The sequence below is a fragment of the Megalops cyprinoides genome, chromosome 3, assembly GCF_013368585.1.
Source record: "Megalops cyprinoides isolate fMegCyp1 chromosome 3, fMegCyp1.pri, whole genome shotgun sequence".
Lineage (NCBI taxonomy): Eukaryota > Metazoa > Chordata > Actinopteri > Elopiformes > Megalopidae > Megalops > Megalops cyprinoides.
This window is the reverse complement of record NC_050585.1, coordinates 383,881-455,969: the sequence shown is the minus strand read 5'-3', so window position 1 is coordinate 455,969 and position 72,089 is coordinate 383,881. Positions and strand designations below refer to the sequence as shown.

At 38.9% G+C, this 72,089-nt stretch overlaps 2 protein-coding genes across 6 annotated transcripts; one reads left to right on the top strand and one right to left on the bottom strand.

The window, feature by feature from the left end:
• Window positions 1–15,802: 15,802 nt before the first annotated feature.
• On the bottom strand, window positions 15,803–42,341 carry micu2 (mitochondrial calcium uptake 2). Of its 3 annotated transcripts, none has more exons than XM_036525117.1 (12): window positions 42,132–42,341; window positions 34,735–34,873; window positions 33,202–33,233; window positions 29,790–29,865; window positions 29,019–29,066; window positions 25,589–25,671; window positions 24,107–24,160; window positions 23,700–23,800; window positions 19,030–19,201; window positions 17,600–17,708; window positions 17,307–17,464; window positions 15,803–17,081 (listed from the first exon to the last, which is right to left on the bottom strand). In XM_036525117.1, the coding sequence occupies exons 1-12, from the start codon at window positions 42,330–42,332 to the stop codon at window positions 16,980–16,982; spliced, it is 1,275 nt and encodes a 424-aa protein (XP_036381010.1). In that variant the 5' UTR covers window positions 42,333–42,341; the 3' UTR covers window positions 15,803–16,979. The 3 variants fall into 3 exon arrangements, with proteins under 3 accessions (XP_036381010.1, XP_036381012.1, XP_036381011.1); XM_036525119.1 differs by having other exon boundaries at window positions 17,307–17,461; XM_036525118.1 differs by having other exon boundaries at window positions 23,700–23,797.
• A 2,408-nt stretch (window positions 42,342–44,749) lies between these two features.
• On the top strand, window positions 44,750–70,834 carry cchcr1 (coiled-coil alpha-helical rod protein 1). 3 transcript variants are annotated; one of them, XM_036523185.1, is made up of 19 exons: window positions 44,750–45,215; window positions 46,013–46,307; window positions 46,678–46,845; window positions 47,107–47,224; window positions 47,321–47,515; window positions 47,761–47,924; window positions 52,298–52,412; window positions 52,498–52,608; window positions 52,959–53,102; window positions 53,599–53,709; window positions 61,397–61,503; window positions 62,265–62,377; window positions 67,552–67,624; window positions 67,881–68,005; window positions 68,786–68,974; window positions 69,324–69,425; window positions 69,874–70,025; window positions 70,243–70,390; window positions 70,487–70,834. In XM_036523185.1, the coding sequence occupies exons 1-19, from the start codon at window positions 45,149–45,151 to the stop codon at window positions 70,597–70,599; spliced, it is 2,610 nt and encodes an 869-aa protein (XP_036379078.1). In that variant the 5' UTR covers window positions 44,750–45,148; the 3' UTR covers window positions 70,600–70,834. The 3 variants fall into 3 exon arrangements, with proteins under 3 accessions (XP_036379078.1, XP_036379079.1, XP_036379080.1); XM_036523186.1 differs by lacking the exon at window positions 52,959–53,102; XM_036523187.1 differs by lacking the exon at window positions 70,487–70,834 and having other exon boundaries at window positions 70,200–70,364.
• Window positions 70,835–72,089: the final 1,255 nt, after the last annotated feature.

Genomic DNA, 72,089 nt, shown 5'->3' with positions numbered 1-72,089 from the left:
TGTTTGTGTGTGTGTGTATGTAGACACTGAACTGAAACTGAACTACTGTTTTAGCATACATGGACTGTCAGGATTTAGGAAAACTCAGCCCTGTGCAGTTCTGTCATAATTTCTATTTTAACCTGACTCCTTTATTCTTTTGGCAGGCTTTGGAGATGAGGTGCCAGACACAACAAAAACAGCTCCTCTTCATCTGGTTTGCTGCTGAGGATGCCCGTAACCTGCTGCTCAAAGGCATCTTTTTCCACCCTGAGCCTTTTTGTTTTTGCCTTTCCTGGTATGTGAGTTAGGGGTGATGGGGAAGGCTGTGCTGCACAGGGTACCTCTGAGACACTGGACAAAGGAGGGGCCTGTGGTTCAGAGAAACCACCGCCCTGCAGGGTGCCTTCAGTGGCCTGGAACTCTTGACAAGAGCTAGCAGAGACTGGGAACAGATTGAGGGTAACTGTCTCCTCTGCCTCGGCACCATCTGATGGATCCATGGGTGGGGAGTGGGATGGGGCAGGACACTCAGATTCCCTTTGGGACATATTTGAGGATGTCTCCCTCTCTCTGACATGGGGCTCCAAAAATGACAGAATGGAAAAAAATTTCCATATGGCCTTCTGCTCCGCCCCTGAACCACAATTTTTTCCCCTCAATGCCTTTCTCTCCTTAATATATCTGTCCCTCAGGTTCTTCCACTTCCATCTACAGTCATCCTCTGTAAATGATCAAATACTATTAATAAAAACATTTCTTAAATGAACCATGTCTGCTGATGTATGAACAGATTGCTGTATAGAATAATTCTGCTAAAGTCCTGTACATGACTTGACATTTCATATTATGACTGTAGCCCACTCTATATTACTTGCAGTGAAACTGTGTAGCTCATGTAAATCACACACATATTGCCTAACCATGAGGGGAAATATCAGCCTCTGTTTACAAAAGTATTGTTCATGACCATCACAATCTTCTCATAAACATATATTGATGTCTAGCAAGAGAGGGCTAGATTTTCCTGTGGGCTAGGCTAACATTTTATTATGAAAATAAAAAACATCACGTTTCTACCGCTTTTTAAACACACCTGTTAAGCCTAGGTTGTTGGAAATTTCTTTCCTTATCACGGCTTTTCTGTTTATGTCCCGGTATGTTTTTAAACTAGCGTTGTAGATTTCAGGGTACTTGGACACTGCCAAAATCAGCTTCTCCTCCATTTTTCTGCGGACCTGTCTGCACGGAGCTGTCAGGTTCTCTGCAATCGGACGCGCCAAGTTGACGTCACAGAGCGCTGCGCCCAAGTTGAACTTTTTTTTTTACTTCGGCGCAACGCGCAGGGACGGCAGGCGCGGTCTTGCGCTGCGCTCAGCGGAGCGCCGACGCGCCCTTGCGCCGCGCAAACACATAGAAATGAATGGGTTCTATAGCTCAGCGCTGCGCGCACCGCGTCCTATCTGAAAACACCTTTACTGAGTGGCAGCGTTAGCGTTCAGCTTGAATGCCGCGAAAACACACAAAACATCTAAAATAGGATTCAACAAGAAATCGGAGCTATCTTTTTACAGACTGCCGGAAGCTAAAGAAAAGCGAAACAACTGGAATCCAGGCACCGAAACGTGTAGCCTAGCTTTACAAATAGAAGTTGTAATAAAATAAAAATATTTGTACAAACCTGTCCACATACAACCAGAATATTCATTAGTGTCCGCTTAACTTTGATTTCGCCAACAAATCCCGCCTTGAAGTACGACCAGGCTTTTGCGGACATTCTAAAAGCTTAACGTGAAACGGCTTAATGTTCCAAAACAGCGATCAATGATCACCAAATTTATCTCGGGCATCTCTTGTCATAAACACTTCCACCTTAGCTTTTTTGAAAGGAGATAATGGTTATGACATGTGAGATGTCAGACAAATTTGGTGATCATTGATCACTGTTTTTGGACATTAAGCCACGTTAAGCGTTTTCCTTATAATGGGCGTCAATGGAGAGGAAAGCGCTTCACGTGAGATAACGACCATACTCCTAGGATTTCGGTTTTGATTTGTTGACAGGTGGAAGTGTTTCTGACGAGAGATGTCCGAGAGAAAGTTGGTATTCATTGATCGCAGTTGTGAAACATTATGGCACGTTAAGCGTTTTAGAATGTCCCGGCTTTTGTATGCTTTCAGAAGGGCTTTGCTTTGTGTAGGCCTATTTCCCCAGCGTCAAAATCAGGTAGGCCTACATATAAATGTCAGGACACCCGTCAGTGCATAACCTCTATTATAGGCTGTATGGAGGTGCAAGACAGATCCAAGGGGAAACTTACATTAGACGGAAGGGCGGAACGGAGAGAAATGCGGCTTAGAATGAGGTGTGCTAGCCTATTTCTCGTGGACCATTTTTAAACACCGCGGCTCCGTCAGACAGCCATAAGACAGCCGGCAATCGCCTTTTTCCTACTTTGGGACTCGAACAGAGCGCGTACTTTTTCTGTTTGTACACTTACACAAGGATATTGGACAGCGAATAAAGTTTTCTGTTACTATTGTATCTCTGCTCATTAAAAATAGCTAAATATCGCGGCTCCGTCAGCAGTGACGGCGATGGGTATGAAGGTAGAATCGTGCCATAAATACGAAGAAGCGCAGAGTAAGATTTGCGCTTGTAAACGGCGAACCGTAAAAGCGAAACACTAATCGCAATTGTAATTCACAATTTGCGAAAGCGCATTTTGGATTTTGCAAATTGTAACTTCAGATCTGCAAAACTGCAAAAAGCAAATTGCAGTCGTAACTTCATACTCGCAAAACTGCACCACAGGATTTGCGTTTTGTAACTTGCGGTCAGATCAGCAGCGTAATCTTCTCACGTGATTTTTGGCCGCTTTCTCTCGCCAGTCTGAGTGCCAAAAATGAAAGACGCGCGACTCACGATTTGCAACTTACAACTTGCTTTCAAGAAACCGTAAGCTCTGGCTGTTCTAACGCAAGCATCCAATAGGTGGCAGTGTACGCGATTGATTGGCCAGTAACGTTGCAAGCGTCATGCAAAGCTGTTCTGCTCAAAGCAAGATGGAGGGAAGAGAAGGTCGGCAGCGTGTAAGTACCGTTATGGTTTGAATTTTGTATAGCTACTCTTCAGTGTATTTGTAACTGTAATAAGCGTGAAATCATCAGTTCAAGTAAACACTGTTCCCACCCAGTTAGTAAAATTAACCAGTTTTTGAGAGGAAAAGCAGCCTTGAGTAGTAAGTTAACTTTGCTAGCGAACGTCAGCCGGCTCAGCTAAGTTAAAGCTTTCCCCATGTCCTGCTTTCTACCATTAAATAAATGTCTAGCTAGCAACACAGCTAACGTTAGGTGCCTTTCATTTGTGATGCAAAACATAACTCTGGGTAAAAGCCTCTGCTAAATAAGTAAATGCAGTTTGTCTTTTATTTACAGGCACTGTTGCTAAATGTTCTGGAAAGGCTGCTAACACATCTGGAGCATGTTGTTCAACAGCCACATTTGGATCTGGATTTTGTACAGTTTATTTGTTGTCAGGAAATGTTTTTTTTGAGTGCCATATCTTCTCAAGTCCCAATTTCCTCAGTCGTCATGACTAGATTAAATGAGCTAGACTACTTTGTCAACCATAAAATTGATCAACAGACAGTCATTGCTTTGAAAGCAGAGCAAGGAGAGAGGGCGACCAAAGATTGGCATATCAGAAGAACATATCAGGGATCTTTTGTAAATGTCACTACCTGTCCCCACAATTGCTAATTCAGTGGGAGTGTCAATCCGAACAGTGCGTCGATGCATGTCAGAATACGATCTAATTGCAAGGGCCTCATACAGCAATCTGTCAGATGATGGTCTTGATAGGGTTGTGTCTGGCATAAAAGCATGGATGCCAAATGCAGGATACTGCATGGTTAAAGGCACGTTGGAAGCTGAAGGATATCGAGTGCAGTGGGACCGTGTCCGAGCCTCCATGCACAGAGTGGACACCCTTGGAGTCTTTTCCCGCATGACTCACCTTGGATGTGTAGTGAGACGGAACTACTTTGTCCCCAGCCCGAGATCTCTCATGCATATAGACACCAACCACAAACTGATCAGGTGAGTGTGTGTTAGTTTTATATCTTGCCTCTCAGAAGTGGTGACAATCACAACAAGGTTTCCGCTAGGATTTTTTCTTGCCGGTCCGGTGTTCGGAAAGAATTTTTTTACCGGACAAATTTGAAACTTACCGGTCACGTTTCAATAACAGTCTGTGTTACAAATGAAAATATAATGTGCATCTAGGTTGACGAAAGAATTACAACGACCTCAAATCAGTTTGACTATTTAATGAACAGTAACGATTAAGCAAAACTAACAGTAACGATTGAGCAAAACCTCAACATTAGCAGCTAAAATGTCGGCTATTACGAAACATCTGTAGCCTGTTTAAAAGGCTAGGCCTACGTGGCATCAAATGTAGCCTATAGGCTACCAGGTAACATTTTATTTTCTCCTTTTTTCATTGCGGCAACGTCCTCTGCTGCCGACTTGAAATTAAACGTGTCCAATGTGTCTTTGCAGTTTGCAATGCGCATAAGCCGCGTCACTCTCTCCTCCAGACGACTGCGCCCCTCGCTGCTGGCACGTTGGACACGGACAGAACACAGGCAGTTTTAGCCAGTGTAGACCTGTCGGGGTACAGCTCGCTTAACTCATAAATAAACACATATCACTGTCAAAACACAAATGTCTAATGTCAAATGATAGCTTTCGTTATAACTACGTTTTGTATGAACATTATTACTGGACATTTTAACCAGCAAGCTATTAATTTATCCGTTTTTTTTAAATAAATTTTACCAGGCAAAAACCGGTAATTACCGGATAACGGAAACCCTGATTCACAACCCCACATCTTTGGAAGTGGTTTACATAAGTGTGTTGAGGAAATGTAATTTTCTCATACATGACCATTTTAGACAAATTAGGGGTATGGCTGCTGTTTGAATTGGACGGCACCTTAATATTGCATCAGCGATTCCTGTTTTGTGGATTGGTCAGGCCCCTTATCTAAACTGGTTCTTAGATTTCATTCCTTGATAGTATCATTTGCCTTACTAACAATTGGAACACAGTATTGAGTTAAAGTTACAGATGTAATTCTACAGTCATCCTTTTAAATATGCACCTCTTTCTATGCACAGGTACAACATAGTTGTATTTGGGGGTATTGGTGGATATTCTTGTAAGGTAAGAAAACCTGCTTTATGTCCAGATTTTCAACCCTGTTCCCTCAGCTATGCAGTCTGGCTGCTTGTTGCAGTCCTGTTATGGTTTCTCTTTCCATATCACTCCTCACCTGCTCACTCAATCCACTCTGCACTCCACACACAAGCAGTTTCAGAGGAGTGGAATGAGTGAGCAGGTGAGTAGTGATATGGGAAGAGAAACCAGAACACGACTGCACCAAGCAGCCAGAGTGGTAATGAGGGAGGTAGGAGAAATTGAAGTGGAACGGGATCAGGATTGCACCCCTGGTGCCAGATCCTTATCCACAACTTTTGACAACTCAGTGTCAGTGGTAAATATTCAAGCTTACAAATTGTGTGTGTCTGATGTATCAATGCAGATCATGTATCTAGGGGCTGCCTCTAACAATCTAGCCTCAACCACCCTGGACTTCTTCATGGCAGCAGTGGAGCAGTTTGGCTTCCCTCTACGGTAATGGTGTTTTGAAATGTAAATCAACATTGAAACAGAAATCATTGAGCACATATCAAAGTTATGAGAATTAGGAAAATCATTGGAATAGGACACTTTGGTTGATTTCTGTTTTAGGATACGAGGAGATCATGGTGTAGAAAATGCTGATGTGGCTCGTTTGATGTTTTGATGTGGCACAGGGAAGGACAGCTTTATAGCTGGTAAGAGTGTACATAATCAGCGGTAAGTTCTGAGATGGCTTACAACCACTTCAGTTAATTGGCACTAAAGGTAATAACAAAAAAGGCTGACCTCTGTGACAATAATAATACTTGTATTTTATTATGTAATTTTCATCAATTTAACACAAACATTTTGTTAGCTTGTGGTTAAATCTGTTTCATTGACCAAATAGAAGCAATTTGCTATTACCATTTAATCATTATTGAATGAATCAATGTCTGAGTGGGATATACAGTTGTAAGCAAAACTTTGGGCACCCCTGTGGAAATGATAAATTTTGTTGCTTTTTGACTAAACGAAGTAGAACACCTGCGGCAAAGAGACCTCATTCGGACTTGTAAGACAATTCCAGGGCTGATAAACTCTTCATGATGACTCTTCAAGTGTTGTGGTAGCACTCAACAAACATGGGCTCCTCTAAGCAACAGATAAAAGACCTGAATGAAACTATTTGATGCCCATAAAGTAGCAGAAGGTTTTAAAAAGAGATCAAAGCATTTCTAACATGATATTTCTAATGACTGAAATGTTAAGAAATGTCTGTTAAAAGTCAAGATGAGATCTGGAAGAATAAGCACATTTTCAGATAAAACTGCATGATCTGCAAGGAAGAGTGGGTGAAAGTTGAAAGTTGTAATATCTACAAAAGGAGTGATACTAGGTTCAGACTTAGTAGGATGCCCAAACTTTTGCACATGCCACCAATTACTTAAATTTTTATCTGTTTTTACATTCATGAAGTGAAAGGGAACACTGCATTATCATTTGAGGAAAGACTCATTGTTTGCTCAAGGTTTGCTGTGTTCTATTCACTTATTTTCATGTAAAAAAAATCAACACCATCTGTCATTTCCACAGGGGTGGCCAAACTTTTTCATACAACTGTATGGTGTGACGTATTGAGTTGGTCTTGTGAATGTTTTATGTATTCCTAGCATAGAGATGTTGTGGCGGGATGTATGGTCAGTGACAAGTGGCTTCTACAACACCCTCCATTCCCTGGAGGATGATGGTCTTCTAGACATCTCGGATAACATGCACCTGTTCTGCTGTCACTACACCTTTCTGCCTCGCCTACAAGCAACCTTGAATACTTTTGCAGATGGTTGGGACAATGATGCTTTGAGTACGAAAGGAAATCTGAATCCAAACCAGATGTGGCATCTGGGTCTTATGCAGAATCCAGTTGCAGAACCGGAGGACGCTGAGGTAACCTAACCATTTCTCAGCTACAAAAAGGTGCAATCTGCGATTCTGGCAAAAGGTTGTTGATATTTTTCCTCAACAACCAATCAAATTATACCCCTCCCTTCCCTTCTGAAGCAATGTGTTGATTGGCTGGAATAGTGTATTGCTCAGTCCAAGCCACTTTGTTTGTTTCCCATTTACAGAGCCAGGACTGTATGAACACTGGAGTTTTTTTGAGCGGACACACAAAGCAGACAGCTAGAGGAGTGTAAGGGGAAATTCGTTGCATTTGACAAAAGTGTATTGGATTAGAATCGCGGACTGCACCTTTAAAGCATACATTGTTTTATGCGAACATAGTGAACAACAGTTTTACATGTGATTACAACTTGTTTTAATATCACTTTCAGTTGATGAACATTCCCTTTATTGACTGGGAAAGCAGCGGATTAAGCACAGATCCAAACCCTGGAATTACCGTGCCTTTAATTTCATGTCCTTTGAACACTGTTAAAGAAGGTGTCGCATTTAAAACAATTAGCGCTTGCATCAAGATAAAGCACCAAATTAACAGCACAGTGGTTTCAGAGATCCTAAACCTTGAGGGAAGGCATCAAATTACATTAAAGACAGCACCAATGCATTGATAACTGCATCAATTTAATGAACGCCTTGCATGCATTTTCTTAACTTCACAACTTGTATACCTTAAGGGAAGGTATCACAGTTACTTTTAACATTAACACAATGAAATCTGGGATAAAAATGTAAACCTGTAACAATTATACAAAGCTATGCTCTGGTTACACCAGATCAACCATTATTTCTACCCAAAGAAATTAGAAAAAATATAGCAGTGTGTGTTCAGAAATTCTCTAACTTGAAGGTATTATTCATAAAATTAATACCTCCTAATACTCACAATAAGTTAACAAGTGGAAAATCTGCAGTACACCACACTCTGGTTTAGGCATGTCACGATACCAGAAATTTAGTAGTCGATACCAATACCAGTGAAATTCCACGATTCTCGATACCCAATTCGATACCACGGTAAAAAAACAAAAACAAAACAATAAATCCCATGTACTTCAACACTCCTTTATTAAAAACATTTGAACAGCAGAGTGATGTGGGTGAAATATTGGCTAATGAAGAGAACTCGGGGTAGTATTCTACACATTGTGAATAATTGAGTAATTTTGTCTGTTCTACGCTTTTGTAATGCTCCTGTTTTGTCTTAGATGTTTTTTTTTACTTTTGATGTGGTTATTGTTGTTTGTTTGACTTACGTTTGCTCTGTTGCTGTCGTTTCATGTCTTACATGTAATATTTCTGCTTATACTTATACATGTTTCTGCTTATGTCTTGTTAAAGAAGAAAAATCAATAAACATTGTTTAGGGAAAAAAGAAAAAAACACATTTGAACATATATACCATCTGTCTCAAACAAAAATAATGGTGTAGGCTATTTCAGGACAGGGATAACACTTTGGAAACGTTATTAATGTAACGTTAACATGAATTGAAACTCACTCACCTTGAGTCTTTGAATAAATCTGGATGTCTGTCTTTGAGGTGCTTCGCTAAATTGGAAGTGTTTCCTCTTTTTGTCTTTAAAGTTCGATGGCACCGTTTGCATACTGGTTTTGCGAATTTATTGTTAATCCCTGATGATACGCCTCGAACGCAAAGTAGGCTACTTCCATTACTATTACTGTTTTTCTTTTCGATGAGTCGAGGCGGAGCTGTCGCTGCAGCTGCATCCCTGATAGCTACGGTACTGTAGAAAAACGAGTACCGTCACGTTTCAGAATTTTGGCATCAACTTGGTACCGAAGTATCAGTTCACGTGACATCCCTACTCTGGTTACAGCAGCCCAAATCCAGTATTACTTGTTTTGATGCATGCCTCCAAATCCTTCTTAAATTGCATAAAATCAGTGTAATGACCGGGTAGACGAAGGGTCTCAAAACAAGTTGCAGCTGTTGGGTACTTGCTGGCCGTCATCTCCACGGTGAGTTCCCTTGGCAAGACCTCCCACCCAGGCGAAAAGCGCAGCAGTTCTTTGAGGTCATCTTTGGATGCTGCAGGTAAAATAAAAGACCACATTCCCACATAGATCCCATGCACATCCAATGATGTCATATCCATGAGTACAGCAATCACACGTCTGTAGTAATTTAGTCTGAACAGAACTTGAATCTTACAGGGAACCTTCATTGTCAGGAACTGACAATAACACAGCTTGTGTACACTGCAAAGTAATGAAAGTGTACAAGGTAGTCCACAGATCTTACAAATTTCTATGTTCGCCTACCAGTCTCAATAAATTCAGGAAGGTATCCTGATATGCGACATGTTGTTGCTGCTGGAAATTCATCATCAGAGTCCTCATCACAAGCATTGGTCCAAGTAATTGTATGAAGAATGGTCTAAATGAAACATTTTTAGAATGGCAGTTATGTGGACCTGAGATCAACCACAGCTGTCCTTGGAGGCTATGCATTTTGCACTCCAGTGTTTTTTTTCTTTTACCTCTGAAGTGAATGCGGCATCTGTCTCTTAGACCCTTACAGAGTTGCTTTACCTGTCTGGTGGTGCGTCCAATGACCTTAACGATGGGAAACAATACAACACATCACATAACACAGAGCATTATCTACTGTGAGAACACAATCTCCTTGGTCCATGGATAACATTATTTTGTTATGGGGCAAAAACATTTTGAGGATTTAAATGCCGAGACTAACTGCACATCCCTGGTGGGGCTATTTTGCTTTTCTCTCACCCTCTCTCTCTAGGAATACAGCATCTGCATCAAAGTAGCACTGACTGAATGGAGAAGCATTTTTTCAAATAACCATCTTTGATTCTTCTCAGTTACTCTGGGAAGATCCCATGCACAGGCCAAATCCTGAACACTCTTTTTCTCTCTTTCTGATAGCTCTGATGTTCCATCAAGCTGTAAAATACAGAGACAATCAATAATGTAACTAGGATATTAAAAAACAGTGCGTTGTTTTGGACAACGCAAGGTTGAGGCCAATGGTTATTTGGCTCTGCACACCAGTGTGATTGTTTCATGAATGTCGACATCTGGGCAGTCTTCTATGGTTACAGTTGCTGTTTCAAGGCTTCCACCAAGGAGAACATGCAGAATTGCAGGGCTAATCCCCACAAGAACTGGGCCACCATGGAGAAAACTATGTTCCAGCATCCTTCCAGCCATCAGGGAAAGGTCGCTGTCAACGAGTAATGACGATGACGAAGATAGCAAGTGGTCCAGCTCACCCTCAAAAAACTGAGTGACATTAGCATTTCCTACATTCAAAATGATAAAAGAAAATGTACCTAAGCATTAAGGTAATGCAAACATTTTCTGTTCGTCATGCTGATATAACCTACCTAAAATCCTTAAAAAACATTAATTTGCAAAGAATAAAAGGACATTGTATTCACCACAGTTGATAAAAAAGCCTGATCTCAGCTTTTGCATGCAAATGGAGAAGAAGAATCGAGTCACCCCCTCTCCAATAGCAGTGTCCCCTAGGATGGGCATCAGAATAAGTGTTCATTTTAATGCAATAAAACACATCTCTATCATAAAATTTGTATGTATCTATGCTTCACTCCTACCCTCCAATCTGCAAGTCAATGGGCCTGCCCAGTTTTTCTGGGTGCTTTATAGAAAGCAATAAGTGTCCTGTCCTGATCCTCTGGGCTGTTTCTTAAATCCATGCTCAAACACAGTGTGGGTGCAAACTCATGTGTTTTGAGCAGAGCCTCTCTGAACAGCAAGGCTGCTTTGACAGGATCAGAGACTGTGTGCCACTCTGTTCAAACAGTACAGGGAGGAACATAAACAACAATACAAAAAATACACAAGCTCTTCATGTTTTCATATTAACTAATCAGTTACGATGGTTACAAGGTAGGTGTGTAGCCCATGATAAATCGTTTGTCCAAATATACTTGTTAACACTTGTTACCATCTTTAGTAGACTCAGGAGCTGCTACTGAGAGACTAGTGGATTGACTTTCCAGGACCTCCAACTCGCCTCCAACTGCACCATCTGATGGATGGGTGTCCTTACTTATATAAACACAACACACTGACTAATGTAATTCTGCAACTCACAACCCCATTTCAATGTTCAGATAGTAAAGCTGAATTTCCAACAACTACATAATTACAAAAAAGTGAGAAAAGATTCTCAAAAAGCTTCCCATCTTTGAAAGCACGTACCAAATGTACATTTTTACGAGGAAGTAATATTTCTGTGATATGTATGGTAACAATCATGGCAACTGTGGTATGTTACACAGCTCCTTTCCATCACTTTATGAACTGCAGGGGCAGGATGGTCCATCTATTGGACTAACTGTACTCATCTGGAAATCGACCAAAAAAGTAAACAAGTATATACCTCTTACCACACATGCTGGCATGCATTTCTATCTGTTTTGAAGAGAATACCTCCAAACACAACGGACAGATTACATTGTCCTCTGGCATTTTGTCACATGCTTCAGAGGCCTGAATTTGGAAAGAAATGGTGAACAAAATAACCACATACACTTTATATTAAGTAAAATGTTCCATAAAGTTGTGAAACACAACCAAAGAGATAATTATCGCTTTTAGGAGGAAGGCTAGTAACACCATTGCAGTTGATATAACTTTACAAATATAAGATTTCTTAAATGTCTTGCCATCATCATTAAATGACAACCTGTATTGGAAAGAAAACTCAAACTTAGATATTGCAAATAACAGCAGGACTGTGGATGCTTTGTAAACAATACTAGAGCAATAATAATTATTATTTTTTGTTTGTTAGTAAATGAGTTAACCTGTTGTGTCCCATGACATTCCTCCAGGTGGAGCAGCAGAACCTGTACGAGCATGCTTGACCCACATTTTTTGGGCATTTTGGAAAAAACATTGTCAACTTGTGGGAGGGGAGTGGTGTCAATCTCGTCCTGTAGAGGCACTATGAATAAAGTGCTTTTGCCACTGTGTGAAACACTTTTTAATTGTTTTGCTGAATACCCCTCTGCTTCAGGAGAATTAAGCCCAATTTTCACCGTCCAGCCCCTCCTAAAAAAATTACACAATGGTATACATTATCCACACAACTCTTTCATAATAACTTTGATCTGATTGGAATAACTTGAATTCTGTTTCAGCAAATACTACGTGTCGCTTTGTAAAGGAGCCATCCCCCCCGTTAAACCCTCCATTTTGGGGAGCTCCTTGATTAGCTGTGATGTGATCTAGCAGAAGACAAAACTTAAGCCCAAGACAGATGCAGTACAGGCTGACATAATAAATATTGGATCAGCCGTCAATTAGTTTGTATGTGAGCATGATCGCTGTCTTCTGGCATACTCAGATACCTCCGGCCAAGCCCTGCCATCAAGTAAGTGACTTCATCACATGGCTGTGGTGTCCGTGTCATAGATTTTGGAAGAAGGTAGAAATTAAGAGCACATGTCTTGGAGACTGACACCCTTGGCCCTGCTCCAGAACATGGCCTCTCTAATCTAATGACAAGTCAAACACCTTATGTGCTCAAGCATTGCAACTTCCCACTTACTCAAAATGTAATAAAATGTGCTCTTTGCCTGATGCCGTAAATAGCAACAAAACCTATTCAAATTTCAGTTGAGTATTCAAAGCTCAGTTGAGTCTCAGAAAGCCAAAGCTACAAAAAAGAGGCCACCCTTCATCAGTTAGCAATATCATCCTTAATGCCACAAATGTCACGAGGAGAGAGGGGCAGGGCCACGGGCACAAACAGAATGTTGTCTCTTTTTTCCCCACAGTAGTAGAACAGTTTATCTCCGTCACTATCATTTATCATCAGTGGACATGAAACACTAGATGTAGTTAGCATAATTTACAAGATGGATTCCCACTCTAAAAATCCGTATAGTTTTAACACTGTCAGTGAAACTGGATTAAAAATAATAAGTAATCTAAGTTACATTTTTGAAACAAGTGTAGCGCCATCTTGTTTTAGCGTAGAATGCAACGTCATGAGGTTGGTTGTCTTGGACATTCTACATTAGTTCACATTAGCTAACTAGTGGCAGCACTGACAACCACTGACTCAATGGAAAATAAGAAAAGCCCAACTAAAAAGCGATGCAAGGGGGTCACTTTGTATTGCCCCTGGATGCAGCAATGAATTTTATAGAGTTAAAAACCAAAGAAAGATTGTCCACTTTCATACTTTGCCTCTTAAGCGGCAAGCGGTTCTTTATCGTTGGCTAGCTTCACTGAAACGAAAGAATCCCCAGTTAGCCGTGATGCTAGGGTTTGTAGCGAGCACTTTGTAAACAAGGATGATGTGGACGAGAGTCAGGCGTACTGATGGTTTGCCGGACTAACAAGCTGAAGGTCGAGGCCGCTCCCTCTGTGTTTGACTTTTCCTCTTATAAGATTGGATGTACAGACCGTCCGACCCAGTGTAATAGAAAAGAAGTAGCTGTGCGCCGTAAGGAAAGTGCCCAACGGCACGCCCATCTGGCAGAGCAGAGAGAGGTACGACTAGGGTTATATTATCTCTTTTCTCGTCAAAGCACAGCCATCTAGTTTACAAGATAATGATTAGATAATATGTCAGGGATAATGTACAGCAAGCTGGTCATTATTGCAAAATAAGCACCGACGGGGTGATGCAGGACCCCTACGCAAAGCTGTACATCATCCGCTTATTACACGGCTACTTACTAAAGAAATCAATAATTTGACACAAAATATTGGGTAAAAAAATTATATTATTGATTTTTTAAAATTACTTTTCTCTCGAACAACAAGCACATTTCTCTCGAAATTCTACGTACCACCGCTGCAACTGCTGTTTTACTTGGTAGACTTTCCAACTAACCAACCTCATGACGTAGTCAGTGACGCAACGGCAATATGGCGGCAAGTTAGTACCAAACATAAATTTATACATAACATAAACATAAACTTTCTCAAAATAAATTCCAACACACTTAATTCTGCACAAAACTTGTCAAAATTACGCTGTTTCATGTCCACTTTAACGTTCTCATTTCACATTTAAGCATCAGTAGCATTCACTTTCACTGACTGATGTATGGTAACTTTACCTGTTAAAATTATCAAGGGAATTATGACAGTTTGCTGTCGTACGTGTATAGTGAACTCGGAGTTTTCAGTAAATTTCCACTTCTGAAATCGTGTATACCACTTAAGCGGGGCTCCCCCCTGATCACAGTGGATGCAACACCACTGTAACAATGCTTGCGTTAGAACAGCCAGAGTTTACGGTTTCTTGAAAGCAAGTTGTAAGTTGCAAATCGTGAGTCGCGCGTCTTTCATTTTTGGCACTCAGACTGGCGAGAGAAAGCGGCCAAAAATCATGTGAGAAGATTAAGCTGCTGATCTGACCGCAAGTTACAAAACGCAATTCCTGTGGTGCAGTTTTGCGAGTATGAAGTTACGACTGCAATTTGCTTTTTGCAGTTTTGCAGATCTGAAGTTACAATGGCAAAATCCAAAATGCGCTTTCGCAAATTGTGAATTACAATTGCGATTAGTGTTTCGCTTTTACGGTTCGCCGTTTATAAGCGCAAATCTTACTCTGCGCTTCTTCGCACGATTCTACCTTCATAATGGGAATAAAACAAGACAGCCGGCGATCGCCTAGTTTCTACTATGGGAGTCGAACAGAGGGCGTTATTTTTCTGTTTGTACACTTACACAAGGATACTGGACAGCGAATAAAGTTTTCTGTAACTATTGTGTCTCATTCAAAATAAAATATCGCGGCGAGAAACTTAGCTAGAGGTCGGTCGAAACCATTACGCCCTCAGTCTGACTTTTTATTTTTTGCGGCAATCAAGACACAAACAAATTTTATTTAAAATATTAAACTAAACGACAAAAATACATGTTCAGTCAGGCAGATTGGGCCCAAGATGGGCCCCTTTGTTAACGGGCAGAACCGTGGGCCCGGGGCAGCCGCAGCCGCTCCGCTACTGCTTGTCTCACTTGCTGTCTCCTCAAAGGAAAGCTAACAGGGAATTAACCAATGTGTCAACCCATACTGTGACAAAACAAACTTAATTCATTTAGGTAGCTCATCTGGCTTTTTTAGCTAGCTAACTGGCACCTTACATTCACCTTGGTTCAGCTTTTTAATATTTGTTAATATTTGTGAAATGCATACTTGTATTTATTTACAGTCGGATACTGGCTGACACAGAAGTACTGTAACACACACACAAATTCATTTGTGTTTTTTTCCCATGCATGTAGGCTAACAGCTAAGATATAGCTTTAGTATTCAGTATACCTTTGTTAATGATATAGGCAATTGCTGCCTTGTGACCTTAATTTGAAAAGAAAAAATTTGAATTTGAGAGAAATCTACATGCCTCCACTTGTCCTTCCCCTGAAACAGTTTTGAAAAAAAAAAAAAAGACATTATCACTTTTACAGCTTGCAAAGTGTTATTAGCTCAGCTCATATTGTGTGTCCAAAACCCACTTGACTGTCTTCCTGAAAGAATTTTAAGGTGAGTGTTCTCTTATCAGTAATTTAGGCAAACAGTAACAATAGGTCAATTCATAATATATATGAGCAGAGAGATGAGAGGCATAAGAGACAAATTTTAAAAACTCCACAATTACAGTTAGAAATTGATGTATTACAATTTTCTGTATTTATTTGTATAATGCTTTTATAAGACAATTTGTCACAAAGCAGCTTTACAGAGATTACAGAGTCTAAACTCTCAAGAGTAAGCCTATGGCAACAATGGCAAGGAAAAACTCCCTCACAAAAGGAAAGAAACCTGGAACATAGACAAGAATCCCTGCCAGTTATAAACTATAGCAGCATAGTTACTAGGGTAGAAGTAGAGAATGTGTGCAGTCATGAAGGAGCATTCAAACCAACCCATCACATCATAGCCTTAACAGTAGTGGCTGAACAGTAAGGAATGACAGTAAGAAAGGTTTGTGGCACCGTATGTCTCTATATCTACATTCCTCTCCAAGTCTGCACTAGATTACAGTTCATAATAGTTACAAATAGTTCTCTCTTCTGTAACCATGAAGCTGATACTGAAGTCTACAATTTTCATACTTTGATATGCCAATCTTAAAATGAGAGGAGTTAAATAACAGACTGGGTACAGAAAATTGGGAAAAGGTTAAAAAGAGAATATTGTAGTTTAAATTCATATGAAAATAAATGAAAAATTATCTGAGAAAGCAGTCCTCAAAATGGATAAATGACCCCTTACCCCGTAAAGGAAAATTATAGAGATATAGAAGGGTTTTGCTTAATAAATTATAGATATGCTAAGCAGTTACTTTGCTGAGAGCTTCTACAGGGAAGAGGTCAAAAATGTCTGCATATGCCCTTTAGATTGCTCTAGGGAGACATATTTGAATTTGAATATCAGAGGATTTTTGTACATGTAGGTCATGGTTACAAACTCTCTTGGACAACATTGGGGAATCTACAGAATGTGCTGATAACACTGACAGATTAAATGAATCTCAAATTATATGCCTGAGTTTCCTGGACTTTGGCAGACCTTTTAAGATTTACACTTAAAATTGAACAATTTTGGTGCCATACTGGATTTCAAACCTGAGAACTTGCCTTGCTTTTGTGTTTCCCTATGGGAGGTAAGGCTCTGTTGATGATGAAAAGTGATATGATTTCTACAGATAGCAATAATGAAGTGTGTCAAACACAATTTTAGTTGTCATATATAACAGAGATACAAAAACCTGGAAAATTCATATGTGAGCCTTGTACAAACTGTGAAGGGTAAAAATGATGTTCTTAGAAACACAGCAAACCACAAGTCTTATAGATAGCCATTAGAAGGGACTTCCTGTCCTTTTCAGGGCCTCCTGAGCACCCTTAAGGGTCTCTCTCTTCACACACCTCCAGAACCCAGGGATACCATGATGATGCTGCACCTGTGGAAGTTGGACAGTACACATCTGTTAGGCTGCCTGAATTTCTGGTATTTTATCAAAACAAATATTTCTTCCAAAACTGTTAAAGCTGTCATTTTCTTTTTTGTGCAAGTCATTGTCTTTTAAACTTTAAAACAGGATAATCTTTCAAAATACTCACCACAGGTTCATTTTTGGATACATTATACAAAGTAAAGATAGTGTTTTGTTTTGTTTTTTTTTTACCTTTAATCCACGAAGAATTCTGTCATTCATCACTTCAATAAACTCTCTGTGACTGAGGCAGTTATCACCATCTAGATCAAATATCTTGAACACAGTATCCAGTACGTTCTCAGAAAGCTCATGGCCTGTTGCAATTTTTACAGCTCTTTTAAATTCTGCTACAATAAAGAAAGAAAGAGAGTAAGTATTATGTCATGTAAGGGGTAGCAAAAGAACACATAATTGGAATAAAAGTTTCTTCTTAATTTTCCCAATTGCTGTGCAAAACTTGATGATATGAAGAGAACAGTTACCCATCCCAATTGGACGGTTGGCTTCACTGATCATTTTCACACTAAAGGCAAAGTCCTCCAGATTGTTTGTGAAGAGACAGAAGGATTTGAACTCATCAAAGGTGATACTCTACAAGGCAAAAAGTACATATTTCAAGTACCAGTACAGAAAAGTCCCTCTCTCAAGACATTCCTTGCCTGTGTATAGGCAACATTTTCTAGGACTAACACAACTTTCATTTCTTTTAGTACTAATTCTATTTCTAAAACAGATTATACTGAACTCAAAGTTACACTGAACTGCACTTTTTTCAAAGTCTCTTCTGGCACTGCTGTTAAACTGATATTTTAACAGCATATCTGATCTGTAGAAATGGAAATAAAAATCTTACTTGGGCGATTCATTCAATGCTGTGTTAACCAGAGCTATCACGAAATATTCCCAATTTAGACATTTCTGATCAAGACAAAACCCCAGTTCTCTTAAACAGAGCACATTAGATCTAGGCATGGTTGCTGACACTGACACTGAGGTGGTCTGCAGGTTCAGAATTACCAGAACCAAAAAACACTGCAAAAACTAGGCTGAAATCTTAAACCTTGTGCTAGTCCTTTCATGTCCCCAGCCCTCTTGCTTTATAACCAAGTTTTTAATTACATTTAAATAGGGGGGAAAAAAACTTTTAATGTTTCATTTAGAGCCTTTGCTACAGGATGTGTCATGACCTTCAGATATTATGTTCCCTGTTACAGTTAGCAGATAACCAGCCATGTTTAACTCCACCAACAAAAACAGACCACTACCTAGTCAGCTGAGCTGGGTCAATTTCAAAGTATTACCAAGCCAGCTATAATAGTAGGTGAGAAAAGTCAGAGTGCTGAGAGTAACTATACTATACCAAAGGAGTTTATCACAAGTTCATGAAATGTGCATTTGACTGATCACTTTAATGTACAGCCATATTTTATGAAGTTTCATGACGTTAGCTCCCTTCCTCTGTTTAATGCACACTGCTCCTCCTGTGGTTTACCTAAAATAGTTGTTATTTTACATATTTTAAATAACATTGAAGTTACAGAAAAGTAAACAGTACTTTAGCAGTGTAGTGCAGTGGTAAGGAGCAAGAAATCCAGTAGGCTGACAATTGGCACTGTAGTCATAGCCTTGGGCAAGGATCTTAACTCAAATTACCTCAGTAAATATTCAGCTGAGTAAATGATTCACATAAAAATTGCAAGCTATGCAGGTTGCTCTGGATAAGTGTGTGTACTATGCAAATGTAAAGAACCTACATATAGTCTGAATTCACTTTAAAAGCTGAAAATGTCTTGTGACTTTTATCTGTGTCAATATTACTATTTTCATTAGTACTTTTGACTTTATTACATAATTCTCTGCAAAAATCACAATCTGAAGACGTTCACACATCATTCCTGAGTTGAAACATTACCTGGCCTGCTGGAATTCTCTCCCTCATGTTCTCCCAGTAGGTTTCATTGTCCTCTACATTTGTGTAGTGCAAGAGCCACTCTGCAAAGTCCTCTCTCCTCATGGTGTCCATACCCTTTGAAAACTGCAGGAATTCCATCTCCTGCACTTCAGCTTGAAGGTCCTCCAAGAATCTATAAAGAGAGTTATTGTCCTGACTTCAGAATGACCAATTGTACATTCACACTGCCACACCACAAAACTTTCACACCTCTGTGCTGAAGCACACTGATGCATTGCAGACCCACAGTGCACCACAGGAGGGTGACCATCTGACTTGCTTCTATGTGCCCATTTAGCCACTAGAGGGTGCTAATGTGCAGCATAAGAAGGGGTTCCTGGCTGAGGCAGCACACCTTACCCCAATGGAACAGAGCTAGTTACAGTGCTGGCCAAAAGTATTGGCACCCCTGCAATTCTGTCAGATAATGCTCAATTTCTCCCAGAAAATGATTGCAATTACAAATGTTTTGGTAGTAATATCTTCATTTATTTTGCTTGCAATAAAAAAACACAAAAGAGAAAGAAAAAAAAGTCAAATCAAGTATCAATTTACACAAAACTCCAAAAATGGGCCGGACAAAAGTATTGGCACCCTTTGAAAAATCATGTGATGCTTCTCTAATTTGTGTAATTAACAGCACCTGTTACTTACCTGTGACACATAACAGGTGGTGGCAATCACTAAATCACACTTGCAGCCAGTTAAAATGGATTAAAGTTGACTCAACCTCTGTCCTGTGTCCTTGTGTGTACCACATTGAGTATGGAGAAAAGAAAGAAGACCAAAGAATTGTCTGAGGACTTGAGAAGCAAAATTGTGAGGAAGCATGGGCAATCTCAAGGCTACAAGTCCATCTCCAAAGACCTGAATGTTCCTGTGTCTACCGTGCGCAGTGTCATCAATAGGTTTAAAGCCCATGGCACTGTGGCTAACCTCCCTAGATGTGGACGGAAAAGAAAAATTGACGAGAGATTTCAACGAAAGATTGTGCGGATGGTGGATAAAGAACCTCAACTAACATCCAGACAAGTTCAAGCTGTCCTGCAGTCCGAGGGTACAACAGTGTCAACCCGTACTATCCGTCGGTGTCTGAATGAAAAGGGACTCTATGGTAGGATACCCAGGAAGACTCCACTTCTGACCCAGAGACATAAAAAAGCCAGGCTGGAGTTTGCTAAAACTTACCTGAGAAAGCCAAAAACATTTTGGAAGAATGTTCTCTGGTCAGATGAGACAAAAGTAGAGCTTTTTGGGAAAAGGCATCAACATAGAGTTTACAGGAAAAAAACGAGGCCTTCAAAGAAAAGAACACGGTCCCCACAGTCAAACATGGCGGAGGTTCCCTGATGTTTTGGGGTTGCTTTGCTGCCTCTGGCACTGGACTGCTTGACCGTGTGCATGGCATTATGAAGTCTGAAGACTACCAACAAATTTTGCAGCGTAATGTAGGGCCCAGTGTGAGAAAGCTGGGTCTCCCTCAGAGGTCATGGGTCTTCCAGCAGGACAATGACCCAAAGCACACTTCAAAAAGCACTAGAAAATGGTTTGAGGGAAAGCACTGGAGACTTCTAAAGTGGCCAGCAATGAGTCCAGACCTGAATCCCATAGAACACTTGTGGAGAGATCTGAAAATGGCAGTTTGGAGAAGGCACCCTTCAAATCTCAGGGAGCTGGAGCAGTTTGCCAAAGAAGAATGGTCTAAAATTCCAGCAGAGCATTGTAAGAAACGCATTGATGGATACCGGAAGCGGTTGTTCGCAGTTATTTTGTCCAAAGGTTGTGCTACCAAGTATTAGGCTGAGGGTGCCAATACTTTTGTCCGGTCCATTTTTGGAGTTTTGTGTAAAATAATTGATTTAATTTTTTTTTCATTGTCTTTTGTGTTTTTTCATTGCAAGCAAAATAAATGAAGATATTACTACCAAAACATTTGTAATTGCAATCATTTTCTGGGAGAAATTGAGCATTATCTGACAGAATTGCAGGGGTGCCAATACTTTTGGCCAGCACTGTATGTTCTACCTATAAACTGGCATGCTGTAAACCAAAACTGCAGAGAGCTTGTGTGGTAGTATGGTAGTATATGGTAGTATGATTGTGTATTACTGTGTGCACTGGAAACTGGCAGACTTAAACTACTCCTGAGTGAAAGCAGAAAAATATACAGTTTTACAAATGTGTTTCATGAACTCTCAGACACACAACACACTGTTACACACAATTATCAATATATGCCATCTGTCCAGACACATTTTAAAATCAACACTTTCAGTATTACATTACATTACTGGCATTTAGCAGACACTCTTACCCAGAGTAACATATGCATGGGTGAGGAAAGAAAGCACGCTTGTTCATTGTCACTGCCCTCTCTGAACTATGCGTTGCAGGGATTGTTGGGTGAATAGCTCACAAACTTACTTGATTGTATAGGCTACTGCTGTGAGTTGTGATGTTGCTCACAATTACGGTTGCAAACAAACTGCTTTACAGGACACTTACCTCAGTAACGTGAATTGTTCTGACTGGACATGTGCAAATGAATTGTTACAATAAAGAGAAGTAAGGCGTAAATAAGGAGGTTATATGTAAGTAGTAAGTAAAGAAAGTAAGTTATATTTTTATTACATCTTGATTTCTTTTACACTGCTTTGTTCACATGTAACGTTATAAGTAAAATGTCCACAAATCCTCAAACAACAGTGTAAAATGTGTTTAGGATACTATACAAATATTACTATACAAGTCATCTCTTTGCTGTCTCTCCATTTTAAAAATGGCTTAAGGCTCTTGGGAAAGATCATGGCAGGAAAGGGTGTGATTTAAAAATGTGTAGTGTTAAAGACCCACTCACTTCAAGAGTTTTTAATTGTATCATCCAGCACTGTGAGCATTACAATTCTGATGTGATTTCCCACACAGCAGAGTGTGTCCAAAATGCACTACCAAAAACACCCTTTCCCTCTGTCGGCAAGTATATATAATACTGTATTTGCGTCATGTCAAGTTAAGTATGGACTCACTCACTCGGATCGGGAGCCTGCCCTGTTCTCAATACATCTTCATCTGCTTTGTGGAAAATGAGTACTTAATCCCGCTTAAGGAAAAAAGAGAACTACAATATCAATGAATATTCACTTGCTCATCTGCGAGGTGCCTCAGTGGTAGTGGCAGGAGATGTGAAATAATTAAACTGGTTTATCTGTAATAGAATTTGAAATAGGTAAAATAGCTGCTGTCTGACTTGCAGGTGTGTCAGAGAAATGGCAAAATAATTTCATGTGTTACGGGGAAAAGTTGCGAAAAAATGGCCTCAAAAATTACCAGAGAACTGAATACTCCAAGACTCAGTCTCAGCAAAAATGATGCATTGAGCCCCCATGCTCACGGACTCTGTTCTGTATCAGCGCGGCTAATCCACTCCTTTCACCTAGCATAGAAGGCGCACCATCAGTAGCAATTCCGTTAATTTTCACCCATGGCAGTTTTATGTCACTGACAACTTTAGACACGGACTGAAACAAATCCTCCTCCCTAGTATAGCCCTTAGTCAAATAATTCTTCAGCAATGTTCATGTCATCATCAACTCCCCTCAAAAAAATAAGTAGCTGAGCCGTATTGGTTTGGTCAGTGCTCTCATCGCAGGCTAGTGAAAAAAGTCTAACCGTGCCCCCTCTCACTCACTTGTCTCTTGATGTCTGTAGATAATTCTTCTATTCTCCGTGCCATGGTATTTAGAGACAGGCAAACATTGGAAAACTCCTGCTTTTTCTCAGGACAAATGGCATCCACCATTGTCATTACACAATCTTTCACAAACTCACCCTAAGCAAAAGGTTTAGCACGCTTCGCAATTAGCATCGCCACTTCGTAGCTAGCTCTGGTACTTTTTTTCTTTGAGTCTTTTTCCCGTGAGAAGAGTTGTTGCTGAGAGGCCAAGCTAGCTTCCAGTTGCTTCACTTTGTTAGTCCTTTCACAGCTGGGCAGTTTCTGGTACACACTATGCTTAGTTTCGTAATGTCTCTTCACATTGAATTCTTTCATAACAGCGACAGTCTCTTGGCAAATGAGACAGACGCAATTATTTCGACTTTCAGTGAAAAAGTACTCTGTTTTCCATCTCTACTGAAAGCAGCGCCCCTCGCTATCAACTTTGCACTTCTTTGCAGCCATAGTGAATGACTGGTAGGCTACTGACTGAATAACCAATCAGTTTGTTATTAAGGGAGAAGTTATAATTTTTTTCAATATTTTGCAGGTCTACAAACTGTTAGTGCTGCCATTGTGTGGTGGACCACTTGAACAGCACATTTCACGTCTTCAACACATTGCCTAATATTCGTACTGTAGTGCTGGCACCGTTGGCGGGCCACTCACACTATATTTTGGGAGAGAGACCACGGGCCATTTCAAATCTGCCCCCAACTCTAAATAGGCTAAGTAACTTGAGTCTTTCCTCGTAGCTTGTATATTTCATGCCATTATATGTATATACAGTATGTTTGTTCTATCACCTGCCACATGGATTAGCCATCTGTCACATAGAACCTAAAAGCATCAGACAAAACAATAAAATTCAATTTAAATTCAATCTAGGATTTAAATTTAAACATGTTAAAAATGTTACCTGCAAAATTCCTTGTACTGAAGTTTGTGCTTTCCCATCTTTCCAAAGAAGAATGCTTGCAATGTTGTATTCACTTCTCCCCCATCCTCACTACTAGGCTTCTGGGAAAAAAAATGTGGGTGTACATAAGATAAACACTGGTAGTTTCATATTTAAAAAATGATTAATGAAATGAAAAATGAACCAAGATTAAAATGAATAACTAGGAGAAGAAAAAGTATTAGACTCCCTGTAGGCTCCCTGTTAAAATTTTTTACACACAGGAAAATTTGAAATATTTTGGTCACCTTAATACATGCACACTTTTTTACCACATATGTTCCATAGTACCTCGTTATTTATATTTATATTCAAATGCATATTTACAACAAGCAAAATTAACGAGGCAATATCAAATGATTACTTACACTAAGGCTGTCCTTTACAGCTTTCTCCTTCCTCTGCCCAATGATGTTTTTCAGCTTAAGGGGAATAAAATGATGCATACTTTTTAAAAAAAAAGCCTCTTCTTAAATCTTACTGAAATGACATAAACCACTTAATAGTTAAATATTGTCCAGAAAATCTTCATACGTGCATACATACCTCTTATTCATCTGAATTATCCAATGCAAAGCCAGAAATAAAGAAATTTTTTATAGTTAATTACACCAAATATGGGGAAACTAACTCATTTGTCTCTTAGTTAAACTGAGTGGTTGATCACAGTGGTTGATCCTATATTTAGAGCCCATGGTCAAAGTTTTCTCTCTTAAAACATCAAATAATTGACTAAACTGGATGTAATAGCTACCCCCAGAGTTTATCTAAGTTGAGGAGCAGTGATGGAGTGGTCCTGCAGTTTAGTTCTGCACAATAAGAAATGTGTAAATAACAATGCCACCTTGCACTGGGGCAACGACTCTTTCAAAATGTAATGGTAATGTGGAAGGGATCCTGACTGAGTGCACACACCTTTGTCGCCCTCTGTTAATTAAGGAAGCAATCTCAGCCCATGTGCGCTTTGCGCTATGTACACTTCTGCCATTTAAATAGTTAAATTAATCTGCACATACTCTTTTGATATTAGTGCCAGGGGTTTGCCTTTGAGTTTTTGAGTGCCTTTGATAGCTGCATTACAGATTACTGCTGCTTAAAAAGGGCCAGTGAATCATTCTAAAACAACATATCCATTTCTGGGCAGTTGTTTTGCACTGTGTCATGATTTTGACAAATAACGGATTTCAAATTAAATTCTAGACTATTTTCACACATCTGGATTCAAAAACATATCTGTAGTATGCTATGCTCAGTTGTTACTGAGCACTGATTACTGGGAACCAGGGCATATTTCCTTTCTGAGATTTCTACAGTGTTTAGAACTCATGTCAAACACTCAGCAATAGAAAACTATAGTCTACACATATGAGGACAGTAATAAATGAATAAATTTACATGAATAAAGTAATGTATATTTCTGAACTTCTGGTGACTAGATGTTTTCTCTACTACCTATATGCACCACTTTGTTCATTTCAACACTCTTTAACTCCCTTAAATACTCATGCAGAGTCTGCCATGTAATAAAGGCATTTTAACTCTTTCACTTTAGCTGAGTGCCTTGTTGTTTTTATTCATCTAAATGTGTTTAGGAATTACAGTCTGTCAGACCATGTCACTCAAGACTGTGCCTGCTTGTATGTATTTTTCCTTATTCCTTATGTACAATGTAAGAATGGAGGCCATCCAGTAATGCAATAAAATTGGATCACGTACAGTATTATTCGGAATACTGAACATTTTTCTTGTGCTTCAACATTTCTAATATACAGCTCACGTTTTGTTATTTGAATGCAATATAAGGAAAAGTGAATAATTATCACAAAAAACTCTTACCCTTATGCCCTTACCTTCAAAAACTCCCTTTTCTCCACATGCTCATTGCCATCAACATCAAGCATTTTGAAAGCAATATGAAATCCTGTGTGTGGTTCTAAAATGACACATTCAGTCAAACAACATTCAAACAACCAGAAAAGGCATCAGAAGTGAACATATGTACATGCTGACAAAACAATCATGTACAGCTGGGCCCAAGAAAATGTTACAAGTGTTTTTTCTTTTATGCAGATTCCACAGAGCTGTCTCAGTGAATGTCCTACTATAGCCATTTTGGTGTGATTTAACTGGAGTGATCTAACTGTAATGTAATATTTTTACTACATTGCTTTCAATCCCCCCTTAAAAATTATGTCACATTCAATTAATCTAAAACTGGTAAAAATTCAAAAATCAATTCAGTTCATCTATTCAAATCAGGTGGATTCAAAATCAACAACTGAGGTAATGAGAACTACCTTCTGAGCTTTACAATTTTCATTGTTTATTATTATTCAAAACAGCTTTGACGTTTGATCTGACCAGGTGGGTTGGTAGTGAGCTTGGCAATTCATGAACAGTTAAAACAGTTGCACATTCTCAAGAATGATCCCATTTGTAGAAACAGCAAATTAAAAGATGAACATGCCAAACCATCACTTGCCTTTAAGATGTGCATGCTTGCTTTGACACTGTTTATTAATATTGTCAAGGAATTGACAATGTCTGATCTTGCATCTCAATTGAAAGGTCTCCTACAATGTACAGCTACGAGTTGTACATATTCAGATTCCTTTCAGTTAGGCTTCTGAGCAGGCTTGGGGTTAAGACTTTTTGAAGCACTTCTTCAGAAAAAAAGGAAAGATTGTTGAGGATGGGCGTACAGTAAGCGTTAATGTAAAAGGCAACTGGCACTGAAGAAACAGTGATCAGAGAGCGTCATGAGGAGGAGTAATATCCTACAGCCTACTAGCAGCAAATGGAAATGGCATAAAAGCCTCCACCACATTATTAACAGAACAGCTGTTAATGGTGGTGTATCGCACTTGAAAAGTGCAGAGAACAACAGCCCAACACCACATATAGTAGCATAGGCCCATTCAATTAGAAAGCAGTCAACAGACTCACATAACCAAAGTCAGCACTAACATTATTAGGCTCTTAACTCACACAAGGAAGGAGAGCATGGCCAACTGGCCAATGACAGCTGTAAATACAGGTGTTTAAGCTCAGATATGATATTTGTGTGAGTTCCATATTAAGTATTAAAAATAACTGGCTCACCAATGATCGTATGTTAGTGGATCTTTTCCCTGCTTATCGAATTCCACACTCAGTTAAAAACTGTACAACACAGACAACAACAACTTCTTTCCAATAGTTCTCTCTGCATTGTTCTTAAAGCTCTGAGTCAATACCATGAATCTGAGTGCATGCAAGCCAGGTGAGTCTTGCATTTCGATGTGGCTGGACAGTTTAATGTTCCTCCAACCAATCTGCAGCATTTTTCCAATCACAATATCCTGAATCAGTGAAGCTATTCTCCTGTCAAAATAACAAGCAAAAGAGCAAATAGACTTTTCACGTTGATGGGGAAAAATGACCTACTCTCTCTCCACTTTTTCCCCTTTTCTGAGAGAATGTTAAAATGGGGTATAATCTAGGCTCATTCTTGTAAAAGCGCTCTGATGCAGAAAATATCACATCTTTATTTTGACACAATAGAGGTGCCTTCACTCCTCTATATATTATATACACTATATGGACTAAAGTATTCGGACGGCCTGACCATTACACCAACAGGAACTTCAATGACATTGTATTCAAATACATATACTTTAAAACGGAGTTGGTCCCCCTTTTGCAGCTATAGCAGCTTCCACTCTTCTTGGAAGGCTTTCCACAAGATTTTGGAGTGTTTCTGTGGGAATTTGTGCCCATTCATTCTGTAAAGCATTTATGAGGTCAGGCACTGATGTTGGACAAGAAGGCCTGGCTCACAATCTCCGTTCCAGTTCACCCAAAGGCGCTCGATGGGGTTGAGGTCAGGGCTCTGTGCAGGCCAGTCAAGTTCTTCCACACTGAACTCATCATCATGTCTTTATAGTCCTGAAGTTATGTCAACACTGAGTTATTTTCCACAGTCTGACCTGATACTTCTATGGGCAGACCAATTGATAAATTGCCAGTGGTAACACCACCTATACATGTGTTCTGTGTTCTTGTTCCTTAGTTAGAGAGAAGGACAGACATCTAGACAACTATTAGATAAATAGCTAATAATTGTTCCAATTCATGCAACTAGACAGAGAACGTAGTATAGATTAGTAATGTTAACTCAGGCTGTCAAACACCTGAAGCTGCATAGTGTAACACAGGTCTCCTGTATGGGGTGCAAACTTAAGATGACATAGATGTTGACTACATGCTGCCTTCAAGGGCCACCCATATTGGTATTCCTTTTAAGTTATATATCCTGATGCCTTTGTAGGCATCAAGGAAGCAGGCAGCTCACTCCAAAAGTAGACACAGCCATAGGGTGCTTTTTCAGCAATTGCAGTATGATATCCAGGTACTTTCAAGCACTCAACACAATCCAGACTATCAAGTGTGAAGCCGTTAAATGGCCAGGCATACTTTACAAGTGGACTATATAGTATGGTAGTCTGATCTGAGACACAGCCCACATGTTTAACGTCATAATTGTTTCAGATTCTTGCAATTGTGTCATAAGTATATTGTCATAGTATAATGATAGGACAAAATGTCTGCGATATTCCTCACCAAAACAAACATCCAACCAACATGATTATCATTGGTAACTGTGCTTGCCTCCTGATGGCCGTGGCTCTAAGCTGCAGCCTCTGTAGCTTCTGCAGTGTTATGAGGGAATGTCAGACATTGGAAAACGACTATAACAATAATATAGTCTGAACACAGGAATCTAATTGGAATGAAATTCAGAGAGAATGTTGAATATTTCATATGAGGCACAGTTGCAAACTGCATATCTGCTGTTATGGATTCAAATTATCTTATTTCAAGGACATCCCAATCACATCTTAATGACTCTCTCATTCAAGAGAACATATAGATCCTGGATAGAATATTATCAAATAAAACAGAAACACAAACTATTCACATAATTTAGGTGGGTTCAAGTTTGCCATGAGGCACAATTTTCAATACTATCAATAGCTGTGTACACAAATCTGGAGATGTAACCATCTTCTGAGGTTAAACCAGAGAAATACTTTGCTACTGCATGCAGGTGATAGGTGACAAAAGAAAACTTGCAATTTTTACATTTCAATCTGAATTTCTACACTTTTTTCCTCTATGGACCCAGCTGAGCCAGCTTTATCTTTTTTTATAAGAAGCTATGCTGTTATGATTGTTTTATAGACTGTATAAATATGTGAAAAGGTCAGACAAGTGAATAAATGATTAATTAAAGCTTACTTGTGAGAATCGTCAGCAAGAACAGATATTCTGTATAGGAAATCAAACCTATGAAAAGAAAAGAGGATTAGTTCATTTGTCACAAAGCACATAATTTTCAAGAAAGTGATTAAAATCTATATACAAGAGATCATGAGGTACTTTGCATCCTAAAAGAAGGGGGCCACAAATGTCATTAGTGTGAAAGCAGACTTGAGACTTGAGAGACTTGAGAAATCAAAAGACTTGAGAAATCAAAAAGGTACAAAATGGGTTATGAGTCCTCCTGGATTACCAGAAATGCCTCACCCACCTCTCTATAGGTGTATATGCAATTACAGAAATTCAATTCAATTCAATTCATTTTTATTTGTATAGCGCTTTTTACAACACAAGTTGTCACAAAGCAGCTTTACATTGTTCCCAGGCCTGAGACCGCCTGAGAGCAAGCCTAAGGCCTAAGAAAGAACACTACTTGAATCTACCTTTGCATGTAAATTCCAACACACTGTGCTGAACCACCTGTTATTAGGTGGATTACAATACAGTAAAAAGGACCTTCCAGATTTACTAACTTACTAACTTTATATTGGGCTTTCCATACAACTCATTGCAGCGTAAAGCACTCCCCAAACAATAAGTTTTAGTTTCTGTTTACTATGCAATTGGAAAAGACAACAGAAATGTGATCTGTATTGCATCTGTATTGTAACCAAATGCCATATCAAGGTCATACCAACAGTTTGCAACTGATTTCACATATGTGCATAAGAATGGACAAAAAAACATTACCATCATCTCCAAGGCTCCTGAAAAGGCTCTTGCCAGCCTGAGCATTTGAAGCAATGTCCAGCATTTCATTCACTTCCTAAGGAGGATATAATATCCATTACATGGTTGAGTAATTATTTTTAATATTTAGAAGAACACTATGAATATCCGAATAAACTATGAATCAGTCATTTCTAGTCATCATTTCTAAAAAATGCCATTTTGAATGAGTCAGTAAAAAAATCAGGTCTGCATTATTGACATATTATATAAATTATTGATAATTCATTATTATTGATATTATTGATAATCAGAATTAAGCAGTTACATATAACAATTTGTCACTTGCGCATTTGCTTGTATTTTCATAGTGGAATACCATGAAAATAATAAATAAAAATAATATAACATCAAGCAGAGTATGGCTCTGTTTCTGTTTTATGTGTATGTTGTACAAAATAAAGCTTGTCATGAATTCAGGAAGGAAGTCCCATGCTTGTTAAAGGAAACCTGTAGTAAAGCTGGGTGATATCTTTTTATCATAAAGAGTTCCCTTCTGTTATTCTTCATATTCTGGGAAAACATTGTGATATGCATATTATCAACGGCAACAGGACACAATTTGGGCACGCGTCATGCAAAGTTGACACAAAACATCAATGATGTAAATTGGCTCTCTTCTTTCATGATGTTTGAAGATGAAAAATTGCTGAACGTCTGTTTTGTTTGTTTGTTTGGTTTTTAGTACGTTACAATAGGGGTAAATTACTTTCAAAACTCTGAAACAGCAAGATCTTCGAACAAGCTCATGTCTGCTTTGACCAATCAGAGCACAGCAAAAGCCTTCTGCTGGTTCTCATACAAAAGGAGACAACTGGGGCCAGTGCCATGATTGTGTTGCTCAACAGTTTTCAATTTAGCTGACTTGCTAGCAAGACATTGGCTTTGCCGACTAGCTACATGCTTTTTGTTCTCTCACAAATGTTTTTTCAGAGAAAGAGCTGCAAGCCTGTTAGAGAAGGCCATCCCAGTATTCAGTCAGCAACATTTATTAGTAAAATCCCATTATGATTATGCTGACTTTTAGCCTAGTTTTGCTGATATTAAATTTGTAAATTCTTTCTGCAGGATTCTTGGCTGTTAGTGGCTAGTGTAAACTAGCTAAATTAACTGGTATTCCATGAAAGATCTTGCAAACTTGCCCCTGTAGTTTTTAGAAATAAACTCCAGACCCTTTCAGCAATATTTGGGTTGCACCCAAACACGAAATTTACACCCACACCCCCTCCTTGTGTTATGGCCAAACAGCAAGAAATTAATTTTGAATCTGACTACATGAAAAGCAATGGCAATTCTATGTACAGTAATTTGTTCCCTTCCTTAGTTGTGTACTGCAGTGCCAAAGTGTTCTTTTTATTTCTGGGAGTACACATTTTCTTTTACCACTAGTTCAGTGTTGTCTGAATAGGTCAGCATTGTATCTAGTACACAAGCTGATTGCACATATCACAGTCTCCTATGGGGAGCAGTAATATGAAGGCTCTAAAGGCTCTCATCCAGATAGCTACATGTATTTACTAAAACATGGCTATGTGTAAATGACAGACTTGACAATTATTTGACATATTCCACTGGCTAACTAAATAAAAATCTAGGAAGGTAGCTTGCTGTGTAAAACATTTCTTTGGTAGACCTACTGCTGCATTTGCTTGTTCCACCTATGTTATGATTAGTACGCCATCAAGCTTGCGAGCAAACAGTCAACAAAGTTTGGAAAACAGAACTCATAATACTGTTCTATATACTGTATGTGACAGGCATTCATGAGCCATACATAGCCAACAGTCCATCTGTATTACAGCTATAATGAATTATAATAAATCAGGTAGCCTGCTAGGTAGGTAATTCAGAGTGTAGGTACAGCCAACATATAAAGCCAAGAATACAGCTTGCTGGCAGACTAGCTACGTTTGTCACAAGCTTATTATCTATATTAATTGTAATCAATGCCAGGTATGCTTACATCGTAATCATGCAAGCTACCATGAGTTATGGTGATACTTCTTAGAATGAAAATGACAGAAACTATTTTAGAAATGTATTTTCACAGGATTACTATTTTGATAAGTCGTCCAAGCAAGCAGAGAGCTCTAAAATGTACGCTACTAACCATTTGGTAATGCTGAAATCACAATATCTGCACATGAAAACCTTTTATAAGATCCAGCTGAAATAAACTCTATTTAAATTTTTTTGCAATTTATTTTTCCTCAGAAATAAGTCAATATGACCGTATACAATGAAAACATAGAAGACTTTCAAATACCTTAAGTTCCCTTAGCAGCCATTTGCAGGCTCCGACAACACAATGAATGTAAAAGTGCAATCAAAGGCATGAATAGATGCAATGCCTGAACTGTATCTCACTGGTTTGCTTCCCCTTACACTGGAACTCATTTTGCAATTGCTAGTGGTTCATCATCAAAAAAAAAAAATCCAGTACTGTTCAAATCTCTTTTGAGCCCATCGCCCAGTCTGTCCCCTTACCCATAAATCATGATACTCTCACCATATATGATACATATCACTATCATATTAGTCTTTATACAGATCATGTCCTGTTTTTTTCCAAAATGTTTACTGTACTATTCCCCATTTACTCAATGTTTTGATTATCCAAGACAGATGTCTGTGTATAAGATTAACTTTGAGAATTTGTTTTTAGTGCCCCTCAATGGAGAGGTTGGATTTCATTTAGGATTTCATTTCACCTAAGTACCAAGCTAAATCTACAGAAGATGCAGCACTCAATCTGGGAATGCACAAACAATGCTTTTTGTAGCCTTCCCCAGATCGGTGCCTGTGGTGGCAGCAATGCTATGTTCAGAGTACTGAGTTAAGGGTCTAAATACTTATGTCAATGTGTTATTTGAGTATTTTATTTTTAATAAATTTGCAAAAATTTCTAAAATCCTTTGTCATTACAGGGTATTGAGTGTAAATTGATGAGGAAAAAATGTATTTATACGATTTTAGCATAAGGCTGCAACATAACAAAATGCGAAAAAAGTGAACAAGTCTGAATACTTTCTAAATGCAGTGTACTTAGTACAAACACAATCCAAGTCAAGCCATATTATTTTCAGAAAATTATAACAATCATATTTTTGGAAAGTGTTGGGAGTACACTAACAGGTTGACTATATTCTCTGTCCTATATTCTATGCTCTTTCATTTCACAATATATCAGAACCATCTGTGCTCACAACATACTTTTGCAGTAATTTCTGTAGTTTTCGAACCAAAGGAAAAAAAAAAACATCTTACAAAAAGCTCCACACTTTAGGACCCAACGAAAAGTGTGCACAGATTCTTCATATTTACACATTCACAAAAAGAAGCACTTCCACCAGAAAAGCACATAGCTACTCACCTGTTTGGTTAGAACTTTCTGTTGTAGCTTTCCTACAAATAGAAATCGAAAACAGATTAGTAATCACACTGTATGCATCTTTTGATTAAATGAAATTAGATAACAGCAAACATAAAATAACAACAAAACAAAAAAAAAAAACAACAAAATAAAGGTAAATGAGGTACACAAAGTATATTGAAACAGGTGCTTCCACATACGTGTGGTTCCTGAGTTAATTAAGTAATTATCATCCCATCATGCTTAGGATGATATATAAAAATATTTATATTACTATTCTGGCTACCATGGCTATAGGAAGACATCATTGTAACTGACACCGAGAGAGGGGTGATTGTTGGGGCACGTTTGGCAGGAGCTTCAATGACTGTTCAACTTGCTGATGTTTCATGAGGAACGGTGATGTTGGAATGGAAGTCTGAGTGAAAGACATCAAAATCAACTGTGGTTGAAATCAAATACTCCTTGTCAGTGACATCCACGCATTGGTTCAAGATTCAAGGTAAAATAGACAAACAACTCTGAATCAGCTGCCTGCCAATATCAATTTAGGTCATGAGCAGGCAGTTTCACCAAGAAGAGTCTGTCAAGAACTTCACAGAGAAGGACACTATGGTTGTGTTGAGGTGCATAAACCCCTTATTACATCTAAAACAGCACATTTGCGAGTAAAGTGGTGCAAAGAACACAGTCGTCTACTGATCAGTGGGAAAAAGCCATATGGTCAGATGAGCCATTCTTCACCTTGTTCTTATCACATGGACAAGCGCGTATGTCGTGCACAGCAAAAAAATCCTACAGGTTTGAGTGCTTCTTTCCCCACAGTGAAGGGATGGCAGCTGTTATGGTGTGAGGTGCATTCTTCTGAAATGGTTTAAAACCCCTTAGACAGCAAGATAAATCCACAGAGCATGAGTGATCACTGAATACTTTGATGAGCATGGAAATGAACAATGAAGCTGTTCATAGTAGCCCAATGTCCAATGTTATTTCATAAATTTGTGTTTTATAATACCCATGTTTTACACTATTTGTACTTTCTGTGTTGCAAATAGTTTCAATCATGCTATCTCTTGGCCACATCATCCTTTAAAAAGACATCAGTGGAGTGGAGTACAGAAGCATTTTCTATGATGTAATGCAGAAGGCAAATTAAGCTAGAAAAGCAGAAGGAAAGTATATAAGATAATGAAAACTGCCCTAACTGGGGCCTTCATCTTGTGGTAGGATGAGACTGTATCCAAATTCACAGTCTAATATCAAGGTCAGTGAGGTCCACAGTATCAATGTACATGTATAGGGTATCCCCGATAGGCTTCCTGCCATCTCTTGTATGTTATTTGTACTAAAAAGAGTATTAATAAAATAAATAGATATGAGAGCCCCCAGAAATTATCATTCTTGTAATTTCATAGAAAGCACAAATTCTCTTAATACAGAGCACTGTATAGACTTTGACATCACAAAGAATGTATGGTTCTTTAATATAAAGTTAAGGACGAAGCATTTTAAATGTTTCTGTGCAGAACTTACGGTCAACATCTTCAAGCATAACAGAGAAAAGAAAATCTCTTGGTGTCATGTATGGTTCCATTTCATACACCATCGATGCAAACTGGCTGAAGCGCTGTTGTCGAGCAGATGATGCAGAAGAGACACGGTCCTTCCCAATCTGTATTGATGAGAATATAAAAGAATTTTCTATTTATATAAAGGCTGCAGCTGTCAAGACTTCTCTCTATGAGCAGTATCAGCAAGTCATGGTGACACACTGCTAGAACACTGAATCTAAAAAAGGCCAGTTCTGAGTTAAAAAAAATCCATTTCAGTTACTATTGTAAAACACTTGTTCTGGTGTATAAGACTGAAGGGAGAGCTGGGGAGAAACAAGTAGTTACAGTTGACATCCGCTCTAATCATACAGCTAAGAAGGAACATATAGGAAAAATGAAGACATTTTCTAAATTCAAAATTCAGCCTAGCCTGGCTCAGTGCAAACAGGTGTGGAAATAATTGTTGGAGCTGGAAAGGAAATACAATACCATATAGGTCAATATGTTATATGTAAATGTAAATGTAAATATGTGTACTGCATGGATTGTGTGTGCTCAAAGAACAAAGTCACCTCTGGGCTAAAAGTACTATTTATTTGTTATTGTCATCTGTTACACTGGGTCTGAAATGAACACACAGCAGCCCACAAAAGCAGGCAGATTTTCTCTTAGGCAGGGTAAAGTTACAGGGTCACCAGCCACTCTGGTATATAGTTTTTGCATTTAAATAAGGTCTATACAGTATAATAGTACAATAATTGAACCTTTAACCAGCTTTGCATTCAATCTGGCAAAATGCAACATCAAATAGCTCAGCCATTTCAGCATAATTTTTGCCCATATTTTACAAACCAACTCTGACCATGCCAAGCAGCAAATTGCAACCATAGTTGCAAAAATCTGTGCTGTAAAAAATGCGTTAGCATTTTCATCAGTGCAAAATTTGCTCTCAAATACTGATCAATTTACCAAACTTGCAGTATGGTAAAATAACCAGTAGCACTACTAACATCAAGCAGCAGCTAAAAAGCCAGGGACTTTATGTGTTTGATGGTAGGTCCTTGTGCACGGCTAGTTAGCTATTTAGCTAGCATGTCTTCACTTTCCCCAGGGTTCTGCAATCCAAACTACAGGAAGAGACATTTATTTCAACATCACAACAATCCAACATTCTAAGAGCTGCAACAGATTTTCATGTTTAAGAAACCCAAAAAAGAAACTGACATGATAGTTGTTTTTGAATACAGTCAATTAGTTGATTTAAATTTACCAGATTATTTTAGAATGCCTATGCCCATGGCTATCCTGCTTCTCTTATACAGAAAATAGTAAAATTCCAATAACTCCTTGCCAGCCTCCTGCTCATGAGGGAAAAATATATATGCATACTATCTGCAGTCATTTCAGTCACACAAAATCAAAGGGCTGTCAGCAAGATGAAAAAATACAAGCTGAAAGCCAGTCAATGCCACATCCAAAAGATACTGGCTACTATAAAGCTGAGATAATAGTGTAACACTACCCATGTTTGTGATTATTCATTACTTGTTAGTAGTTAAAATGTTTGTTTTAGTGTGAGAATACATGTAAGTTAAATACATCAAGTTAGCCAAAACATTATCATTATTTGCAACTGTACACCTCATTGTCCAGTGAGTTTACATGCTAGATCTGTCATTATGTAGCTAGCAAGGTAAAATTACTTCGGCTTGGCGGCTGACTAGCTACTGCTAACAAATACAGTTTTATCTGACATGAAGAACATTTACATTAACTTCCAGACCAATCCACATAACTTACAAAGATATGCATTTTTGTTAACCATAACACATAACGGACAGTCATATTTTACCCCAACCATATCCAGCACAACAACTGCGCTAAATCTTCCATGAACCTTCCACATGAAACAGGACTTAGCTGTTGGGTGCATGTTTGCCCACTTCATTCGCTAACAAATGTTCAGAAATACTTGGGCAGCAATAGCTAGCCAAATAAACAGCAATGGTTAACTACTCTAACATGTTATAGGCTAAGGTTACGTTAATCACACAACAAAGTTATGCTAATGGTAGCTACCTAGGTAGACTATATTATTGTTTGTCTTTGCAGAGGTGGAAGATTGTTGAACTGTATGTCAACTCTGTATTTCTTAAAGGGAACCCGTTAGACAGGTGGAATTGGAAAATTACTGAGCTCTGTGAGAAGTTACAGGAGGGAAAGGATGGGTTCCTTTCTCATATGAACCAAGGAAACAGTGCTAAAATAATAATAAAAAAAAAAAAAAACATTATCTGCTTTCCCTCATTAAAGAAATCTTGCCGCCCATTTCCCTTTGATAGGCCAATCGCTGCCCCTGTCAAACCCTGGGGATGTATATCTTGCTGTTGTTTAGATTCAGACAACTACTACGAGTGTGTTGTAAGTCTGTAAATGTCTCCAAGCTTGGGCCCTGCTTGTAATGTCCAAAGTGACTTTGCTGTATAAACCTCTGAAACAGACTGAATGGGATTTTTCCATCACATCTGTATCAATCAATCAGTTACTTTTATCTATCAACAACGATCTGCAATTTCCTGTCCATCAGTCAATATCCATCCAGCTCGCTAGCTGCTCCATCCTATTTGACCTCCCATAACTTTACCCTAATTTATCTGTATCTATTAGCCAGGAAGAGACACTATCAAGAATAACAAGAAAAACTCCAATGTAAGTAATGTAAGCAAGCACCCAAATTTTGGGTGCATTTTCAACCCATCTCTGTGAGCTGACAGCGCACACCTATAAAGGGATACTAAAGATTTCCCAAATTGCATACATTACTGTACATTCTACATACTAGGGGTAGATCCAGACTACATCATCACCTATCGCTTGACAAATTTTATGTTTTTTGATCATCATCGCCTAGTTGGCCAGCAACGGAACGGTGGTAACATTGCAGTAGCGCACCCATAAATTGCTGAGCCTTAAAAATCTCTTTGACTACTTACAGTGTTTGCTGTGCATGTGGACATGTAACGCCACTTTTGCAGGGCCTTGCGACAGGAATAAGTCTATCCAATATGGCTTGGACAAGCAGGGCTTGCAACCAAAGGGTTTCTAATTCAGATCTCAGGGGGCATTGCCATTTACCCTTGGTCAAAAGTGTTACCTTTGGGCAAGGTACTTATCCCAAATTTATACATGACATATCCAACTGTAAAAATGGACAACGAGGGTTCAGCTAATATACATAAGTACTGAACAGTACATTTCTGAAATGGTACAACAGTATATCTTTTGTACCAGTATGGATGTTAGCAATCAAGTGGTTAACTGTTAGGGATTATTTACCAGTGATACTCAATGGAATAGCTGTCTAATGTTGACTGACATTTAAAACACATCTTGTTGAAAAACAGACATTATTATCCCTTGGCAGAAGCAAATGCGATATGCAAGAACTGTCTGATGCATGAACAAAGCTTATGTATTCCTAGTCAAATATGAAAGGTGCATAAGGCAATACAGCATGTAATTATTTCACAAGTAATAAAAAACACCTTGAATTGTAACTTATGTGATACAGTGCTGTTTCTGCTGGACATGATTGTTGCTAGTCAACATGGCTGGCAAGATTATCTAATACATATAGATTGCACGTGTACTGCATATACATTCTTATAAATGTTTTAAACAAAGCCAAATGCCAAATGTTGTAACAAAAATATTTTACAAGTCAGTTTAACATAAAACAAAGTTTGCATGCAGCCACTTTTTTAGCCTTACAGGTGCATAGGCCTAGTGACAACTAAAATATTGGAGCCATTACCAAAAACAGGAGGTTGCAGCCAGTTCTGAATCTATTCACACAACTTCATGGCTGGGAAGTGTCCTGCTGTCTTGGCAATGCTGAAAGTATCAAAATTTCTGAGCAATTAGTGACTCTTATCAATCCCCTAAGTTTGCTCTTTTGGAGGTAGCTTCCCATCACTTGATTTATTCCATTTTGGAGAGAGAACCCCCTTTCAATGGGCATTGCCAATTTTGCCCAGTCAAAATGTATTTGGCTGAATCCCCTCTAGTGAGTCTCACAGGCACTGTAAAAATTCAATCTACTGTACCCACCAAGCACTGTTATATATGGTTTTGACAGATTGGCAGACCACTATATGGTGGCAGTGCAGCAGAAAGTTGTATGTTTTTTCTGCTCTCAATTTTGCCTTTTTAATTTAGTATAGGTTAGAGTCGATGTGAATGCTAGAGGGAAGTAAGCCAGATTTGCTCATAAAGTTTTACTTTTGTTGCCATTTTAGGGTCAGCAAAGGGACATTCAAATCTCACTTTTATTTCATTTGTTAATTTCACAGGACTCTGCTCCAAACCAGTTTATTTTGTGCTTTACAGCACTTTTTATGTTAATATGCACAAGCAAATATTACTGCACAAATTTTTAAAAGTATTTTCTCACAGATTCAAATACAGAAGAACTATTTTGTATCCATGTTCCTCTTGAATATTTTAATGTACTGCCACAGTGTGAGGGAATACATTAACAGATAAACCTCACTTCCAATCTTCTTGCCTATGTGCATAATTTGTGGTATTTGAATAATTGAGATACTGCTAATAAATTTAATTTAAACAGCATCTATCATGCATTCAGCTCAAAGCACTTTATAATCTACATTAAAATCAGACAGACACAAAAACAAATAAAACAAATAAGGTGCTGCAGTGGAGCAAACTCTGTACTGTTGGCATCATACAAGGAACAGGAGCCAGATTCACTGAGGGGTATTCAGAATGTCTTATGCTAGAAGACTCCAAAGAAATACATGAACAACCAGCTCAGCAGCCTGTGCACCATGTCCATGCATCCAAATCAACACACATCACTGAAAAGCCACAACTCTTCTACCATCACAGATAAAGTTCAATTCAATTTTCAATTGAATTTTATTTGTATAGCACTTTTTACAAGATGAGTTGTCACAAAGCAGCTTTACATTGTTCCCAGGTCTAAGACCCACCAAGAGCAAGCCTAGGGCAACAGTGAGGATCAGGATCAGGTATGTGTATGTTGTCTAAGTCTTGCCTTCTGTTTATTACCATAGATTCCTTATGTATTGTACATAATTTACTTTTCCATGAAGTCATTGGCATGTCTGTTACTTACTACAAAATCAGCTCCAATGAACAAAGGACTTCCACATTAGGAATTTAGTTTGACAGTTAGCCAGTAAAGATGATAACGCTGTTGTTACATTTGTTACTAACTTTAGGGTCAGGTAACACACTACATGTCTATTACTATTTGACACTCTTAAATTGTTGTTTGATTAATTAATATTTGAACTGCATGTTACAGCCAGGGTTGGTCTGCTTGGCTAGTGGCTTAAAGTTTTTAAAATATGTTTCCCCACAATTAAAAGCAAAGTAGACAGCCCATATACAAAGATAGCTGCAAACATCCTGACTGTGAATGTCTATATGAGTGTAACAGCTAATTTATTATAATCTTGTTTACTGTACTGTATTTTTTAAGAGGACCCTATATAAAGGAGTCAATTCAGAAATTCCTGAACTGACGCTTTGGTTTTTTTTTTGCCTCCTTGACTCTCATAGCAGCTGCTGTATTACTGTATTTGTGGTAGATTCATTGTACTTTTCACAGCTTAATTTTTTTTCTGCTTCTGTACCAAACTAATAGTAACAAATGAAAAATTTGATCGGCAGCACATCTGCCTTTTGATGTCAAACAGCCTGATCATTTCGGCTTGATTAATGGTGGATAACTTAAGTCATAATTTGCCTTTGTGAAACACAAATAACCTGAATTCTGTTAGCATACTAATTTATCGTCGCTAAGTCAAGAATCTCAAGTTTAACAAAGTAGCCTAGAGCTTGCTTTTTAACACAGACCCCTGATTTAATGAAATTATCTCATATGCATATCTTACATGCAATTAGGCCAAATAAAATTTAGTATTACCATAACAACATTTTTTACTCATAATTCAGACAAACATATTGAGAAACATCACAGACTGCTGTTAATGGACATTTTGGACAGATTATAGGCTAGGCCTGCTAGTCTACTTTTAAAGAGTTCTCTGAAGGTGTACGAAAAATCAGTTAAACCATGTGAAAATAAGATACAGGCTCATATTGTTCAAAGTTTACATCAGCTAGCTAAACAGACAGTTTTCACTTTCAAACATGTAGGCTAATTGGTCAACAAAAAATATACATGTCCTACTTTCATTACTTTCAATAGCCTGTTTTGGTTATGACATTACATTTCCTGTATTGATGTAGTAATCATTTCCATCAAGCATTCTGATATTTATTTGCCTTTCTTAAACTGCATGAGAGGTCTATTAAAAAAACACACACACATTTAGCCATATATGCAGGTATTAAGATATAAGTATATTAAGTATAGGATATTTAAGATTAAGTATATTTTTGCTACAGCCTATATATATGAAATTTAACAATCACTATATGATAGAGACATTATAATATAAAAACTAAGATGTAGTTGAATGAATATCTACATTTTTCCCAATTTTAACATGGATAGCTCATTCTAAGCACACAGCTCAGATTATCAGATTGTTCTGACAATCTGAGCTCCTGGGTAAGCCATCCTGAGAAGGGAGCTCAGATTTTCACAACACCAGCCCTCCACCATCCATCCCTCATTTATGGTGCCATAGCCTTATTCTCTCAGGGTTTTTCTTACTTCACACATGCTACTCTTCACTATTCTCTTGCTGGTCCAGCCGATTCTGTCTCCATCCATGTACATTTCCCTGATGATGACTTCTCTCTTCTCCCCTTTCTGCTATAGAAAACCTGGTGGAGCTACAGATTGTTTCTGCAGCACCACCACCTGCTGATTTCCTGGCCGCAAAGAACTGGACCAGTAATCCCCTGTCCACTTCACCGTCTGCAGAATTGAACTGATTAATTGATGCCTTTTATGTGTTATTCCTACGTTATCCCTAACATTTCCACTATTTTCCAGCAGTATCTGTCCAATGTTATAGCGTACATACATAACTCTGGGTTCAATTGTAAAAATGGGCTATAAAATATAGTAGAAACTGAGGTAGTTAGACAAGCAGCTCGCTAGCTCTTAAGATTAAATACGATCAAGCTGCGCTGAATGCAGTCCAGCCGCGGAAGTTTACCAATTTATCTGTGGAAGCCATGCAGCGATTTAATAAGATATATCAGAAGACATTAAGGGCTAAGTGTTCAGCTAATTCACGTTATCTTTAACTTAAGAGCATATTGCGTTAGACAAGCATAAACCAAACGAGGCAGAAATAAATGGAACGAGGTTGTTATGCCCCACTTCCTGATAAGTCTGACGTTGCCTACCGTTTCTTCTTCGGCAGCGTAAATGGTGTATGGATTATGGGTCAGCCACGGCCCATAGTGATGATGCATCAAGCCGCCGCCAAAAATTAGAGAACCAAAAACACCGGCACGCAATGGTGTGTGTCGAGAATAGGTTTTAATGCAGAAGAAACGGTTGAAATTTCTTCTGAAGGCCACAGCTAATCTTCCCCAGGCAGCCATTACCACGGAAGTAGCAACAAAGTATCTCGCGATAAAGTAGTTGGTTCCGCCTAAAGAAGTTATTGGTGACGCCTGGGGTAAATCCCAGCTCTTAAAAGGCGGGTCCTTGATGTCGCCCATCGAAAAAACGAGGAAGAGACGCCAGGAGAAAAGTAACTTCGGCTACGTTGTCAGGGAAACGGAAGGTCTTGTGCAACTGAATTTCGGCAATTAAGTGAATCCCTTCCCTCTTCAGGGCAGATGATTTTAAACATGGAACATATGGTTAATTTTACTATTTTGCATAGAATGCCAATTTATATCATTTAAAGGTAGATTTTAAATAGTCAGATTAGCAAAATGGGAGGCCACGCGCTCTCAAATCCTTGGCAGCGTTCTTGGCGCTGGCAAAAGAAACACTGCCAGTCTCCAACAATACGTGCTATAGGTTGAGAATGACATTATTGAAACATACTCCCTTCTCTTTTAGCACTCTTCAGCTACGTGTATTCCTTCCTATTCTTCTGTACGTCTTTGGCATAGTCATGATCAAAATACACCTGCCCTGACGAAGGATCTGTTTCTTCCAAGGTCGAGAATCTAAGGAATCTAACCACGCTGGATCTAGGTGTTCGTCATCAAATGGTTTATGGTGCCAATGGTCTGTGCCCGTTCAAGGCCCACGTCTTTTTTCATTCCTTCTGGAAAATGCACTATTCTGTATGCACAGGACTTTTTGACATCTCCATTGTCGACAGTGGCAGAACTACTTTTATACAGGGGCTGGCCAAGGCTACTTTAGGGTGTCCGTAGACCATGAAAGAAAATTAGTGTGTAACCCTAATCTGGCACCTAAGGAGCATGAATGAATCCTAAGATTGCTGATTAGAGGTAGAAGTGATAATTCACTTAACCCAGAGTTCTTCAATGTGGCAGATAGTGTGGTCCGCTAGGGTTCCTTCACCAGAATTCTTTAACATACTATATAACCAGTGTCTCTACCTCAGAACTGCAGCTCAATTTCTTTCACACACACACACACACTGTACTCACATACTGGACAGACTTGGGTCTCTCTGTTTTCATGAATATATAATCTGGGTCTATAAGTGTTGAACCTCCAAAATATTTTCAGAAAATAAAGCTCAAGCACCAAGGAGATAAGATAGCATTTGTGTCTGACATAATTTGCATAGTTTATTTATGGAAGTAAATTTACAAAAAAAAAAAAAAACACAGAAATTTGACATACCAGGTATGACCAACTAGTACAGACCTCTCTGATCCTGCCAAGTCAAACAATATGTTTTTTTTCTGTCTGACTAAAAACACAAGATATGCCTATACAAAATATTATCAAGCAGAAATGGACTTGAAAATGAAAAATAATTTTGGTGCCCACCAATATTACAAACTTAAACAATGTTCCCTGCAATCACTGCAAGGTTGTTTTTATTTAAAAACACAATTTCTCAACAACAAAAACCCCTATTTAACATATAGTAAGTGCATTTTTGTTTGTTTCTCAAGCTTACATATATTTCACAGGCTTTGTTGCATATGTAACTTATCTGTTGTCCTGTTAGTTACATATGCAACAAAATGGTAATGTTAATTTAACCCCAATTACTTTTCAACCTCTATTTCTCAGCCAATTTACACAGAATTGCAAAAATAAGACAGTGTATGGTTACATTTAAGCATCCAGTTATCCACATTTTTGTCCAATCCCAATCTTAATTACAAATCTCCATTATCATAACTGTACCTTAAAACAACTACCAGCCTAAGTTACTAGTTAGATCATGGCTAGCCCTACTCTGCAGTAAGTAGCTATAATTTCTTACACCTTTACGATAGCAAATAGGCTATCTGCAAATTGTGGTAATCTTTTGAGTAATGTTAACAGACTGATAATAATTATTCGTTTTGAGTTCAAGTACTGTTCTGTACTTCTCAAAGTGTGTTGTCTTGTAGGAGCCGAAATCGTGCATGATGCTCCTCGCCTTTGATGTTCTCCACCTTGGAAATTGGCTGAAAACTCCAAGGGTGAAGATATTCAGTAGAAGATATCTAGTAGAAGCAGTAGCAAATTGAGTCGTTTAGATGTCAGTATACGGTGCATTCAGAAAGTATTCAGAACCCTTCACTTTTTTCACATTTTGTTATTTTGCAGCCTTATGCTAAAATTGTTTAAATTCAATCTACACTCAATACCCCATAAACATCAATCTACACTCAATACCCCATAATGACAAAGTGAAAACAGGATTTTAGAATTTTTTGCAAATTTATTATAAATAAAAAACTGAAATATCACATACAGTGACATTGGTAGCGGCAAACACCTTACGTCACTTCCGAAAGTTTGACCTGGCTATGGTAAGACCTTACCATAGTATAATAGTATAATAGTACGATTACAGATGTAGTGGGGGGAACTGGTGCCACATAGTAGCGTCTACTGAATGTCAGATATGTGAATGTGACGTTAAATATATTAATCCCTTTCGTCGTTCTAGATACGATGCAAATATAAATATAGGTCAGCACTTTGTCAACGTCATACTTTCCAGAGTCCCGGTTGCATTGCCGCTCTCGTGTGACCAGGCTCTGCGTGTGGACTGGCTTCAAGCAGGAAGTTTCCGCTACCCACTTGTTGTATTCCTCGCTCATGCGTTCAAAATGGAAGCGGCAAGAATGGAAAGAACATTTTGGTTAAGATATGAGTTAACCTTGGTATTAAATTAGACGGTTTGCCTGATAAATTACAGATTAACAATTTGATAAAACAGAAGTGGATAGGATGCACAGATTGATGTAGTTACCGGGACAACATGGAAAGAAGGAATGAGCGCGAAAGATTAAACGCTCCTGCTGATTTTGTGGCGTCAGATATGGGAGGTAAGGAAGATCATCATCTTATTTACATCTCTGATACAACTTGGCCCTATTAGACCGCTGGGTAGCTATCTCATTAGACGTGGTGCGTATTTTCCGATCACCATTGTCATCTGGCTATCTGGCCAGCTAACGTTACCCCAGAAACGCATCAACTTTAGCAATTTAGCTAACAAACGTTGGCTAACGAGCTAGGCAGATACAGGCACCATTCTTTGTAGTTTCTCCGTGCGATAGTTTTCTTGTCGGTTAGCCAACTAACGCATTTGTGATTCACGTAACTGTATAACGTTATATGGCCAACTTGCCAGCCATAAGTACTTGCTGTTGTGTAATTTGGCTGCCTGGCTTGTTAGCTATCAGTAGAGAGATGGTTTGCTCATTCATCTGCCTACCTAACTTTGCCTAAGTAGTTAGTTACTAAGAAATTTGTTTCTTCGTAGACTTTAGCTACATGTGAGGCACGGTTGACGTTACTGACTTGATGTTCTATGCTTGTGTTTGCATGCAAACTGTTATATGATTAAAACATTGATTATAAATTCAAAACGTTATTGAAATGGAAAATCTGGACCAACTCAAATGTGTGGGAGCTAAATTTTACTCTCAGTAATGAAATACTCACCGTTAAAATTATGGTAATCCTGTGGAGAGAAGAAGCATCTGACCACGACCTGACTATTCACACCTCTAACAAATTACTTTATTATTAAAGCTGTATTGAATTAACAAAATCTGGATTATTAATAAGTGTTTCAAATGCACACCTAATACACTCCATTGCATATTTCCCCTTGCAGGTGAAATGCACAGTAACTTGATGCCACCATCCCATTTCACCTTGTGCCCCCAGTCCACCACGTCTTTGGGAATGCCAGGGCCATCAGTGGGCCGAGGAACACCTGTGACCTGGGTTACACCCACCCAGGCACCTTCTGTGGACAACGAGGATGCCATTCCATGGCTAGCTATTGTTCAAGCAAAGCAGGAAATACTGGAATTACACCAAAAAAGAGAGAGAGTGGCAGGGCTATGTGGGGATTGTCCAAAGGGTTGGAGACAGGATTCACAGCAAGAGGCATCCTCTAGGATGAGGTATAAGGACAACTAATTGTCATGTTTGAAGCAGTAGTCTGTATGTGCAAGTCATATATTTAAATAATGTTTTATCACACATTGTTCAGATTTGTTTCTCATGTCTGAAATGATGGGTCCTAATGAAAATTTTCAGCCATGAGGTTGAATTCTTCAGTTCTAAAGCTGTTGCCATGATTGAAATTGTGAGTCCTGTCTACCAGTTTTTAATGGGTCTGCAGTCTTTTCAGTTGACTCCTCAAATGGAGGATGCTATTTTATGACAGCCACCATAGCAGCAACATGGGTATTGGGTGAATACACACGATAGTATGGTAATGGCAGCATTACATTCAACAGACCTTGTTTTAAATTTTTATTTTCCCATTAGATCTGGACAGAAATCTGACCGCAGATGCTGGCAAGAGGCAGAGTGGAGGCTGGAGACAGGCAGGCTGATGGCTGAAACAGAGGGGTTAAAAGGAAAGGTGGAGGCATTGAAGGAGGCCACAGACCAACACAGGGAAGATATTCGAGAGCGAGACAGTTCCCTTAACAGGTGCACTCTGTAGTGCAAGTTTAACTATTGTTAGTTAAAAATATAATGCATCATCCATGTTATTTTTAAATATTTTTACTCATGTATGATATAATTATTATCTAATTATAATAGTTATTATAATAATTCAAATATAATTCTAGTTTGATACTGAAAACTGATTGTATGTGGATATACATGTCTATTATGAGTTGGCTTCCACTCTGATCCATTTAAGACTCCTCATACATTTGAATTAATTTCCTTAATCCATCATGGTAGGCGGAGTGATGAAGTGGAAGTGTTACGGGCTGAATTATGTCAAATGAAGGCTGAACTTGCTCATGTGGAAGCTCAGCTGGATCAAAGCAAAATAGAGAAAGAACAGTTTCGTCTCCAGGTAAGCCTAAATGCACCCAGCCTCCTGGAAACAGTTTTATTCATCTATGTGGAGAACCTGTCCAATTCAGAACATTTTCATGTTTTGAATCTGTAGGTGGAGAGACTGAACAATGAGAAGGAAGAGCTGCAACAGCTGTTGAAGAGGGAGGTAGAGAGAGGCAAGCTGGAGGCTCAGAGGCTCAGGACAGCAGCTCAGCTTTGTAGGCAGGAGATGGAGGCGGCTGGCAAGGTGGAGGTAATGAAACTCAAGGAAGAGCTGGAAGACATACAAAGGAAACAGAAAGCAAAGGTATGACACACCTTTTATCTAGCTGTTTGCAGCCTAGAGACAGTGGATCAGGTGCTAAAATATATAAAGATATTATTTAATTTGTGTCTTCCATTTGAACTGGATATGAACATCCTAGACAACTATTCTGTACAAAAAGAAATGCAGTGTCATTGTTGAAAGTGCAGTTATCAGTCCAATGTGCTATAGACACGCATTCTCAAAATTCCAAAAATATATTATAAGGAGGTCTCTGTCTACTTTAGTTGCAGCAGTTGTCCATGAAACACCATGCAGAGGTCTCAGCTTTGAGAGAAACCAGCATTCAAATGCAGAAAAGATTGGGTGATGCCACACAAGAGTCTGCCAGACTGGAGATGTGTCTAAAGCAAGCAAGGGAGGAGGGAGACGGGCTCAAAGAAGAATTAAGGTGCTTCATTCTGTATTTACAACCATTTTACTCTCAGAGGGTTGCAGCGGGTGAGTGTTAATGAAGTAATGCTAAGTATGCTGTCATGACCTTTCCAGGGGCACCATAACATGAAGTCACAGTAGATGAAGAATGTTGCCAATGTAAAAACTGAATAAATAAGTTGGTAGCACCTTCTTAGGAATAGAATTTGTTAACGGGTTCTGTTGCTGGCATGAAGTAATCCAAACTCATGTCAAACACTATCTACATACTAAAATTGATCTATCAATTCAATAATTTGCTGATCTAGTTGGAATGGATCAGGACTTTTGTACTCAGTATCTGCATTATCACAATTTTTTTTTTGGTCACTGATGTTAAAAACATCACAGTATTCTGATGAACGTTCAGGGGAGGGCATAAGGTTCTGAATATAACTGAATATGTTTCAAATTAATCTGCACTAGGGCTCAGTGGTGTAACCATTGTCTTTAAACACAGACTGAGCTCTACAGCCTGATGCCAGCTGTGTCATTTGACAACAAATGGGGAAAAAACTGAGCCAGTTAGTAATTAGCAGATTAACGTTTGCCTGGAAGAAGTTCATGACATGATCTATGTATCAGTACCCTTGTATTCTACTTTCCTGGTCTGACCTTTACAAGATCGATCACAGATAAGATCTGTTTATGCTCTCCTTCAGTTAGTTTGGTGACTGCGTCAAGTTTAAGATATTTACTACGCAAAAGGGATTTTTTAAAATATAACATTGGAATACCTAATACTTACTTCCCCCTTTTCTCTCAGTTTAGAATGCCCAGTTGTATCATAGAGATGCTGTTCATTGCCACAACCCCAGCAACGCATGGGCAAGAACAGGCTCTCTGAAATGCATATTAACAAGCGCTCTTTTCACACTACAGTCCCCATGCAAAGACTGCAGAGACACAGGTTGGACGGAAAACACTTCATGTGCGGATTTATACAGGCAGACTGTGGGCAGGTGTCTAATGAGAACTCTTGCCAACCTACAACTATCTGTGCCGGTATGGTGGTGACACTTTGCCAGTGCCAGCCAATGATTTCGGGTCATCTGCCTTGGTATAGTAGTAGGACTGGGTGAAATGGACCAAAAATCTTGGTATTTTTAGGCTGAATGGCGATACTCAATATATATCTTGGTATTTTCTACAAAGTGGGCTAAATGTTCAGTTGTAAGTCAAAGCCACATGTGACACAAACTGTGATCAAAATAAAATGCAAAGACAGGTTTTCCTTCCCTGTTTGAAAATATACAGCTCCAAAACATGTAAATGAAAATTATAGAAAATAAATAGCCTATATTAAATAAAAATAGGCCTGTCTCTGAGAGAGCTCCTTCAGTTGTTTTCAACAACAATAACAGACTGATTAAAATAGAGTACAATTACAGGTTTTTCTCTCCTGCTTACCAAAACACACAGTTGTGCAAATAACAATATAAATATAAACAAAACAAAAATAACAGGCCTACCCTGTTTGAAAATATACAGCTGCACAATGTCAGCATGTAAATGAAAAAATATATAGCCTATATTAAATAAAAATAGGTTAATGTTGGTAGCACTTTTTGATAAGGTATTTCAGACTATCGAAACACGTTACCTGTAGGTTTATGTTGGTAGCACTTTCTGATAAGGTACAGTATTTCAGACTATCAGAACATTCTATAGTTATATCCTGGTAGTCTTTTCTGGTGAGGTTTAGGATATCAAAATATAGCACTTAGTTTTACGTTGGTATCGATTAGAGTGTGTTGATGGACAAACTAGGCTACAAATTTACATGTCAGCATGTAAACTAGACTGTCGAAATACATACAATTTATCCATCACATAAACTGTAGGCAATGCCTGTTAAAATTTACTTGACAGCATTTTCAAAATTGCTGTTGGATGAATTAATGAAAACAATAATGTAATTAGCTTAGAACCATTTTCTGAAAAGGTAAAAAAGGTCACTTTTCTTGGCTTCTAAGGTAGCACAACCTACTTGCGGTAGTATTTCCCGATAGGGTAGCAAAGTTCGATAGGTATGACTATCAATCAACGCTACAGTAGAACAATTCGATAAGGTAGGACAGATTGACAGACCACCGGGTTTGCACGCAGACGCAGAGGGAGAGTGGGGGTGAGGTTGCGCGGAAAGTGTGAGAGAGGACAGATACAACAACTGGCACGGCTTTACGGAAGAAATGGTTTACATAATGCAACATCAAACTATATCGATATAAACGGTATTGTCTCGTCCTATATCTCATTTGAAAATATATCGATATAGCTTAAAAAGTTGATATATCGCCCAGCCCTATATGCCCTGGGACAGTTCCTGTGGATAATTAGATAAATACAATGTACATCCTAACACACCATAGGACAGGGGTCGCCAAACTTTTTTCAACAGGGGCCAGATTAGATCTTGTGAAAATGCCCGAGGGCCAGCTCCTTGTTTTTAATTTTACATATGCATTCTAAAAGCTTTTATTGTGAGTGTAATAATAAATCAACAATTACATGGGCTGTAATCAATAACATAGCAAGCCTTGCCTTCACATCTTCTTACACTGACTTCTTAGTAAAATTCAAAATGCACTGTGCAGTTTATAATGAATTATGAAACAGTAAGATTAGATAGCAATGAAAACAACACATTTTAATGTTATTTATATTGTATTATGTTCAAAATATTCATTATGTAAGATCTTCAAAATACAATTCAATTAAGTTTTATTCAAATCCATTAACATATAGTAGTATGTAGGTGCCTACTATACTTAAACAAGTCTCTAAGTCAGACATTTTATTTATTTATTTATTTATAGTGCCTTTAGTTTTAAGCAAAGTTAATTCTGGACTGGAATAAATGAAATATGAATATAAAACAGGCCTAATAAGACATCAGTGCAATACAGCGCATTTCAAAATACAAATAAATTCGGCTGATGATTCACCAACTATAGATGTGTTTGCAGGCTAGGCCTACTGTTGCTACACACAGGTGTTTAATAAGCTTTTGCACGAATGAGGTTAATGGTTTTAACCGCTGGCTACACAACATGCTTAAATTTCAGAAATTTTGCGCATAGCACTTGTTCATGAATGATGCAGTGAGTTTTAATGGCATCACCCCCATGCTCACAGACTCTGTTCTGTACCAGCATGGCTAATCCACTTCTTTCACCTAGCAAAGAAGGCGCACCATCAGTAGCAGTTTCGCTCATTTTCGCCCATGGCATTTTTGTTATTGACAACTTTAGACACGGACGGACCTAGTATGGCCCCTCAGCCATTCTTCAGTAATGTTCATGTCATCATCAACTCCCCTCAAAAAGTAAGTAGCTGAGCCGTATTGGTTTGGTCAGTGCTCTCATCGCAGGCTAGTGGAAAAAAGTCTAACCGTGCCCCCTCTCACTCACTTGTCTCTTGATGTCTGTAGATAATTCTTCTATTCTCCGTGCCATGGTATTTAGAGACAGGCAAACATTGGAAAACTCCTGCTTTTTCTCAGGACAAATGGCATCCACCATTGTCATTACACAGTCTTTCACAAACTCACCCTAAGCAAAAGGTTTAGAATGCTTCGCAATTAGCATCGCCACTTCATAGTTAGCTCTGGTACCTTTTTTCTTTGAATCTTTTGCCGTGGAGAGTGAAGAGTTGTTGCGGAGAGGCCAAGCTAGCTTCCAGTTGCTTCACTTTGTTAGTCCTTTCACAGCTGGGCAGTTTCTGGTACAAACTATGCTTAGTTTTGTAATGTCTCTTCACATTGAATTCTTTCATAACAGCAAGTCTAGACAACAGTCTCTTGGCATATGAGACAGACGACGAATTATTTCGACTTTCAGTGAAAAAGTACTGTTTTCCATCTCTATTGAAAGCAGCGCCTCTCCCTATCAACTTTGTGCTTCTTTACAGCCATAGCGAATGACTGGTAGGCTACTGACTGAATAACCAATCAGTTTGTTATTAAGGGAGAAGTTTAATTTCTTAAATATTTTGCAGGTCTGCAAACTTAGTGCTGCCATCGTGTGGTAGGCTGCTTGAATAGCATATCTCACGTCTTCACCACCTAATATTGTACTGTAGCGCTGGCACCATGGCAGCCACTCGCAGTATATTTTGGGAGAGAGGCCACGGGCCGTTTGAAATCTGCCCCCAGGCTGCATTTGGCCCGTGGGCTGTACTTCGGCCACCCCTACCATAGGACCTTTCGTTGTACTGATTTCAAGTCCAAAACATGGTGGACATTTTTGTCACATTTTTACTGGCAGTGACCCATATCCACCTTACAAGTTGATTTACAGTAAGAAATGTATTGTCATCAGTTTGTATGTTTAATATATTTTCTTGCAGCCAAGTGGGAAATGCTTTTGATGCTCAGTCTACTACCCTGCAGAGACTAAGGAATTACATCGGACAGCCTTCTCCTGAGGGACAGGAGGTAGAGAAGCTAAGAGAGAGCCTTCAGGTAGAGGTCCCTACGTGCCAGTTATACAACCTGAGCAATTCACATCAAAATGCTCAGACTCATCTGGAAATTGTTCCTTTTATAGAAACTGGAGACAGAAAAGGAGGCTTTGCAGGTGACTGTGGAGCTTTTGACAGTAAGACTGAACTCTCTGAGTGACATACTGGCCATACAGGAGAAAGAGATGGGAGAAAAGGTTAACACAGTTTTTGTTTCTTGAAATAATCTATGATGCTCATGGATAGTCATGGATATCCAGCACTGTAAAATGAGAATGACAGACTGGCTGTTATTTCAGGCTTCAATGACTTTGAGTGTCCTCAGATGAGCTGTCCTTAAAAGGCACCTGGGTCTGCTTTTAGGAAAATGAGCAGTGTCTGACTTGATTATATTTATTTAAAAATAGTTATTTATAATTGTATTAATAAATACTCTATTTTTATACTAATTTAACATTCAGTATTAGACCTTGAAATGAATGTATTGGGGAAAATTTCAAGAGGAAATGTATTTAATAAAGATAATCATTACCTGTTTTTTCCTCAGATTCTGTCAGACCCTCTTTTGAAAATTGGCTCAAAAGGCAGTCAGATGCTCCACTGCTGGAGGGAGAAAGTGTTTGTCTTGTTAGTGCAGCTTCACTTGAAAGATATTGAGCTACGAGGAGAGAGAGGCAAACTTCTCACTTCAGTAAGTCAGTGTGAAGCCATGTATAAATGCATCTCTCATCATGGTATGACGAGGTGTGGTAACTTTCATTGTAATATAACACATGTAGTGTGTCATAGAAGTTTAGAGTGCTGGGCTTGTAAACAGAAGGTTTATGCTTTGAACAATGTTTTTTAACCTGAATGTCTTTTATAAAATATTCTGATGGATAATGTATAAAAATATAAGTTACTATGGATATGGACATCTACAAAGCAAGTAAAGAATTTTTGAATTAATTTAAAATTTCATTATGCACTGTTGAAATGTGTATACCACCCAGTAGAGTTTAAATGTTTACAAAAATTTACCCAAGCATCCATACCTAATATGTGCATATCCAATGTCCTGAAAAGGAAATAGAAATTTAAAGGCATGGATGAAAAATGTGGTTTTCCAGAAACACATTGTATAGTCAATTTAGATGGCTGAGACAAATATCAGATTAATGTCTTTGATATGTGTTTTGTGTGTTCAGATAAGTACACTGGAGCAGGAAGTGAAGAAGCAGACAAATCAGGCCCATGTGTTGGAGCATAGTCTACAGGACAGGACCGCTGAGCTCCACTTGGAGAGAGTTGGGAGAGAGGTGAGTTAACGGGGTAAAATGTAATATGAAAAGGGAATATAGGACTACCTTATGACCAGAGGAACATGCCTCTTTTAAAGGTGCACCAGTTGCTGATATGCTGCCACGTAGTACATCAGTATTGTGATTGGAACACGCATCACCGCTATCCCTTGGCTGTGTATCACTCTATGCGCGCACACTTAAGTGATACACTGTTCCACTAATCTGGCTGTCTTTCAGCCTTGTCATCGGGTGAACAAAAAATCCTTATCAGCTACACAGTTTATTTTTTCTGTACATCAAACTTTACAAAATGTATTTCTTTTGAGGAAGAAGTAGCATGTCAGTTGCTTTGTGCTGATAGCTTGTAGTCTTTAGCTCAATGAAGCTAGTAGCAGCAGCAAGCAAACTAGCTAGCTTCCCTTGCCATCTCCCCAAGGGAGAGGTAGCAGGGAATTATACATCCCCCATTGTTTATTGTACCCTCAAAGGCTCCTGATTGCTCTCAGGTCCATAGCCAAACAACAACAGTCACTGAGTTAAGACAAATAACTTATATCATTTAGTGCTCACCTAGTTAATCTGTTTCTATAGCATTCAAGACAAGCAAGTGGTAGTCATCTTTAAAAGGATGACATCTATGGATAAAGTAATATAATTCCTTTTAAAGACCCATACAAAGGCAAAGAGCAAAAATGTGGCGTTCAGGGCTTAGGGAGGCTCTGTCCTTTGAGCCGCTGCATCATTGGTCAGTGTGGGCCAGGTGTCAGTGGGGGATTTGAAAGCCAGGCACCACTGTCTTTATTTTAACAGACTGAGCTCCTTCCCCTTGCTGTAGACAGATAAAAAAAAGTGTGGCAAAAATACTTCCTAGCTCATTTGAAATGTGAATTGAAAATATTTGTACAAGAAATTATCATGTGCTTTTGGAATTGTCTGTCTCGTGTTTCTTTTTTTCCCAAGAGTATGAATTCCATTACACATTTAAGCCATTACACATGCTTAAAAGAAAACGATATGTGCATGAATTTAAGAAGAAATATTGTTTGCAACTGGCGGGCATTCAAATGGAGTGACAAGAAATCTGCAGTCTATTTGTACTGTTTAAGCCTGTAGTAGGCAATGAAACAAAGCCCAGCCTATCCATTTAGGCTACCTACTGTGAGTATGAAAAGAATTCTGCAAAGAATGTTCTCAACCAATTCACCCGGTGCACAAGAGTGCGTCTCTGAACCAGGTTCTGCGTGGCGTGCATTACTGTTTCCTGGATAGCAATAGCGATCATGAGTGTTTTTAAGATTAAGGAGAAACAACTAACATATCTACGGCAAGAGAAGAAAACATCTCTACATTTTTGTGTGCCTCCATGTGCTAATTTGTCGAGGTACAACTCCGAGATTAGCTTTCATTGGTTTCCAGTCGATCCTGAGGTACAGGCTCAGTGGCTCATTAAGAGGGACATTCTGAAACGCTTAACGTGGCTTAATGTTCCAAAACAGCGATCAATGATCACCAAATTTCTCTCGGGACACCTCTTGTCATAAACACTTCCACCTGTCAAAAAATCAAAACCAAAATCCTAAGAGTATGGATGGTATCTAACGGTAAGCGTTTTCCTCTCCATTGACGCCCATTATAAGGAAAAGGCTTAACGTGGCTTAATGTTCCAAAATAGCGTCTACTGATCACCAAATTTGTCTGACATCTCACATGTCATAAACACCATCTACTATCAAAAAAGCAAAACTAAAATCCAAGGAATATGGTAATTAGGCCGATGTTACATTAAGCACTGTCCTCTCAGTTTTGCTTTTTTGTCAGTTGACCACTGTTTGGAAAATTAAGCTACGATGTTTTTTCCTTATAATGGGCGTCAATGGAGAGTTTTGCTTTTCTGATAGTGTGGAAACCGATGGAAGCTAATCTCCGAGTTGTGCCTTGACAAATTAGCACATGGAGGCACACAAAAATGTAGAGACGTTTTCTTCTCTTGCCGTTGATATGTTTTGGAACATTAAGGCACGTTATCAATCATTCTGAAATTTCTTGTGCACAATGACAAGGCCACACTGACATGATATTCCTTAATTTGACAGCCATGTGTTAAAAAAAAAAGACTCCACAAGCGCTTGAACACGCCCATTTTTAACCCAATTTTTAATACATGAAACATATACTTAGAAATCTTCTCATGAACCGTAACTTCCATTGATGCAAAATTCCATATGTCAGGCCTTAGGAGTATGCTATCTAAACAGCGAAGGAATAGTCACTACGTCAAATAACACCAGAGCTACGTGCCAATCAATTTGCAAAGGTCTCAAAATCAATGTTGAAAAATTGTGTTCAAATGGGTATAAATTCTAGACAGTTGCTTAAAAAGTGTCAATACTTTGAATACTTTCTTCTGTAAGCCCAAAGATGATTCTTCTGCATGAAAATTTTGTACATTGATGACGGTTTGGCTGCCACATTGGATTTTATGTTACAAATTCAGCTTGTCCTCCTACTTAAACAAAACATTGGGCACTCCACAAACTTAATAGGCATGTTTCTTTCTCTGTCAACAATCATCCCAATGAGGGAGAATGCCATAGGTCACAAAATTTTGTGGCCATCTTGAATTATCTGAAAGACTTTTAAATGTCAACTTTTCTTGAACTGTGTGGCCGATTGGCATAAAACTTGGTACGTACAAATGAGCCAATAGTTTTATCTTTCATCAAATTCTTCTTAGCACTGGCCTGTGGAAATCTTCATCACAGACTTTTACTGCATGAAATTAAAGACCCCCAGGCAATTATCTTATTTGTGCTTGGACCCCGGAATTGCTGCTTTTAGCTATATTTTATGTTTTCATTTGTGTTATTAAGTTTGGCATAGTTTTCACCACTGCACTTGCTATATTTTTTAAGGTTAAATCGCTGTTTCCTCAAACCTAAAGTTAGTATTTTTCCAATCTCGTGTTCTAATCGCACGGGTTTTAGCATATGCGCTAAAGGCTAATCACACCGGTGTGACCATACCTGCGAAAGAGTTATAGTTGAGAAACCATAAGAGGTCCTCGGTTCATTCACTCTCCATTTGCCAGTTCTGTGAGCCCTCTCAATCTCCAAGGGCTGCCCATCAAGAGCAGAGAGCCATTTTGGAAGAATCTCCTGTAGGAATGTAATGCTATTACTGCCTTCCGCTCCCTCAGGGCAGCTCGTTAGCCATAGATTATTTCTACTTCTGCTGTCTTCCATTGTAATGAGACGGTTTTGCAACTCAGAGACGCTGTCCATCCACCCCTGCTTGTCTTTGCGTTGCACCTTTTGGATGTTATCCACTCGCATCTGGATTGTCTGTACTTCAATTGACTGGATCGTTTCCTGTTCGTTGAGTTGATTAAGTTGGGCTTTCACATCGTGAAGGTCATTACGAAGACCTTTCACCATCTCCAACATCTCTGCCATAACCTTGCACATGCAGTTTAATAGAATTGGCGGGTGGAGTGCTCGGTCGAGCTGGAAGCGCTAATAGCCATAGCAGTTACTGATTTCCCTTTTTTCTTTGGGGAGTGTGTTCTGAAGTCTGAGACATTTACATGTGTACATGAGCACACTGACCTACAGAAAGCTTAATATTTGGACAGCGCCCTATGTACGAACATGGATTAGTTGGGAATCATAATCTGAATACATACTAGCTAACTACTAGCATGGAAGTTGGTTAATATCTGAACTTATATCCTTAACTAATACTGGTTTAATACATATAGAATTGCAGCAGACCCAAACCTGGTATTCTGTTTTCCTTGGTGTGCGAAAACGACAGTGAATGTAGGTATGCTTAGTGGTACTCAGAAATATAGATACATAAATGTGAACTGTCTTATTTTGAAATATAATTTTAGAATACATGATATGATATAAATTGCCTATAGCAAATATTCATATACTTTATTTTCGAGATGAATAAACTTGCTTTATTCATGGATGCATCAGTGTAATCGCGCTGCTCGGATGACTCAAATAGCAAGTATAACGGAAAAAAATTGAATACCACAGTATTTGAAGTATTGAAATATTTAATCACACACACAAACACAGGATTTCAGTATTTTAACAACTCACGTGTTGTTAAGCTTCTCATAGTTTTCACCACCGCCTTTACTATACATCCTAATCACTGTTTCTTCAAAGCTAACGTTAAGTAGAATTTTTCCAATTTGGGGAATCTCTTTTGTAGTTTAGCAAATCTCTTCAGATCTAAGGTCACATAGTATGTACTGTAGGATAGTAAGGTACACATCAGTGTTGCTTTTAAGAATCATTCCTTGGTACCATAATACACAGTGCCTTATGTTAATGTTGCTCCCATAGATCATTATTTGCTTCTACATTCGTTTTAGAATAATGTATAGATATTATGTTTCTCTTGAGGATAATTGTGGAGCACTATAAATTGTGTTCTCTCTTGTAGGTTGAGTAACAGACTGTGTCAAACAGTCATTTACAACATCCAAAAACTCTTCCTCACATTTACCTTGACCTGACACAGCTTCCCAATTAACTGAAGGGTAACTGAAGTCCCCCATTACTATTGTCTCACCCTCCTGACATGCTAGTTTAATGTTATCAAAGAGCATACTGTTGACACTGCTGTCTGAAGCTGGTGGCCTATAGCATACTCCAACATTCAGACCTTTTTCATTTTCCCCCAATATTTTAATCCATGTGTCTTCACTAACATCAAGGGGCTCCATTCCTGGGATTTCCTAAATATTATCTTTTACATAGAAAGCTACGCCTCCTCCTCTTCTGTTGATTCTATCTTTTCTTGTAGCAGCTTGTATCCCTCTATGTTGTACTCATCCCCATCCCCTGCACCAAGCCACGTCTCTGTAATCCCAACAACATCGTAATTACTATTACTCATAACGGTTTCCAGATCCAGAATTTTATTTTTTATGCTTCTAGTATTTAAACAGAGGAATTTCAGGGTACCACGTGTGCATTTCTTGTCCTTCACCCCCTCCCCCAGCTGCCCAAAACCACCTCTATTACAGTTCTGCTCTGACTGATTTACAAGCATCATTTCCTCACTACTAATAAAATATTTAGCCATGGTGTGTTCTATTCCCACAGTCTGTCTATCAGGTGCAACCCGTCCCACTTGTACAGGTCACCCCTGTTCCAAAAGGAGTCCCAGTGCCCCATAAACCTGTACCCCTCTTTCCTACACCAGGTTTGTATCCACGTGTTAAACCTCCATATAAAGGCATGCTTCCCTTTGCTTGCACGTGATACTGGTAGAATTCCAGAGAAGACTCCTAATCTTCCCCGCTAGCTCAATAAATTTTTCTTGCAGAACCCCGAACCTACCCTTTCCTATGTTATTGGCTCCAACATGGACCATGACCATTGGATTCTCCCCCACTCTGGCCAGGAGCTTGTCCGTGCTTTCCAGGAGGTCTCCAACCTGGGCACCAGGCAGGCAACAGACCATGCAAGACTCCTTGTCGTGCGAACACACTATGCTATCTACCCCTCTAATGATTGAGTCCCCCACTATCACTAACTCCCTTTTCTTGGAGGATGAGGCCACCTGGGTGCCCTGGGGCTCTTCAGTCCTCCCACTCAGGATCGTAGGCCAAACCCGTCCTGCAGTGGCACAAAACGGTTGGTCAACGCAATCTCTGGAGATGCCGCCCCTCTTGGAATTGTGTGCCCCTTTCTACGCCTACGCCCTACTGTAGCCCAGCTCTCTCGCCCTATCTGGTCTGTATCTTCCCCACTACCCAGCTTGGGTGAGCACACTATCGCTCTATAGGGCATACTAATCAGTTTCTGGAACTCGTAACAATTCAGGATTACTGTGGAGTCCAGGTAATTGGGCCTTGAGATCAAGAATCTTGTTCTCCAAGTGTTCAACAAGTCGGCAACGGTTGTAGATGAACTCATCCTGGAGGTCTCCCTCCAGAAATCCGACCATCCGGCAACTCTCGCACAGTTTTGGCCACATTTTTCCCCTAACTGAAATGCTTTCCCTAAATAAAGATTTACTGCCGAGACAGAATTACCAGCTAAAAAAAGTGCTAAAAGCACCGAGGTGGCTCAGAACAGTCAAAGCCAGAAATCAAGCACAAGAAATGCCACTATTACAATAATTAATTACTAATTACTACTAATAACTAATTACAATAAAACTACGTTTACAGTTCAGCAGACGCACTAACCCAACCAGAATTAGAATATCCTAAAATCTGACGCTGAAGAATAGTAGAAAAAATTAAACAAGCGAACTAGCTAAACTACCCGACTAGCTAGCTAAAGTGTGCTGCTTAAATATTTAAATATTTGCTCTTGAGAGGGCGAAAAACCACAAAAAAAACCTCTCGTTGGCTAGAGCCGAAATAGCTGTGTTTGCCAACAGTTCGAGAACGCTTCGACGGAGGAAAAAAGTGGAAAATTCCCTCTCTGTCCCCTAATGGCAACAAAAGATTCAACTTTAGGAGCAGATGAGACCTACATTTAATAGCTAGGTAAATAGACCCAATTTTAATTTTTATCCTATTGAATGTAACAGCACAGAGACCACTCCACAAACACAGCAGGAACTCGTCCAGGCTAGAGCAATCGAGCAAGAGCAAGAGCAAGAGCAAGGAGAGCCATCCAACAGCAAGGAGAGCCAGTGTCAATGCACCCTTATGCATATAATATATGATTAGAGCTATGACACTACCGGAATGTGGCATAGATACTCTGTAGGACACGCTAGCTTCTGTGTCACATGTTCAGGGGTTATGGCCTTCAGATATGTAAGCCTGTGACTCCTGCAAAACTTGTGACCCTTGGGCAGAGAGACAGTCTTGATACCTTCAGTTCAGCGCTGTGATGAATGTTTTTTGAGTTATGAGCCTCATTAGTGGCAGAGTTCAGCCGCCGCTCTAAGCCACATGACCACACTGCTTTCTCTCATGCTGCAGAGCTGTGTTGGACACAGAGGGAAGGGGGATAAGAAGGCACGCAGTAACTTCAATACTGATATTAACCCTTTCGTGCGTATGGTCAATATTGCAACCTCACATCACATTTTCTTCAGGAAATGCACACAGGAAAAATAGTTTTATTTATTCTTATTTTGTTGCTTTTATCTGTGTATTGTTAATTGTACTTTGACATGATACTCATTGTTGTTAGTATTATTAAATGAATGGAAATAAAAATCCTCTTCAAAGCACATGGATGCTACATGGAGACTATGGAGAGAGGGTGGGGGCTGGCAGTTTGTTGGAATCATAGGCTGCATTGACTTTGGCTTTGTGTGTTGCTAATGCAGGTGTAGGATACTCCTACTCTCTTCAGCACATTTGCAGCCTTTCATATATTTCTGCTAGCTACTTTGCTAGCCAAGTTATTATGCCACAGTATTTCAAGTTGATATATATATATTGCATATATTTTAAACATCATATCAATGACCACTCAGAAGATTGAAATTATATGTTGAAGGTTGATGAGAATTAATAGTTGCTCAAAGGATTTTGAAAGTTTCAGTTTTGCCAAGGCAGTGGAACACTACGTCACTCACCCCTTGGTTCAAGGGCAGCTTCATATGGAATTTTGAATTGTAAATTACCTTTAATCTGGGATCATCCTGTCATGGAATAATTGAATAAGCACTATTCTATTTGATGGTGTGGCTGTGTGGGTTGTCTCAGGCAGTGGAACTGGAGCTGGCTCAGACCTTGGAGGAAAATGGGAGATTGAAGGGATGCAGCCAAGAGGCACTCTCTGCGCTGAAGGGAATTACAGAGGCAGTTCAAAGGTAAACTTCTGTATCCTTTCCATTGACATTTTTAGCTCTGCTCTTTGGGCAGTTGCCACTGCGGTCACTCAGTCTTTTCAAATCATTAAGCTGGTCAAGCTGAAAGCCTGCTAGGGAAATTTGGTTGTGGTTGTTACCCTTTATACAACCCTTACTCTGTAGTCTCAAATTGTTCTTTAGACTTTTTTATATCACCGCAACAACCTCTGTACTTTTACAGAGGCAAAGTAAGATGAGGGTAATCATCCCATACTGTTGCACACAACCAACAGTAACTTTTCATACCACAAATCATACAGCACACTACAATCTGCGTCCATGCAACTTGCATGCACCTAATGAATTGTAGTGGGTAACAAACAAACCCCGGCCAACCTAGCCACCCCTATCCCTGGTGGAACGAAGCCAGTTTGTCAACTGACAAAGTTTCAAACATGGTAAGTTGAGCTCAACTTGCGCTCAAAGGGAATGGTTTTCCAATTGAGCCTGTTGGTACCCCGATGAGAGCAAATTTTAAAGTGAAGGTTCAGGCATATAACAAATTGTAACTAAACTTGTTCAGTCAAATGAAAGACCATTTATGGTCTTACTGATTACCAGTTTTAGCATAGACATCCCAGATTCTAACAAATAAAAACATGCTGAAAATATAAAACAAAAATGTTTCACTCCTGTTCTGTGTAATTGCCATTCATTGACAACTTTAACAAGAGTGTACCAGAAGTTACTTTAATCAAGGTGACAAAGCACCCTCTCTGCAGATTCGGTCTGATGTTTGAGGACAAAGTTTCAATGGTACAAGCAGCTCAAAGACGCCTCAACAGTTTGACCTACAGACTTATGTTTGCTAAAGGAAGAGTTGATACCATCCAAGGTAGGTATTTTTCATGGTTTCTTCCTATGGTTGCAGTATAGCAGAGCTATACTGCATATATATGTAGCATATATTAATAGCTGCATATATATATATATATATATATATATATAGTTGTGTTGTAGTCCTATACCTTCATTACTTTTGATGTAGTCAAGATATTTGTTAGATGTTAGATTTGCTGAATCTGGCAGGAACTCCGCGTGTAGACACTTTAGGTCTCCATGGTTAAGAATGAGTAGTTCTACTATAAGGTACTCAAATGTGTAGACATTGTTTAAAAACAGCACTTAAAGCTCTTGCAGACTTGAAAGACCAGAGATAAAGGTGGGGAAAATGTGAAGATCATTAGTACCAAATTTGGCTTTGGTGGTTTTCATCCCACTCTGTCAACAATCATCCCAATGAGGGAGAATGCCATAGGTCACACAATTTTGTGACCATCTTGAATTATCTGTAAGCTTTTTAAATGTCAACTTTTCTTGAAATGTGTGGCCGATCGGCATGAAACTTGGTACGTACAAATGAGCCAATAGTTTTATCTTTCATCAAATTCTTCTCACACTGGCCTGTGAAAATCTTCATCACAGGTTTTTACTGCATGAAATTAAAGACCCCCAGGCAATTATCTTATTTGTGCTTGGACTCCGGAATTGCTGCTTGCAGCTATATTTGTTTTATTGGTTCTTGTTCTTTATTTTCCCTTGATCCTTTCAGTAGTTTAAGGTTTTATAAGTTTTAAAGTTTTTGTTTTAATTTTTGTTTTACTGTTTTTTGTTTTCCTTGTTTCCTTGTTTTTACTATATTGTACCATATTTTACTGTATTTCTTTTGTCTTTTCTGTGACATCCTTTGAGCTATAATGAGCTGTATGAAAGGTGCAATATAAGTTTATTATTAGCGTTGTTCTCAAAAATGTTTGAGAACATGATGGTGTTAAAACTGCTACGTATAAAACAGGGGTTCTCAAACTTTTTGCGGCCAGGGATCCCTTGCACAAGAGAGAATTTTTGAAGGACCCCCTCATAATCATAACAGATTAAGCATATGCTCACTACCATTTGTCCTCTTAGATGCCATTGAAACTATTTGTATTCTAAAACTTTTCAACCTAAATACTTCAGAACTGTTTCATAGTGATAAACAGAAACACGTTTCAATTTGAATCATGTTAATACCACTTATATACTTTTAAAGAGAGGGTCATTTTATTCAAGTTGCATTTGGACTCAAGTTGACAGCATTTAATCTTTTCAAGTAATTGATCTTAAAAGCTTTCAGATGAATGAACAGTAGCAAGACTGGCATAGTCCTAATAAACCCATTTAAAATTTACATTTACATTTAAAATTACCAATCTAAAGCTAACTTTCAGTAAGTGCTTCAGCTTTAAAATAATGAACGTATTGCTCCTTATTCAAATCACTGGCAGAAATCTCTGAACAAATCATAATAGAAGTTATAACAGTGTTAGAGAACACATCATAGTAATTAAGCATATTACTTCAAAAAAGTTTGATTGGAATATTTACATTAGGCTGCTGCATCACATTCTTATCTCACACAATTCACAATAACTCACTTTATGAGCTCACCATCCATGGCAGGTGTATTCCTTGCTCTTTCAACTGAAAAATTCTTTTGTTGTGCCCGTATATTCCAGGTGCTTTGTAATCAGATGTCGCTTTAGTTTGGCTGGCTTCATGGCTTCGTTCGCTAGCACGTGACACATGACACATTTTGGTCTCCCGTCGCTATTCTCAATAAAGCCAAACTCGATATAACTGTCGTCATATTTTCTCAATTTAGCTACTTTGGGCTTAGCGTCACTTGACGATGTGGACTGACTCAAATATTTTCCATGCTCGCCAGCTAGCTAGCTGGCTAATAAGCCAAGGTAAGCAGCAGCAGGAACAGTTTGTTGCGCCCTGAGTGAATTGGGTGATTCATGACAGATTGACATGATGTGTCACAGTCATCAGAGTTTCTATTGGCTCAACGTTAACATGGCTGGGAGTAATGGACACAATATGCTTGTTTTATTGGCGGAAATGGTCCCCATCTGTAGATGTGCATTTTTTAATGATAATGATATTGATATAGTTTGATGTTGCGTTTCTTCCGTAAAGCCGTGCCAGTGTTTGCATCTGTCCTCTCACACTCTCCGCACAGCCCCGCCCCCACTCTCCCTCTGCGTCTGTGTGCAAACTCGGTGCTCTGTCAATCTGTCCTACCTTACCGAACTGTCCTACCTACCTGAAATGGAAATAAGGAACAGGGAGGGGGGGCAGGGTGTTGGCCTGAGGAGCTCCGACTACTGTGGACCTATAACAAATACAGCGGGTCTCACACCTGCATTACCCTTCAGTAGTAGACTTACTGTATCTAAAGATACAACATAAAAATGCCCACATACTTGGTTGTGAGAAGTCCTATCCATACTATACATAATCACATCAAGTAAACTGCAATGGCTGCAGCCATTTCCCAGACATGTATCTATAGGCCCATGTATTAAGACAGGCAAACACACAAACCTGAATTTGGTCAGTTTTGCGTTCTTGAGCAATAGGAATACTTGTGCAACAGATTATCATTCAAGAATTTTATTTGGGCTGTGCAAAACAACAGTTTAACATATTATTTTCTCATTCTTTAGAATAAAACAACTATTTTAAGAAAAACAATATATAAAAATTACATTTGATGGACTCTGATAAGCTTCTTGAATCCCTCATTTTTGAGAATGCTGAAGGGAAGCATGCAATTTGTGATGTCTTTGTGTCTTTTCATTTTTTTTTTTGTTGTAAGGCACAGTGCTGGAAAATGCTGATACGATCGTTTGCTGCTGGGTAGTTGCACTGCGTACTGTCCTGGTGCTTGTGAAGAGTCCACTAACACTCATTTGGGACTGTAATTTCTTACTTTTTGCATGTTCTAACGGGTGATGTTATTTGTTGATGGCACGTGTCTTCAACACAGTTTGCAGTGCTCAGTTTTTTGTCGGATTGTAAATAGGCAAAATATCTCCAAACTACTGAAGTTGAGTGACCTTTCTTGTCAACGATGTCTTTGTCTTTCGAGCTGGTCATGGGCACTGCTTTTTCTTTGGTGTTGCTCATTTCACTTAATTTGCTTCTTCTGCTCCAACTACAAGCCTGTCAGCCTCTGTGTCTGTAAACAATACCAGATGCTGGCCTGAATTTATACCTCTCACCGTGCAACCTAACGTTCGCAATGCATACCTCAGTTCCTGTGATATGATTGGCAGTTCGTGATTCATTTCTGTACATGCTATCCTAGCACGGAAAGTAATTATATCAAACATTTGTTATATTTCTGTCGAGGAAAATTATATCGCGATAATTATTGTTATAGTTTTATCGACCAGCCCTACTTTTGAATAAAACAGACCTGGTATTATGAAAGAATTTCAATCATTAGCACTGTCAGGCATATTGTAGCAACGCTGACAGTGCTTCTCATTGGTCGTGACTCACTTATAGCTTATCAGAAAATGCTACCAACATAAACCTGCAGGTAGCATATTTCAATAGTCTGAAATACAATATCAGAAAGTGCTACCAACATAAACCTATTTTTATTTAATATAGGCTTTATTAGGGGCCAAGCACTGAAAGTGCTAGGCACCTATTGTAATTGTTAGAATTCTTCTTTCTGCCATGGGAGTCTCAGCCCATAGATCCCAGATCACCAGTTTAATTTTAGTCTAGGTGATATGTGCCAAATTTGAGGTAATCCCATGCTATTTGTCATGTTTCTCACAATGGCGGCACCATCCCACCGCAGCAGCATTCATATTTGGCTCTATGCTGATAATATAGTAATGAGTTCTCCCTGTGATCTGCTGTTGTACAAACTGCTCCCCAGCTGGCATCTGTATAAGCATAGAACACTGATTCTCAATCCTGCTCCTGGGCCCCCCCTGCTCTGCACGTTTTCCATCTTTCCCTGCTCTCCCATCTGACTGAACTCATCAGTAGCACTTTTGATTAGTACACCTGATTTAATCAAGAGCATGTGAATCCCACTAATTTCAATCAGGTGTGTTTGGAGCAAGGATAGACCGATGATATGCAGGACAGGAGGCTCCAGGAGTATGATGAGGAACACTGGCATAGACTACTGTAACAAGATCCTTGCAATTTAGATGATGAAACAAACATATCTAAACTGAGTAAAAACACATTTGCTACAGTGAGAAATTAACTGGATACATTCGCAGGGGCTTACATCTTAAAGATATTCAAGTATTACTGTGTTGCTACCAACAGATAGCCTACTCAGATGTGACTGTTAATTAACTTAATTAAATTAAGCAACTGGGGTGGATTTGGGAGTGCTATGACTGAGTTTCTTTTTAAACTCAAAGGCAAGGCTTGTGTAACTACTGCAAGAAAACATCCTTGAACGCTCAGCTGTTCATATTGTAGGCTACTGTGGTTAACTATCTGTATGACTAAAATACAATTTTCTCTTTGTTCTTAACAACCATTGTTTGTACAGTTGTTAGTGTTTGTTGTTATGATTATGCTAGATAGCACATGTTAACTGTACACGTAGTAATTATTGTAGCCAACTGTTGACGTGCTGTGCAGTAAAAAACCTGTTATCAAAGCAGTTGCTTTTACTATGATTACCTTTGTGAAGAAAAATAACAGGAATTACAGTAATGTTCACATAGGCAATGTAATGATCCACTCTGTTAATCTGTTAGATATTAACATTGCGGGATGTAAATTTATGTCAGTCGATTAGGGACACTCAGGTATGTCTGATCAAGAGGTGATAAATGCATGAGCTAGCTTTTCTGTGTCTCACATGGAAAGAAAAGGCCTAATTTTGGTAAAATTTCATAGCTGAAAAATAGCGGTCTCAAAATTTTTTTGTGTGTGGGTGAAAAAGGAACTACGCCAGAAGGAGTTGAGGCCTCTGATTTGTTGGTGTGATATGGAATATGGTACAATATGTAAAGATACAGAAACTGCTGCAACAGAGATTCCATTGCATTCAAATAATTTTAGACAACATGAACTTAAAACAACAAAAAAGTACACCTGATGTAAATTCATTGGAAGCAAACATTTGAAAGTGCCTTCTAACTTTGACCAATATTGCCACTGCTCTGTTTGATTTTCATTGGCATCTTATAGGACTAATGATGAGAAAAGAGGCTCTATGGAAAGTTCATGAAGCTACCAAACAGACAGAGCCTACTTCTGAAAGGTACCGTATCTTGGAATGTAGTCTCAGTCCCAGCTTTTCCAAACCACCATGCCTGTCATCTTTGTGGGTGGAAAAAAACAGATCAATCAAGTATTCAGTTAAGCTGGAGCTGTGCTGATACTTTAGGAGAAGTTACTTTTAGTTTTGCTCTCAAATTGCCTCACACACAGACTGGTGATGCCACACAAGAACTATTTTGTATATTGTGTCTCTCCCTTCTATTCCCCTCTGAGATTGTGCCTGCTTTCTCTCACAGGTCCTCTTACAACAGCCTGCTGGCAGATTTGTCACTAGTATGCAAAGAAAGGGATAACCTTGCCCAGGAACTTAAATGCACCCCAGACCTTATTGAGAGGGCTGTCTCTGAAGCTCGGGAGCAGAGTATGTCCCTCCCTCACTTGTTTACTTTGCTTCATTATCACTTTCTGGATACAGTTTTCATTTTAAAGTTCTTTATTTTCTGCTTTATCACAAACCTCTGGATTCTTCAAATTTTTCATCCTAACTCGGTGAATTCAAGTCACAATATAAATTTTCACTGTCATACAGCTAATAGACATTTCAGCAGTCCCAGCAGACTGAAATTTTGGCATGATCTGCTGATTCCATCTTGATTTCACCTTGAATTGAAGAATCTCCCAACTCAACTTCCTCACCAGAAAAGCGGGCTTATTTTCTTGCTGTCATCTTCATTACATATTCTTTAAAAAAATTGACTCTTTTTGATTCTCTGAAGTTATTGCTGCTATGTAAGCTCCAAATTGCCACCTCTATTATATCAGTACTTAAAGATAGCATACACAGAATCATTGTTGTTAATTCTCTCTTCCACATTTGAGATACGTGGAATAGAAATGTAATATTTGTTAGTAATGTTAGTAATGTTTTCAGCTGTTGTATTTTGTATTTTAGGTTAGTAGAAATATGAAGAGTGAAGGTATAGTCTGTATTCTTTATTTGTTCTTGTTTGGTTTTGCACTGTCATCAGTATTGCTTTTGGTATTTTCCACCTCTCTTATCATGACTAAACAATCAACTTATTTCCAGGGTGTCTTGTCTCTAAAGTAGGCACTTTTTCCTGTAAAATGTAAAAGTGCTATGAAGCATCTCTTCCTCCCCCCCGAACCCAACCCCCCCACCCCCCTAACCCCAAAAAAATAGTTGACTCTGAGCTCATGCAGCTGAGGCAGGCCCTGCAGCAAAGCAGGGAGAAGGCGCTAGAGTCAGAAGCAGGCCGCACCAAGGCAGAGCAGCAGCTGCAGGAAGCCCACAGAGATTTGGAGGAGCAGACGAGTAGCCTCAACCAGCTTCACACCAAGCTGGTCAGTCAGCAGGAACAGATTGAGAGAGGTATGGGTGAAAGTGCTAAAGAAAAATTGAGGAAATTAAGGATATTATGTGTTCTTTGTGGATGAAATGCTGATTTATTGCCAGCTGTGGATTTCTTGTGTGGGTGTTGGCGTTAAATGTTTCTTGGAACTTTCAGATGTTTTAAAACAAATATCAAATGTGTTAAACCAACAATTTATTTATTGTTTGATAAAATCGGAGCTGAGTAGTGTTGCAGCCCTCCAGAAAAAGTGGTATATGAAACATGGGGACAATTCAAAACATACCGTGGTCAACGAGAACATAGGTTGGAGTAGAAAGTATTTTAGTTTTTCTTGTGCCTCATTGAGATTGTTTGTGTGTCCGGCAGCACTGCAGGAGAAGATCTTGGAGAAAGAAACTTCCTTTGCACATCAGCTGAAGGAAATGGAGTCTCAGCTGAACACAGCCCGAAGAGAGCACACCAAAGCAGGTATAAGCCTCGGATACTAAGGTAGAGGGGCTAAGGCCTCTCTAAAGTCTCACCACAATGTGCCTTGTCCTTAACTTTGAAAAATAAATAAAAAATGCATTAAAAAGAAAGTGTAACTTTTGTCCTTTCATACACAGCATTATCAGTTTACTGATTGCTGAAATGAAAGGCGTTTTAAAAACATATAACAATTAAAGGTGTGTTTGCTAGATTAGTGTGTAAGCAAATATAAAATTATGTCATTTAAATCAAATTGATAATTGATAGTTGATAGTGCTCAACAATATGGGAACTAAATAACTAAAATAACAGTTTGGTGCTTACTTTGAACAGTCATACTAAAACTGTTGAGAGAGAAGACATTAAAATCTGTATCATACATATTATGCTAATTTTGTATAATTAGTATTTGCAATTTGTAATTTTGTGCTTCATGTCAACCTTGTAGTTGTGGCTTTGAGACATTTGGAGAGACAGGCAGAGAGAGAGAGAGTGCGATTGAGAGAGGTGCAGCTCCTACAGGATGAACAGACCCAGAGGGAAATGCAGGATTTACAGAAGCTGCTCCAGAGAACAGACGAGGACAGAAACCTACTTTTAGTAAGTCTCCTGGTCCCTGTTGGTGACACAGAACTCTCCATTACTGTGCACAATTTTATTCTCGTGTGATTATCATTAAACCTGGCATATGATTTAAGCCAAAGTAAAGCTGTGTTTATTGAATTCACAAATTGCCTTTGATTTGTGAAAGTAATAGTATACCATTTCTTCAAGGGAACATTGTTACATCCCAGATGTGTAACATATATATCCTCAGGCGACAGTACAAGAAAAGGAGCTCTTGGACCATTGTAAGAAATCTAGAACCACAGCAATTCATGCATGTGAAGAACAGCAACAGCAGGAGGAGAGACCCTCTGGAAAGGTCCAGCCTTTAGAGTCCAAAGCTAACTCGCTCACAAGAGGTGATTTGTGATTTTTTTTTCTTTTTTTAAGTGAAAACCATGATTGCTTTCTGTAGTATGAATGGGTGTGACTTTGTTTTCCCTTTTTCCACTAAGACACTCTTCTCCCTCTCCTGGATGATCTGCAATCTCTAAGTGCTGTTGTGGTCAATAGCTCAGAGGCCTCCAGTGAGGAAGATGAGGAAGGACAGGAACACTCTCCCTTCTGAATCCTATTAATGCAGAATGTGTCAGAAATGATGCTCCAACCAACCAATAATTTTCATTATTTCTGATTTTTTTTGTATATAATTCTACAAGAAAATGCTGCAGTAGGCAATTGGAATGCTAAAAAAATATGTCTTGTACATTTTAACCCTTATTCCCCTGTACCTATGTTTTGCACTTATTCTGCTCCTCTTCCCATAATATCTGTCAACTTCATTTCACTCACTGCTGTTTACACTGGACAACATGTAGTAACTATTTTGCTTAAATGTAGCTGTGAAATAAAGTAGGTTGCTTAATATAGTCTGTCATATTTAATCATTTTATTTTGTCTGACGATATCAAAACTTTCAGAATTGAAGGTTTCTTTTTTAAAAAACTTTGTTTATTGAGTTTTAACATGGTATTATAAGTAAAAAAGGTAATATTCAAATACAAAGTGAATTTTGTTACACCCCACAATGAAAATTATAAAAAAAAATTCAACTGCAACTGCAATCGCATACGCCCCAATGAACAACACGTCATAGTACAATAACCCCCAGACAAAACAGGAAACACAAAAAAAGGAAAAAAAAGCCGTATAATGAAATTCGCAGCACAATCCATATTACTGCACACATTATTGTTTTACAGTGTTATAAGGAGCAACTCAGTCTGGAATTTCTGCAAAGGAAGTATGTTCAACATACTGAAAAGGGGGTCCCAAATCTTTTTGAATTTATTAGAGGTACCACGCAGGGATAGCCTTATCTTTTCCAATTTAAGAAAAATAAAGCACATCTTGCATCCAGTGTGAATGAGATGGAGGTACCCGTGATTTTCACTTCATCAGTATCAACCTTCGTGCCAGTAAGCTGGTAAAAGCTATTACATTCTTTTTAGATGAAGAGAGGAGAGGCAAGGAAGGTGACACACCAAATAATGCACTAAAAACATTAGGATCAAGTTTCACATCAATTATGACTGACACGATTATGACTGCAAATGTGTTGTCTACACACAAGTCTTCAATAGTTAGAAATAATAGATAGAAATAAGAATAGTTCAATAATAGAAAGTTTCAATACCTAATTTAGACCAGGTTACAAAGGCATTATCTATCAGAGAAGGGAGGAAAACATGGTTGGCCACGAAAGGGGCCTTAATGGAAAAGGACTGCAGGCCGAAATAGCACCTAAACTGAATCCAAATTTTGAGGGAGGACTTCACAATTGAATTTTTAGTATAGGGGGAAATGCAGCGGTGAATAGAAGAGTGCAGCAAGGATTTCTGTATGACTGGTTTGGCGGAATTTGCCTCCATGATCAACCAGGCTGGAGGGTTATCATCTTTCTCTCCTTGGAGCCAAAAATTCAAGGCTCTGATGTTCGCAGCCCAGTAGTAGAATCGAAACTTTGGTAGAGCCATTCTGACTTAGGTCTCTGTAAGCACTGTTTACTCAGCTTGGGAACCTTTTTGTTCCAAATAAATCCCAAAACCAAACTGTCCA

What these genes read in the sequence shown, in the direction of transcription:
- micu2 (XM_036525117.1), bottom strand. Translation starts at nt 42,332, where the DNA reads ATGGCTGCCTGGGGAAGATTAGCTGTGGCCTTCAGAAGAAATTTCAAC. An exon ending in TATGCTTGAAGATGTTGACC is followed by an intron (nt 33,234 to 34,734) that starts GTAAGTTCTGCA and finishes TTCTATTTGTAG; the next exon opens with GAAAGCTACAACAGAAAGTT. An exon ending in AGAGAATTCCAGCAGGCCAG is followed by an intron (nt 17,709 to 19,029) that starts GTAATGTTTCAA and finishes TTTGCCTTGTAG; the next exon opens with AGTATCACCTTTGATGAGTT.
- cchcr1 (XM_036523185.1), top strand. Translation starts at nt 45,149, where the DNA reads ATGGAAAGAAGGAATGAGCGCGAAAGATTAAACGCTCCTGCTGATTTT. An exon ending in AAGAACAGTTTCGTCTCCAG is followed by an intron (nt 47,225 to 47,320) that starts GTAAGCCTAAAT and finishes TTGAATCTGTAG; the next exon opens with GTGGAGAGACTGAACAATGA. An exon ending in AGAAAGAGATGGGAGAAAAG is followed by an intron (nt 52,609 to 52,958) that starts GTTAACACAGTT and finishes TTTTTTCCTCAG; the next exon opens with ATTCTGTCAGACCCTCTTTT.